Raw genomic sequence first — 72,089 nt, 5'->3', positions numbered from 1 at the left:
TGGATGACTGGAGTTCAAACTCCAGTATTATCAGTAGTGATGAACTCAGAAGAGATAACAACCTTCAAAAATGGACCATCCCTAAGATCCCGACCAAACATGTTTATAAACAAGACCAGCACGCTTCACCGAGGCTATCAAGACAATCGAACAAACAGTTGATTTTAGTCCCGAGACGCATGAAATATGCCTCTTCAACCCAACAACCCTTCAACAATTAAAACAAAAATATAATTATCTGCATATTGGTTTAATCCAAGTTGCAGTAAAACCCCTCCATAGAGAAGGACTAAACACATCCATCCTCCTGGCATTAAGAGATGCCAGGTTTCAACTTTGATGACTCTCTCATAGGAGCCATTGAAACCAAGATGTGCTACGGACCACCCACTTTAATTGTTATCCAGATATTAATTTACCCTTAAAAGATGCTAACATACTAGACTCCCTAAAGATTAACTTCAAATCCCATGGCTACAATATGAAGCCCGGATCAATCCCCATAGCAAGAGTCCATAGGATCCAAGATAAGGCCATGAAAAAATCTCAGACCTAGAGCCCTCCAAAAATCAAAAAGGATACACCAAGTTCGTAGAAATGATTTTGCTCATGCCAGGGCAATTTTACCCAGGATGACTAAATGGGATGATATTGCCTTCCCAGATGAATGGAAACTTCAGGTTCAAGTACCCAGGCCACAGATAGAAAACAAAGAAGTAGAATACATAACTCAAACTTGTGATGGCCAGGTATCCATCAGGTTTATTAGAAACCAGCCTAAGGATAAAGAACTTGCTGAGTCTTCATTCGAAAAACCCCAAAGAAAAAAATCATTGAACAACCTGCCAGGGCCTCGTACTCGGCACACCCTCAAATTACCGCCACTCATCCAGGACTAGTAACTTAACAGGACTTAGACAACAGGGAGGCATCCTGAGAGGGATGTATGATGAATTTAAAAGTTTAGAAAATCTAAGTGATGAATCAAACCAGGATGAAACAGTCACAAGGCCAAACTCCCCATCTTTCTCCCAGATGGAGCCTCCAGTAGGAAAGGTAGGAGTAATAATAGCAGAACAAGAGTTCAAAATAGACAAACCAATGTTAAGAAAAGACTTTGATCTTCCAGTAAATAAAGACAAGAAAGAATGGTTTTTTAAAAACACTACTTCAGACCAACAAGCTAAAATCAGAGAACATTGGTATGAACAAATGAACAAACATAGAACCAACATAGTATTCTTCACCTACCTAGACATTTACGCCCAGTACCATGGGTTAGAATACCCATTTGAAAACATAGCCCCAACCCAGAAGATTACAACTCTTTGGATAACAGATAGAGATGAGGAAATTGAATCCATTCATCCTCCCTATAGCGTAATCAAGATAAAAACAGGGGCAACGGAGACCATAGGAGCACCTTGCAGATCAACATCTGGAAACACTGAGAGCGACAAAAAATTAATCAGTCTAGCAAATTATTCAAACCAACACCTCCTAACCATAGGAAGACAACTAAATAGGATAGAGAACATAGTACAAACAAAACCCAGTACTTCCCAAGGAATTTCACCATCTAAGGAACACCCAAGTACTCAGAGGCATAGGCCTCTATTCATACCTCATAACATAAGCCTGAAGTCTGCAAAAGCCTTGAATAGAGCTGATGCATTGAAGGAAATTGAACAGAGACTCAAAGGCTTAGTAATACCAGAAACACCAAACAAGGAATCCCAAGACTCGGCAGTTGCCCAAGTCGATGTAATAAGATCTCAAGAAAATAAACCCAGTTCCATACATAGAATTGAAGAAGAGTATTACCAAAGGTCCAAGCCAAAGCCCAGCTTCTTAGATCTACAAATAGAAAACAGGGGAATGTATCCCCAGGCCTCTTATCAAAGTGGTGTAATCTATGAATGGAACATAGACGGCATGTCTGAATATAACATCAAAAATAAGTTACATGAGATGACAATGGTAGCAAATGCCTACCGGATAAAAGAAACTTCTGATCAGGCAGTAGCCGATCTTCTAGTCTCAGGTTTTACAGGCCAATTAAAAGGATGGTGGGACTTCGTCCTAACCCAAGAACAAAGAATAGCAATCCTGTATGCAGTACAGATTGATGACCAAGGGGAAGTAATCCAAGACAGGAATGGACCTATTGAGGATGCAGTAAATACACTCATCTTCAACTTGACCAAACATTTCCTAGGAGATCCATCTAAACTCAAAGATAGATCCGCTGAACAATTATCAAACCTAAAATGCAGAAAATTACATGACCTTAAGTGGTACAAAGATGTCTTCATGACCAGAGTTATGTCCAGGGAGGATGCAAATCTCCCATTCTGGAAAGAAAAATTCCTAACAGGCCTCCCCAGAATATTTTCAGAAAAAATAAAACAAAAATTAAGAAAAGAGAACAACGGAGAGATTCCCTACGACAATTACACTTATGGGGAATTAAATAGTATCATCCACGAAGAGGCAATGTCCCTTTGTACAGACCTAAGACTAGCCCAACAAATGAAAAAAGAAAACAAATCCTATAAAAAAGAACTAGGAGGGTTTTGTGAACAGTATGGGTTCCCTGCCCCAAAACCCCCTTCGGAGAAGAAACATAAAAGGAAATCCCATAAATTCTCCAAGCATTACAAAGAAAACAAGTATAAAAAATATGAACCAAATAAGTACTATTCAAGACCAAGGTTCAACAAGAAAAAACGGTTCAACCAAACCAAAGCCACAGAAGAACCAAAAAAGGAAGATACCAAAACTACCCCAGAAAAACCCAAAGGATGTTTTAACTGTGGGAAACCAGGCCATATAGCCAAATACTGTAGGATAGCCAAAAGGGTTAGCTTACTTAGCCTGGACCAGAGTACCCAAAAAATATTCGAAATATTCACGAGTCTCGACTCGAGGATTTGGACTCGAAGAAGAGGTCTTCTATGAGGCCATCAACCAAATAAACCAGATCAAGACTCAAGGTCCAGTAGTAGCAGTGACACAGAACCAGATGCAGTTGCATGCAACTGTATAACCTCGGCCATAAAAGGTGAATGTTCCTGCACCACCAGTGACGGCTCCGAAACCAAATCCATTGGCATGATAAGACAATCCTTCTTTGATGCCATTGAACAAATAGCAGACGTTCAAATTAGAAAACAGTGCCTCGAAGAAGCCAGACAAGCTTTAGAAGAAAACAAAGAAAGACCTAAGGCTTATGATATAAACCAAGTCTTCAAAAGATTTGAACAAAGGAAGACTGCCAATAATCCAGATAACACTAGGATAACAAATGGAAGTTACTACCCAAGATTTAAAGAGAGAAATAAAAGAAGTAAAAGCCGAATTAGTCAAACTAAAAGGAAAGTCAAAACAAGTCCAGGAAGAACCAGAACTAGGACAAGAATCAGGATCCCAAAATTTCATAGCAAGCATATATACTTCTCCCCAAAAATGGCATGTAAAGGTCAAATTAACCATAGGCTCTTCCTATAAGTTTTCTTCAGTAGCCCTCATAGACTCAGGAGCCCAGCTGAACTGTATCCAAGAAGGAATAATTCCAACCCAGTATTACCAAAAAACTGCACAAAGGCTTACCACAGCCAGTGGTGACTACATGAATGTTCAGTACAAATTACCTGAAGTACATATATGCAATCAGGGCATATGCTTCAAACAAGCCTTTATCCTAGTAAAGAATCTAGATGGACAGGTAATTCTAGGACAACCATTCATAGAATTAATTAAACCCTTTAAAGTAACCAACAAAGGCTTAACAACCAAGATAGGCAAACAAAAAATTACGTTTGAATTTTTAGAACCTTCAGACCTAGAACAAATAGGACGGGCAAAAGCTGCATCTATAATAAAGGATCCTACCATTAGGAGTATAAAAGCCAAAGAAAAACACCTAAGTCATTTAAAAAATGAAATCATGCACATCAAGACTGCAGAACAATTACAAGAACAGCCAATAAAAACCCAGGTTGATAGATTAAGAACCCAGTTCAAGAAAATCTATGTTCAATTCCCGATGCTTTTGGCACAGAAGAGGCACATAGTAAAATTACCATACGAAAAGGAATTCTCGAAAAAAACATTCCAACCAAGGCCAGGCCCATTCAAATGAGCCAGGAACTCCAAGAAACCTGCAAAAAAGAAATCCAAGATCTATTAAATAAAAACCTCATTAGAAACAAAGAAGTCCCCCGAGTTGTGTCGCTTCTATGTAAACAAAAATGCAGAAATAGAAAGAGGAGCACCAAGATTGGTCATAAATTATAAACCCTCAATGATGTCCTTCAATGGATTAGATACCCAATCCCTAACAAGAAAGACCTACTCCAAAAATTCACGAGCCAAGGTCTTTTCAAAGTTTGACTTAAAATCTGGATATTGGCAAATCCAGGTTCATGAACAAGACAAATACAAAACAGCCTTCACCACACCCTTTGGACATTACGAATGGAATGTAATGCCATTTGGCCTAAAAAATGCCCCAAGCTAATTCCAAAACATAATGAATGATATATTCAACCCATACAAGAGTCACACGATTGTTTACATAGATGATGTCTTAATATTTTCGACACCATAGACCAAAGACTTTAAGCACCTTAGAAGCTTCTACCAAGTAGTCAAGACCAATGGGCTAGTACTATCAAAAAGAAGATGGACCTATTCCAAACCAAGATTAGATTCTTAGGCCATTACATACATCAGGGAACCATCATTCCCATAGAAAGAACAATGGTCTTTGCAGAAAAGTTTCCTGATGAAATCCTTGAAAAGAAGCAGTTGCAGAGATTTCTAGGAAGCCTAAATTATGTTAGAGACTTCCTCCCAGGAATTAGCAAAACCTGCGAACCTCTGTACCAAAGACTCAGAAAGAAACAACCAGCCTGGTCTGAGACCCATACCAAGGCCGTTCAAGATATCAAGAAACTGGTCAAAGAAATCCCCTGTCTAGTTCTGGCAAACCCGGACCTCCCAAAAATTGTTGAGACTGATGCCTCCGACCTAGGATATGGAGGAATCCTCAAACAAGTTGACCAAGGAAAGGAAACCCTGGTTCAGTTCACTTCTGGACTATGGAACCAAGCCCAGAAGAATTACAGTACCATTAAAAAGGAAATTTTATCAATTGTCTTATGCATTCAAAAATTTCAGAGTGATTTACTAAACAAAAGATTTTTAGTAAGAGTTGATTGCAGTGCAGCCAAACAAGTTCTAAAAAATGATGTTCAAAATATTGCATCAAAACAGATTTTTGCAAGATGGCAAGCACTCCTATCGAGCTTTGATTTTGAAATAGAACACATAAAAGGAGAAATGAATTCCATCCCTGATTTTCTCACAAGGGAATTTTTGCAGGGACCCAGAGTCATTTCAGTAATCATGGCTCCTAAGGAGCCCCTCAGTCAAAAAACAAAATCCAAGAGCTCTTATGCAAAACCAGCCCCATCAAAACAATTGACCTTGACCTCTTCCAGTATCCCATACAACCAAGTAGTAGCCACAAGCTCCACCCAAATAGTCCCGGCCACAAGAACCACCTCAATAGTATCTAGGCCCAGTACAACATCAGTTTCCAAACCAAGTTTTACCCCCAAAAGCCAGTACATCCAAAAACAGTACTACGAGGTCCTGGTATCCCTTGATGAACAACTTACCAAAGGCTGCCAGACCCCTAATGACATTGCCAGGAGAGTATTTTTTAAGGATTGGCAATACTATACATCAAGCAATGCAAAGTCCCAAGAATTCTATGAGTTCATCCTCATAGATACTGATTCCGTCAGGATCAAACAGAACTTTGATAAAACAGATCCTAATCTTGTGACCCACACATCAGTTACTATCCTCCAGATCCTCAGCACTGCTGATTGGGGTGTGCACCCTTTACAACATAAAAAGTTCTCACAAAACTACCAGCCACAAGAGTACCACTTCTTTGATTACATCGATGCATGGCACCATGCATTCTTGTACCAGAATCAGCAGAATAAGCACTCGTGGTTTTTTTGCTTCGATTATAAGTTCTCCAGTTCTATCCCAGTCGTTTCCCCAAATGGTGGACCACCTACGGTCCAATCCTCGACATCCCGCCGCATCCCATTTTTGAAGCCTATCATGTATTTTGCCAACACACCGAATGCATCCCCGAGCAACCAGATTTGTTAAGGTTTTTATCCACCGCAAGTCGGCATGGATAATGTATTGGGAATATGAGACCACCAGACAAGAAACCGATGAATGGTCCATTGAATCCCTCATCCGAGGATTCAGAGTAAAATGGTGGGATAAATGTGATCTCACAAAATGCTCCAAGGAAACGCTCATCAAGGCCCTTAGCAAGTCCAAGGACAAAGCCAAAATTACAGGCCCAACTAAGGCCCAGATAACAGGCCCAGCAAAATCCAAGTCCAGCAACAGCAAGAAGCTCCAGCTTGAAGCCCAGCAAGCAGAAATCGCAGCCCAGCTGGCTGCAATAGAATCTGAAGAAGAAGAAGAAGCCCATTCAGAAGGGGCCCATTCTAGTGTAGGATCCATTGGGCCACATCTCCACCAAGGAGAATACGCCCAAGATCCCAACAAAGGAGCCCGAAGAAGTAACACAACAGCTTCTCCACTTCATCACCCAAGTCCACAAGAAGAAACTTGGGCCGTCCGCAGAGGCCCAAGAAATAATCCAGCCTTTCACACCCTGGATTCCGGGTATATGGATCCTAGCCAATGGGCATTCCGGCAACCCGAAAGGGAAAAGGATGCCTACGTTAGTGTGACGTAAGGAAAACTCCTCTCACACTATTGCCACAACTCGGCAATTAAAAATTTGAGTTTTAACAAAGGCGAACACAATGTGGAAAACAAATGTCCCCCGTACATGGAATGCCACGTGTCCCCACTACCAATCCGGAAGAATCTTTCTAGAAGACCCTTTTTCAAGATGCCTTTCACAAGGCAAACAGTAAAGCCTGTCGGCACTCCCGTCCAAGATGGGACCCTCCACCCGACATCTCTCAATCAACTTTCGCCACACCTCTCAATCAACTTTCGCCACAAGAAAAGTTTGATTCCTTCTTCTTTCTGCAAGAAGACCCAAGAAGCGTGATTCACTAAGTGACAAGCCCTGCTCAAGATCCAAAGAAGTCTACATAAGGCCAGACTTCGCAGAAGAAAGGAGGAGTTTTTGGAAGAGAACTCAGCTCTATTCTCTCCAAGCCTTCATCAAGCATTTTTAGTTTTTCATTTTTATTTTCAAGTTGTAAAACTTCGAACATCGAAGCACAAGACCTCAAGCCCCAATCTTGTAACCAGACCTGTATCAAGCTTTCGTCCCCGATCAAGGCTTGCCTCCTGCGAGTAGTTACTATTAGCCATCTTCCCAAACCAGTAAGTTACTTCCAAGACTTGAATGATATCAAGAGTGTAATTCAGATCTCCTGTAAAAGAACAAGTATATGAAATAAATTCTTCAAAATTTTCCACCTCATTTTCTAAAGTTTCAAATTTTTGGCCGGCCCAGCCGCCTTCAAATACAGCAGAAGGCTACCTGCAAAACGGTAGACCGCCGAGGTTACCCCTCCGAGTGCCACGACCGGTTCAAATTATGGACTCGCAAAGACTGCTAAGCACACACACTATATTATTTCCGCTGACCTCTTTCAAGTTTTGCAAGTGCCAGGGGCAATTTTACCAGGATGACTAAATGGGATGATATTGCTTTCCCGGATGAATGGAAACTTCGGGTTCAAGTACCAGGCCACGGATAGAAAACAAAGTAGAATACATAACTCAAACTTGGCATGGCGGTATCCATCTCTCAGGTTTGTATTAGAAACCAGCCTAAGGATAAAGAACTTGCACGAGTCTTCATTCGAGGAAAACCCCCGAAGAAAAATCATTGAACAACCTGCTTCATCCTCGTACTCGGGCACACCCTCAGGTCGCCGCTCATCCCGGGACTAGTAACTTAACAGGACTTAGACAACGGGAGGCATCACGAGAGGGATGTATGATGAATTTAAAAGTTTAGAAAATCTAAGTGATGAATCAAAAACCGGGATGAAGCATCCACGAGGCCAAACTCCCCATCTTTCTCCCGGATGGAGCCTCCAGGTAGGAAAGGTAGGAGTAATAATAGCGACAAGAGTTCAAAATAGACAAACCAATGTTAAGAAAAGACTTTGATCTTCCCGGAAATAAAGACAAAAAAGAATGGTTTTTAAAAACACTACTTGGACCAACAAGCTAAAATCGAGAGAACATTGGTATGAACAAATGAACAAACATAGAACCAACATAGTATTCTTCACCTACCTAGACATTTCGCCGATGCCATGGGTTAGAATACCCATTTGAAAACATAGCTGACCAACCCGGAAGATTACAACTCTTTGGATAACAGGATGAGAAGATGAGGAAATTGAATCCATTCATCCTCCTATGGCGTAATCAAAGATAAAAACAGGGGCAACGGAGACCACCGGAGCACCTTGCGGATCAACATCTGGAAACACTGAGAGCGACAAAAATTAATCGAGTCTAGCAAATTATTCAAACCAACACCTCCTAACCATTTGGAAGACAACTAAATAGGATAGAGAACATAGTAAACAAACAAACCCGTTTCTTCCTTCGAGTTTCACCATCTAAGGAACACCCAGAGTACTCGTTTTCCATAGGCCTCTATTCATACCTCATAACATAAGCCTGAAATAATAAAAGCCTTGAATAGAGCGATGCATTGAAGGAAGTGAACAGAGAGACTCAAAGGCTTAGTAATACCGAATTTCACCAAACAAGGAATCCCAAGACTCGGCGGTTGCCCAAGTCGATGTAATAAGAATCTCAGAAAATAAACCCAGTTCCATACATAGAATTGAAGAAGAGTATTACCAAAGGTCAAGGCAAAGCCCGGCTTCTTAGATCTACAAATAGAAAGCGAGGGAATGTATCCCCAGGCCTCTTATCAAAGTGGTGTAATCTATGAATGGAACATGGCGGCATGTCCGAATATAACATCATGTAATATGTGGTGTGTTACGCTTAGCATACTTTAAAGATGGGTTTGGTTTTTCTGAGGTCAGTTTAACTTGAAAAATTGTCTCAAACGAAGGAGAGAGTCTTCTGCAGAAGAGACAGTGTTCTACAGAAGAGAAGAAAAAAGATTTAGTTGAGTCGTTGAGTTGCAGAGAACGAGAATCCTGGAATGTTATTCGTTTACAGTCTTTTACACGTATTTGAAAATGTAACTGTATAGAAGGAGTATCTACATACTTTTTCTTTGGACGATTCAGATTAAAACCCTTGAATCTGACGGTTACTAAAAACCAGTGTAAAAAATTCCTCTTATACACGACCGTGCACGAAAACCAAGTCCAAAAAAAATTAAAAGATCTTCAATTATTGTTTTGCCATTGGTTAAATTGATATTTTAGCTTTCTTCGTAGAAATTACCACTTTCTTCATTGGGTCAGGGATAGTAAGGAGGCCATCACGATCCGGCTCCGCTCTAGGGAGCTTAGTGCTCAAGGGGCATCCAAAGGTTAAGCTGTGCCGCACATATTTTGGTGCACGCCTAGGGATGTGTGCAGTAGAATCTAACGGATGGATGCCACCTGGGCATGCTGGGCTCCCTAGAGAGGAGTTCAATCCAAGCCATCATCAACTTCGTATAATATGGTTAGAGTTTTACGACCCTAAATGGGTTTACTTTTCCTTCTCCCATGGTAGAGGAAGACTTTCTCCTTTTTTATATGTAAAATTTGCAGACTATTAATAGAATAACAAATGAAGCATCTGCTAATGGAGAATAAATCGACGCAGATTAACCAGAGGCTATTGATTTTGGGAAGGAGGTTTTTGGTTTGATTTCAATTAAGACATCGTAGAAAGATGCAGTGTGTCAACATAGAAGGCTATATAAAAGCATAACCAATATAGCACTGAAGCGACCAAGCAAGCAAGGCAAAGTTCTTTTGCGAAAAGCTCTTGGTCCTATCCTTTGCTTCTGAAATTAGTACTTCAACTTAATAATATGGGAAAAGGTTCTCTTTGTCAGGGGGCAAGGTCTCTATGTCTCTCTCCTCCTCATATGAAATAACCTCACATTTTGTGAACCTCATTGGTTTTCTCTTTTGCTTGCTGAGAACCCTCTCCTTAATGTTGTTTATGTTTTTGTGGTAGTTTTGTCATTTAAGAATACGTGACTAAATGTACCAAATTTTTTATGGTTAGATGACTAAATATACATTTGTGAATGGAGGATGTCACTGATATGAACCATTGGATAACCCACTCACACATCCAAAATAATAAATTAAAAGCGAAAATGGACATGCATGGCTATCTTGACCACAACAACAACAAACTTAGCCTTAGCCCAACTTAATGAGGATCGGCTACATAGATTCAAACAAAACAAAGTAGGAAAAACAAAGTTCTAACCAAAAAAAGAAATGAAATGAAAGATGGAAAATAAATAGAAAATTGAATGATGAAAGATAATAAGAGGAAAGAGGCATAACCCAGCCCATCTCGAGAATCTCAACTAAACGGAATCTAAACATCAAATTTGTTCACCAACTCAACTATATGACTCACCTTGTATTGGTCTTTCCTCCATATTTTCAATTGGTAAACTGTCTCACCCATGCTTTCACCTTTCAATAATATTTCAGCACTATTAAATGTTGTAATTGGTGTTTTGGTTCATTGTTGAACGAGGGTATACACTTGACTGGCAGCAGACCAAATTTAAGCAATAAGAATGGTTCAGCCAAGATCGGAAAAGCCAGATGCTATCTCAGCAACTTTGCAAAAAGCCTAGGAATACTAAAAATACAAAAATGTAAGAAACTGTTTTTGTCGCAACTCCAGCTGATCATAGACATGTGAGCAAGGGGCCTTGGGTCCTAATTCAGTAATTCTCCACCCCAGCCCAAAACAAAGATAAAAGAGCGGGGAGGGGGAGAGAAATGTGTCCAATCACCCCAAAAGACACACCTACTATGGCGAGGAGTCGAGGAAATCCTTTCGCTTACAAGTCCATGAGACTCGCGAAAGCTGGCCAATGTGGGATTGAGGAGAGAGGAGTTCAAGTCTGACACTTGATGACTGTATGCTTTCGATCTTTATGGTGTACTAATAATACCCACACAAATAATGATCACAATTTAACAAGCATGCACATAAAAGCCCTAACTGAATTTCCAAAATGCACCCATGCACGAAGACTGTACTTCCCTTGTCAAGTGGGAGGTCCGAGAATTTGAGAAAATAAACGTGAACATGAAGAAAATAAAAAGGGGGGAGGTGAAGCGGAGTGGAAGCTACATTTCTAAGTATGCGCAGGATTAAGAGGACTTCATACCTTTTTGAGCCGTCACACATTCAATTCTATCAAACTTCATCGACAATTTACTACAGAAGCTTAGTTAGGAGAATGTGAGAGAAAATTGCATACTCCACGACACTTTACCTGCAAATGAACATAGGGAAAGTTACTGTAATAGGAAAAAAAACATAATTCCCCTACACTATGACAACACTTTCACATTATCCAGACAAGCAAGCAAACACAACCAAAGAATCTCTGGTTCAATCAGCCCATCTTAAACTGACAATGATGATGACCGAACCCACCATCAACATTTTTCCTGGCCTCACTGCAATCCTGTCAAATTTCAAATAGACGAAATACCCAAGAGAGACTTCAGCATTCAACTTTAACGGCACTAAGACATCCAATAGCTAAATTCATACGGTGCAGTGGTGATGAGTAGGTGCTGGCACAAGTAGGCAGCACAGTTAATCATATCACAAAATCTCCGAAGATAAGGACAATTGACATGATAATACATTAATATCTTCCAGCTAGTAGAAAATTGAGAAAATGAAACAAAACGAATAAACTGTTCTACACTTCAATATTATCATTCAGTTTCAAACATTCTCCTTCACCCTCCACCAGAGTATTCAATACAAATATCTGCTGAATGATTAAACTTAAATTTAGAGGGGAAAAAATGAAAAATCTATTAAAATCAAATGGTCTCAGACAAAGCACTAATTACAATGATATATCAAAAATATCCAATCTCATCATCAGAGATCTGGCCCAGAAACTCCAATTTACACTTTGGGAAAGAATATTCCATTGTACATCACATTTTTCTCCATGTGAAACTTACCAAAATTCTCATTCTAAACAATGTGATTCAAAAGAAATATGAAATTTAAAAAATAAACACCAAACTCTATTCACATGACCAGCTGGTCAGCAACCAATTTTCTACGTTAGTTCCTGAATATTGCTTGAATTTATTGTCATATACCACCTTTACTTGCTGGCCAATCGTCCAATTTAAGAGAATTGTTTCAACCTCCTTGGGCTACAGCAACTCCTCTGAACTCTCTGCACAAAGATTTGGAGCTTCCTCCTGAAAATCATGATCCCGGGAATTTCTCTAGCTAAAGAGTAAATAATTAGTTGGCAATATCTTCAATCTCAGTTGGCAAAAAAATTTGTTATCACACCATAAACAGGTATTTCAAGTCCTCCACTGTAAGGCGAGTCTGGCGACTTCCAGTCTCATCCTCCCCAAACGCAGATGCTACCATCTCTCTCTTCTTTTGCTGTAAGACACCAGTATTTCTTATATGAGTGCATGCAGGTAAGAAGAAACAGGAAGGGGCTTATTTGAGATGTTAGAGACAGAAGTAGGAAAAGATCGCCATCTGATGAACATTGCGCAAACATTATGATCTACACAACTCCATTAACCAGGACATGAGAAATGCATAATACGAAGAATAGACACTGATACACAAATACACATATACATAGCTCATATTATGCATGTCATTTCCAGTTGAGAACCTTTGAATGAAAATAAAACAACCCAAATACACAAATTCACATAGATCAAAGTTCATTAACAGATAGAGCTTGAATACTGCCTTCTACATTGACTAGTGCTCATTTTTGAGTTGGTGGCTCTTTGTGCTGCAAATCCCAAAAGACATCGATGTTTAATGTTCTCCGAGTCCTTTGAGCACTTTTAGATCTAGTTTGATTATCAGAGAGGGTTGAGCAACCCAACCTCATCAGAAACTAATTTTGACCCAAAAGAAAACACGCACACTGAGTAGAGTGGGTTTCATTAGAGCTTTGAGAGTGAGGGTTACAGGTGTACCTTGAGATTGAGATTAAGGCTGTACTACATACGTTCAAGGTGTCCAGTTTGATTGTCAGAGAGGGTTGAGCACTTTAGATCTTGTAATTCTCTAATCGTTATGTGTAAAGCCAGATGCTCACCCCATTTATGTAAGCCACCATGCCACACATGATGTATACCACGCATTCGGAAATCTACATGTCCATTACTTCAATGTGAATTCTATCTTCATGAAATTGTTAAAATTTTCACTTCTCCAAGAAAACATCACCTCAACAATTGATATTCATTATATTTTAAAACTTAGAAGGTATATTAATGAATAAACTTAACCTCACTATAATCCAGTTCAATGCGAATTCTTCCTGTGAAAGTAACTATTTATAGTTACTACTTACTACATGAACTAATATTTATAGTAAATATGATTCTTATTATTGAAATGTTTCACTATACCAACATGCATAGAAGGTATCTGACGCAGATTCATCACCCAATAGGACTTGTTTCATTGGGAATAAGTCTAGGGTTGGGTTACATACATGTTGGGCCTTTGTTCCCAAGGGTTTTCTATGTATTAGGCCACTTTAATGAGCATAAACTAGGGGTATATAGGTTGCATACGGGATTAGCCCAATACTTAGTTTATTTTTATGTTTTTTAATTGAACCGGTTCAAATTGGTTGCATCCAATTGGTTCAATTTAAGTAATCATGTGACTTGGTTAAGTGGTCATGTGATAACTTAAGTGGTCACGTGATGTAAGTTGGGCTGGATTAGGACTCTATAAGTCCAACCATGTTTTGAGTCTATTTCTTTTAGTATTTTAGTTTCCTAATTAATTTAAGTTGCCTAATAGGTTAGGAATAGGGTTAGGCCATTCCTTTTTAGTGTCTAAGTCTATTTTTGAGTCTTCTATATAAGTTTGTAAGGGAAGCCAGCATTATATACGAATTTTGATTAATAAAACTCAGCTTTATGCTTGCTGCCTTTGTTGCTTCCTTTGCTCCATCGTGAGTGTGCTTTGTGAGTAATATCAAGGTTGCCTTGTGAGTAATATCAAGGTGAAGGGATTGGTGGATCTCCAATCGACTCCTTGCATCTTATAGATCGGGAGGTCCTTCTTCTTCAATCAAGCTTCCTCAACTTGCTGCTACTGCAGATTTGCAGATCTGGTGAGTTGTTTGTTAATTTAGTTATTCCCTTCTTCCTCTAACCTAATCCACACCCCGCTCCTTCCATCAAACCCTAATTCTCCATTAAACCTGCAACTCCTTCCTCAACTAGGACTCCCTTATAACTCCAGATTTAGCCATCAATTTCGAACCCTACTTCCAGCCCACATTCCCAACATTACTCCCCACACTCGACCTTAACCCTAGCCTTTAGTATGCACTCTAACCCCTCCAATCCTTCACTCCATTAAACCCTAAAACCTGCAACCCGATTCTGCCCAATTGCAGAATTTCATAAATCATCCAAACCCTAACTTCTTTATACCAAAATAACCCCCTAGACCTGCCCATTAATACCCTATAAACCCCTTTCCCAAAATCCACCCCTAAACCCTAGATCCTGAAAACACTCCATTTTTATAAGGCCTCTAACCCGAAACCCTAGATTTCCAACCTTATCCAAATCCATCCAAACCTACACCACTAGACTCTTAAAAACCTGCACATCTTTACCAAATAAAACCCTAGCTCGAAACCCTAACCGTAACCCTAAATTTTGACCTAATTAGCCAAATCTGTCCCATTCGGCCAATCCTATTACTTACCCTATTCCCCTGGTTCCTAGTGGGACTTGTCCTACCTAGGACTACATCAGTATCTCTACACCAGCACCTTGCCACTTGGAAGGTGAGGTGGCAATTTCAACCATATCAATATCTAGGTAATGGTGTGAATTGGCAATGCCATCAAATTTCAAATCAGATTCAAACATATTCCTTCCCATCTATGTCCATGCACCCTCTTTCCACACTTTCAATTTTTCAAGGGAAGTCTTCAATTTCTTAATGCTTTATTTTGCCACTTGGCAAACTCCTTTGTATCGAAAATTGACATGTGAGCAGGAGATTTTGGGGCTACCTGTCCATAAAATTCTAGCCTTATCCAATGTGCCATATGGCATAACTTGGGGTGCTGGTGTAGAGAACCCCACCCCACCCCCCTTTTATAGTTATGATTGTGAGTTTCTATTTTGCGTCATATTAGGAGTTAAATAAATTGTAGTTGGGGAAATAGTGGCTACAATAATTTCAAAGTTTTATTTTGCAGAGCAAGCAAGAGAAAACAAGTGAAAAATGAGATCCCCATTATCACCTGAAAATATTTTTAGGCAGAACTGGAATAATTTTTACCATTTCCTACCATGAGGATTGAAATGTCAAAAGAGACCAGATTATCTTTAACTTTAAGGGGCTGGAAGATTAAGCAGTCTATAAAATCTATAATCGAACAAGAATGGGTTCATCAATCTTTTTTATATACACTGGGAGAACAGATAGCAAGCAAACCCCTTGCTGGAAATCCTTCAGGACAAGGGGGGCAGCAGTCAATCATCAACTGATGATATTCTCAATGATCAATTGATCTATGTGCCCTGCCAGTTAAATAAGTTGTTTTTTGGGCTAATGATCAGAAGAAGTTTCTATTAAAATATAAAAAGGATGTACAGAGCATAGTTGTCAAGGCATCGCCTAGGCAAACACCTCCCCTATTTAAGTAAATGTTATTATATTTGTTATTTCATTTACTTAAAATTCAATGCCACCTTAAAAATTCTGTGGAGTGATAATGGTAGGGAGAACATGGAAGGCCAGTTCCAAAATTACTTGGTTGAAAATGGCATCCTTCATCAGACCAATTGTGTAGACACCCCGGCCCAGAATGGCGTGGCTTAAAGAAAAAACCGGCACCTTCTGGAAGTGGCTCGGGCGATTATGTTTGCACGGCAGGGTCCTTCTCCATATTAGAGTGATGCTATCCTCACTGCTGCCTACCTCATCAACCCATAGTTGTCACGGCGTCACGGCGATCCAAGTCGATGGAGGGGTGTCACGTCGATATATCGACATGTCGCCCGCCATGGCGTTGCCATGGCGAGCATGTCGACCATGTTTTATTTTTTATTTTCTCTATTTTTAATGTCATTTAGTATGATATAATATATATCCTATAACATCAAAATCAACATGAAAGTGTACTACTAATATACTATGGTTTAATTCATGAAAGTGTAATATCCATTAGTGTATATGAAAGTATGAAAACATAGATTAGTGACTATGCAAGCCTGCAACTACAAGGCAAGAAGAATGAAAGAAAAAAAAAAAACAGAGAGAACTACTTGCTGTAAATCTGTAATAAATCCCTGCCCCCACCTTCTGTCTCTCGATTCTTTCCCTGTCTCGGTGTGTGTAATTGTATATGTGTGGCTATGTGCAGGGCAAGAAGAAGGGGAAAAAAACACCTTCTCTGTCTATGTGCAAGCCTGCAACTGCAAGGCAAGAAGAAGAAACAAAAAACCGAGAGGTCTATGATTGTGTGCAAGCCTGCAATTGCAAGGCAAGAAGAAGAAAAAATAAAAAAAAAAAAAAAAAAAAAAAGCGACTGTAAGCAAGCCTGCAACTGCAAGGCAAGAAGAAGAACTGAAGAAGAAGAAGTTAAGAAGACGAAGAAGTGAGAAGAAGAAGAAGAACTGACGGAGAGAGTTGCCGGAACTGAAGAAGTGAGAAGAAGAACAGAAGAACTGAAGACGAAGAAGAAGAAGAGTCGCCGGAGGGCGGAGGAGATTGGAGAAGAAGAAGAAGAACCAAATAAATAATAAATAAAAAATTACTTACCTGGAGGTTGCCTGAGGGGTTCGAACTTGCCAAGAGTTGCAGCTTCAATTCTTCTTCTTCTTCTTCTCACTTCTTCGTCTTCTTGACTCCGTCAGTCTCAGTCTCAGTCTCCGTGTCTCTGTCTCACGAAGTCTCTCCTCTGTCTCGACAAATCATTTTATGATTTCTAAAATCTCCCAAATTCCAATTCCAATTAGGGATTTAGGGTATAGTAGTAAAGTGTACTGTTTAATGTTTAATGGTTTTAATTTTGTATGTTAATGTAACCAATACAAATCAAGGAAAAAGCATTTAAGCTTTTAAATGGTTTTAAAAAAAATAATATTAAAACCTAAGTTTTTTACATAAATATCGACCGATATGCCCATATATCGTGGTATGGCGTCCATGGCGACGCCATATCGGGCGATATTTATACATAAGCCATGTCGAAGCTCGATATGCCATCTTCTCCAGCGCCAGGACACCATGGCGACGCCATGACAACTATGCATCAACCGTATGCCTACCCCTGTCCTTAATGGTCGTGCCCCTGTTGACCTTCTCCAGGGTTCTTCTTTTGTGGTCCCCCCCAAAAAATATTTGGTTGTGTTTGCTATGTTCGGAACCATCATCTTCATGGCAAGCTCGATCCTCAAAGTGTTCGGTGTATCTTTTTGGGCTACTCCGCCACCCAGAAAGGATACAAGTGTTATCACCCACCCTCTCAGCATACATTTGTTACCATGGATATTGTCTTCGATGAGTCCCTAGCATATTATTCTCAGCCACCTCTTCAGGGGGAGCATGATCCAGTGCTTGAAGATGTGTCTACTCTTCTACCGGCTCCTATTCAGGGAGAGCCTTCATCTCCAGAACCTCCAATGTCAGCCCCCATTCCAATTCAAGGGGAGCGTAGACTTGTGAGTCAGATTCCTGTTGATAAAGTCTATACCCGGATACACAAAGAGCAAGTTGAGATTACCACTGCTGTACCACTTCTCCAACCATCAAAACGTGATCCAGATCCAGACTCTGGTACTTTACCTGATACGGATCCCTCTCTTGATTTACCTATTGTTGCTCGCAAAGGCATTAGGTCCTACACCCAACATCCCATCTCCAATTTTGTTTCCTATGATGCTTTGTCTCCTTCCTATCGTGCATTTGTGTCCTCTCTTTCCTCTGTTTCTATTCCTCAAAAATGGCAGGAGGCAATTGCAGATCCAAAGTGGAAAGCAGCCATAATGGAAGAAATGACAACCTTATCCAAAAATGGGACGTGCAAGCTGATGGTTCTTCCTACGGGCAAGAAACCAATAGGTTGTAAATGGGTGTTTGTTGTCAAGCAGAAGCTGGATGGAACAGTGGATAGATATAAGGCCAAGCTGGTGGCCAAGGGCTTTACTCGAACCTATGGAATTGATTATCAGGAGACATTTGCCCCAGTGGCAAAATTGAACATTGTTCAGGTTTTGCTATCATATGCTGTCAATCTTGGCTGGGATTTGCAGCAATTGGATGTGAAAAATGCATTCCTTCATGAAGAGCTAGAGGAGGAAGTTTATATGGAGGTTCCTCCAGGTTTCTCTTGTGACAAAACTCATAGGAAGGTTTGAAGACTGAAGAGGGCATTATATGGGCTGAAACAATCTCCTTGGGCTTGGTTTGGCAAGTTCCACAAAGCAATGACCTCTATAGGATACAAACAGAGCAATGTTGATCACACCTTGTTCATCAAGCAAAATGGAGATAAGGTCACTCTTCTTATCGTCTATGTCGATGACATAGTGGTGACTGGCAATGATGCAGATGAAGTTTCTCACCTTAAGACTTTCTTGGGTCGAGAATTTGAAATAAAAGATCTAGGACAGCTCAGGTACTTCCTTGGGATTGAAGTTGCCCATTTTCCCAAAGGCATCTTTCTCTCCCAAAGAAAATATGTTCTGGACTTACTCTCAGAGACTGGTTTGTTAGGATGTCACCCATGTGACATCCCTTTGGAGGCTACTACTCGTCTACAAGAGAAGGATGGTGATCCTGTTGATAAGGGGCACTATTAACGGTTGGTGGGAAAACTATTATATCTCTCCCACACTAGACCAAACATTGCATTTGCAGTTAGCTTGGTCAGTCAGTTCATGCATGATCCCTACTCCACCCATATGGTTGTTGTTCTTCATATTCTCCACTACTTGAAGTCAGCTCCAGGGAAAGGGACTCTCCTATCTCCACATGATCATCTTCACATTGAGGCTTATACAGATGCTAACTAGGGTGGTAACCCTAACAGGAAATCCACTTTAGGCTTTTGTACCTTTGTAGGGGGTAAAAAGCAAAATGTGGTGGCTAAGTCTAGCGCTGAAGCAGAATTTCGTGCCACGGCCCAGGGCATATGTGAGCTATTGTGACTTCAAAGCTTACTCCAGGATATTGGTGGTTCTATTCAGCGTCCAATGATGTTGTACTGTGACAACAAAGTAGCGATCAGCATTACTCACAATCCAGTGCAACATGATCATATCAAGCATGTGGAGATCGACAGACACTTCATCAAGGAGAAGTTAGAAAGTGGGCAGAATTGTATACCTTTTGTGAAACCTGATGATCAACTTGCAGATGTATTCACTAAAGGGTTAAGTGAAAAGTTATTTCATCCTAGTCTAGTCAAGTTGGGCATGTGTGATATCTATGCACCAACTTGAGGGGGAGTGTTGAGTTATGTAACCCGATAAGGGTATTTTGGGTTTTTTTTTTATTTACTCCCTGTTATAAGCATAGTTGGTTATACAGGGGTAGTATTGTAATTCTGCCTTATAAGTGAATGTTATAAATGAAGGGGCTGAGTGTGAAGATCAATTCACTCAAGCCATTCTCTTAATTTCTGTCTTGCTGACACTTCGAATAGAGCTGACTAGAGAGCAAGGATCTATGTGGCCGACCCCATTTAGTTGAGATAAAGGCTATGTTGTTGTTGTTGTTGTTGTTAAGTGACCAAAAAACCTTAACAACAAAGCAATCAGACATCATCAGCATCAGGGAGCACTTTGCAGCTATGTTATCCATCTTAATCCAATTTGGATCTTAATAAGATGTAACTCCACCTTGATCTGCCTCCTGTCCAATAAATAAACGGATGTATCTTAATAGGGTCAGATCTTAAACAAAGCAGATCTGCCTAGTTTCGAATCCACTATATATAGATCATAATCATATGATGCAAGGGTGAAGGGTCTGAACCACAGACAGCCCTAATGGACTGGTTCTGTTTATGCGTTATGCTAATGGTCCAACAAAAGTTTGATGGCTAGACCCCTTAGTTCTCTTTCTTCCTCACATTTTTGTTCAGAATTACTCGGTGATTTTTAGTAGGCTCTGTAACTTGTAGGGCAATCCCTTCAGTCCTCTATCATCTTGCCACAGAAGCTAGATCAAATAATCTCAATCTGGTATACAGTATGACATCTCAACTCACCAGAGAACCACATCAGCAAACAGTCAATGAACACTAGGATTTTCCCAATTTATCAAACTAAGCAGCCATGATATTTCAAATCTAGGGGAAATAATCTATTAATCAAAATAAAGCAATCATCTATTGGACATTATTTTTTCAGTTAAATACCGAGTAATATTGCAAAAGATGCAATAATTTTTCCCACCATGATACATGTAGCAGTTGCCTGTAAGATTTAAATGATTATAACACAACATTATTGACAGCATTTGCATGAGCGGAAATGCATGGTCTGATGTAGCTGGGAAATTTTGAGAATATCATAGTTTGTCTCACAGACAAAGAAAAGAAAAGATGATTCAGAATGTTCTACCAGAAAAATAAAATGATGATTCAGTGGCCAAGGAGCTAAACTTGAGAGTTTTGAAATTCTAAATTAAACAAGAGATTTAAAAGAAAACTCAACAAAATGATAAGGCATTATGACATACCTGAAGGGCTAATATGCGATCTTCAACCGTATCTTTCACAGTCAACCGCAAAACTGTAACAGGACGAGTCTGTCCAATTCGATGTGCTCTATCAATTGCTTGATCTTCTGTTGTAGGATTCCACCATAGGTCCAGAAGAAGAACATGACAAGCTGCTACCATGTTCAGTCCAAGACTTGCAGCTTTCAAAGACATAATCATAACAGACACCTAGAACAAAGAATGAAGAGTCACATTTGGGAAGTAGTTCGCTCTTAAACTAAACCTGACAAATGCAAGAAATCCAAGGCAAGGTAGAATTTAAAACCAAACCTCTGGATGGGAGTTAAAATCCTTCACAGCTTTATCTCTTGCAACAATAGACATTGTCCCATCAAGCCTCCTGTACTGTATGGAAGAACTTTTAAGACGAGCTTCAAGCAAATCCAGCATTCTCGTCCACTGAGAGAAGACAATTGCTTTTTCTGCTACTTTCATATTTGAATCATTTCTACCTTTTTCCCCAGTGTCAGACAAATCCTCAAATGATCTGCCTGAATGAGAAATGTGTCCATTTTCTGGATAGCTGGCAACCTCACTTGATTTCAACAGGTTATCTTTTGAGGTACAATTCTGTGGTTTTGACAGTGATTGTAGGACCTCTAGAGCAGCTTTAATTTTGGAAGAATCAGAGGACAGACCCTCTGAAAATTGCTCAAGTTTCCCAACAAGTTCAGAGCTAGAATTTTCAGGAGAGCATTCCTGACCAAGTTGTTCAGAGAGAGAACTTTTTAATGTGGCTCTGGAAAATACAGATGTCCCATTAAGTTGGACTTTGCAGTGTGCCGCAGGGCACAGGTTGTCATCACCTGTCAGATGTTCACAGATACATTGACTGCAGAAGACATGACCACAGATCGTAACAACAGCATCTTCAGGAGGATCCTTCATATAATAAAGGTAAAAATTCAACAATCAGCAACTGAATCAACCCGAGATCCAACAGGATGAAACCCTTTAGTTTGAATCATGGCAGCAAGTATCTCTAACATCCAAAAAAATAATAATAAAGTACAGGGCAATACTACAGATCAAGGTCACAGGTTAACTAATCGGTGCTTGTATGTGCATCATAAGTCAATGGACAGAATTGTGATGTCCAATGAGGCAGATACTAACAAAAGATGTCAGGGACAAGCAACTGCCACCTTACAGAACATGGACAGACACAACAGTTTGACACAGCAAATGTAAATTGCTGAAGTGAAACGTTATGTGTATAGTAATTATCTTCTCCACGCAATAGGTGTGACTACAATTATGTTTTCTTCATTACTTTCTTTTCAGGATATCACTGTTTCTTCCTCCCATCCTCGGTGTCTCTCTTTTATAAAGGGAAGAAAAAGTGTAAAATCTGGCAGCATATAGACATGTATTGCTGTCCAACAAACTTGACAAGGCCAGAAAGTTATATATGATGCATGGTTCATATAAAAAAAAAAAAATCATGAGTTCATGACCCTCTCCCAGATGGGCATGCAGCAGACCTCCATCTTCAGCTATGTTACAATGTATGGAAAGACCTAGTGTAGTCAGGCCCCAATGGCTTTTTAATTTTCGGTTTTGGGCTTTTATTTTGTAACTTGGCTGGACTTTCATTACTTTATTTTGGGCATGGTCTCAGATCGTAATGGGTTTTAGTAATGGGCAGGGGCCTAGTATTATGGGTCTTTAAAAACAAGTATTTAGGTTGTCTAGGTTATTAGATTGGTAAATACCGTGAATTCTTGGGAATTTCCATTTCATGTTAGAGCCTAATTCAGTATTTCAGCTTGCTTAGGAAAGCAGAGTCTACAAAAGTTTAGAAATAGGGATGAAATCAGAATTTATTATGAATGGAATGGTTTGTGGTTTTACAGTGGAGAAAGGGTATCTCATCAAAGGGGTTGATGTTCAACCTTAACTGTTCATGGTGAACAAGTTCTTTATTGTTTCTTCTTTTCTCTCTTCAACTGTTGTTGGTATTGTTCTTCTATAAATCTTGCATACGACAAGGTAACGGTCTTACCCTTGAATAGTTAGCAGTTCTGATCCATCTTAGCTACTCGTTTTAGAATTAGTGAAATTCAAACCTCAAAGTTTTGATCTGGCAAATCATATATTGTGCAATTACTGGCCTATTTCATTCAAAATGCTCTGTTTGATTTGTTAAGTGGTTTCTTGCAAGTCTTTCTCCAAACCTGAACCAAACTCTGGTTTTTTTTCTTCAATACACCCTTTATTTCCCAAGAAAAATAACTTTTATTGCTTCTGCCAGGACAGAATAATTCAAAAATTATAGACCAGAAAATTTAAATTAAAGTTACAAGGTTTGCATGAACACAGCTGTTTCTTTAACTGATCCTTCACTTGTAATGATTTAATTTAACACAAAAATACAAAATACAGGCCATAAAAGTACTCATATAGATAGAATTGCATGAAAATTTATCGGAAAATTTCAATTCTAAGAATATCTGTAATTGAGTCGGTATATAAATATTGAATCCTCATATGTGAAATCACGAACACAGTAACAAACATTATCATTAACACAAAAATGATGTGATACAAAAGAATAAAGTATAAGAGGATACATACAGACAAGAAACAAAGAGCAACCACATACATTACAGACGCCACAGATTGCCAAACAAGCTTCCAAACAATTCAAAAGACCCATCTGTTTATCCCTAGGAAGTTTCTTTGCCATCTCTCTAGAGGATCTCCAAACGGAATTAGAATCAAATCCCTTGACAAGAAGAGGGTGGTCACAAGCTTGACGAAGGCGCAAGAGCATCAATAAAATATTAACATAGTTCTGTCTAACAGTCCCAGCAGCTGCATAAACCTGTGGATAGACCAACATTAGAGCCCTAAAATTTACAATGCCATGAAAACAGAGACAGTATTATTGAAAACCTCAAAATTTAATTCATGTTTACAGAGAATGATAAACTGCTAGTCTACAGAGAACAGAATAAAGACAAGAAGGCACGGAAAAATTAATTAAATTTTAAAATGAAACTCCAACTCACTAACCCCCTTACCTTAAATTGGGCACGTGATTCAGCCTCAAGTCTGGAGTAAAATTCCCGTTCCTCCTTAGAGAAATCGACCTTCTTTAATTCTATTGTTTTGGGGGGCAAGTTTATAATCGGTTGGCCATCAATAACAGTGCCTAAACCAAACAATTACCAGGCATCAGAAAAACTTCTTAGGATAGGTTTCTGCAGACATTGCCTACTACTTGCAAATCTAAAGTTGGCAGGATTAAATTAGTCAAGAATAAAAAGCAGATGAATTGCCTGCATAAAGGAATCGCTACAGAGCCTGTATCCAGAAGGGCTAAAAGTGGAGAACAAAAAATTGATAAAATGATCAACCCGAATATCAAGATAAGAGAATAAGCAAATCATAGCATGCCCAACTAAACAATGATAAACCTGAGAAAGAGATCAAGTAGAGCCCTATTCACTTCAATGTTCTTCAACGGAAATCTTATAAAGGCATATATGTAAGTAATGAAACACTTGATAATAATCATAAGTAACAAAAATAGTAATTGCTTCTGAAAAAAAGAATAGAACCAACAAAAATATAAACTATAATAAGTCACATACAATCTATACTGAGGTGGTTTGAAATAGATCAGGTGGACTTGTCACCCCATACACCGTGACACAAAACCAAAGCACTTTTTGAAACAAAATCCTACCTGACTAAGCTGTTGCCAAACAGTAGAAAAAGGAAATCTCCAGATATTGGAAAATCCACAAGGAACCAGATTATAACAGAAAACCATTAAAGGGAAGAGAGTCCCTAGAGAAGAAAAGTGCTTCAAGTGAATATGTGGACATAATTAAAGATATGTATGATGGACATTCAAGATGAGATTCCTGGTGTATGCTTTTTACTGATGGTATTGTTTTAAAGGAAGAGACAAAAGTAGGGATTAACACCAAGTTGGAGTTATTGAGATCATCTTGGAATCAAAAGATTTTAAGGAACGAAGACAGAGTATATAGTGTGTAACTTAAGTTACATTAGGACGGATAATGAGATGGTGAAAATTGATGAGAGGGCGATTCCACAAAGTGGTTATTTTAGGTATCTGGGCTCAATCATAATTAAAGAATGTGATAAAGAGGATGATGTTTCGCAAAGAATTAAAATAGGATGGATGAAGTGGAGAGATGTGTCCAGAGTGTTAGTGATTGATGAATTCCTTTACCACTAAAGGAAAATTTTATAGGACAGTCACACAAGTGGCTATAATGTCTGGTGCGGAATGTTGGGCAGTTAAGAAGCACCATATAGATAAATTCAGTATAGCAGAGATGAGGATGTTGAGATGGATGAGTGGCAAAACTAGGAAGGTTAAAGTACGAAACGATCATATTAGAGATGATTTGGGAGTAGCTCCGATACATGATAAGCTACAAGAAAGTCGTTTGAGGTGGCATGGCCATGTTCAACAGAGGCCTTTGGATGCTTCAATAGGGAGAAGTGATTTGATTCAGATTGAATGAACCAAAAGAACCAGAGGCAGACCTAAAATGACCCTAGGATAAGTGGTGAGGAAATAAACTGTACAGTACTAGATAGTACTAGTAAACAAAGTAATAAGCAGAAGGCCATCAGCTTACAGGACAGAGGTGCCACTCACAGATCCCACAAATTGGTGTGACTTGCAGACACACAGTGATGAAGTGGCTGAGGCAATTTCCTCATTGAACAGATATGAGGAGATATAGAGGCCCATGCATCTGAGCTCAAGTTCGGGTCCATTAAGGGGCCCACGATTTAATTAAATAATCCTTTTTTTTTTCCTTTTGTTAGAGTTCCAGGGTTATAGTGTCATTTCAATTTACCCTGTCCTGATTGTTAATGCTGGTCCAGTTGTTACTGCTGGTTTGAACCATACCATCATGAGGTCGAAGACAAATTTCTATTTTTTGCAAACAAGGACAGATTAACTTCTTATTTGTTTCTCTCCAACACAAGTTCCTTTCTAAAACACCTCAATCCTGAATTTTAATTCCTGAAAAGTCCATTCAAAGTTTACTACATTCTGTTTGACATTCCCTGAAAGGACCAAAGTGGAATCATAATTCCAGAAGCTCTAGCTCTGCCCTCTTTGTCCCTGTAATTAGAAAACTGCCTCTGAATTTGCATTTTCCTAACTCTACTGGATCAAGGTTTGGGTGACCACATACAAACAGCTTTGCCATCAGTGAAGAAATAAATACAATACAAGATGCAAAAAAGAAAATATTATCTGTAATGTCACCTTTTGTGCGACGCAGCATTATTGTTTTCAGGACCGCTTGTAGCTTCTTGTAGCCCGTTGTTGGATGCTTAGTAACTGGTATCTTAATCATTGAGCAGAATGATTTGTAGACAGCATAAGGATCATATCTGAGAAATCTAAAGTAGCTATACAGATCGTCAACAGCATTCTGGATAGGCGTCCCAGACAAACACCACCTCCTTTTGGCTCGAAGTCCCCAGCAGGCTCTTGCCACTTGAGTTCTGTGATTTTTAATGCTCTGTGCTTCATCCAATATTACCCTAAACCATCCAACCCTTGCAAGAGGGCGAGCAACAGATTCAAGCAACTCACCATCAGGTCCTTTCTTATGCTTCAGACTTTTTTTATCAGAACTTGGAGGATATTTCCGCTTTCTACTAGACAGTCCCATATGTGGTATTCCATCAGGTTCATTCTTCCCTTTCTCATCATCATCCTTATCCATAGGAGGCTTCTTTGGAACCTCCATGCTTACAATGGAATATGTTGTTAGCACAACATCATACTTGGCCAGCTCATAAGGATCTTTTGTTCTATTGGTTCCATGGTATACTAGAATAGAAAGATTAGCTTCACTTGTGACCTTATTTTGCAGTTCCTCAGCCCATTGCCTAAGGACACTTGTAGGGCATACAACTAGTGTCCCAGCAGAGGGCCTCCCCTTCACTGGCAAATAAGAATTCTCACCCTTGACTGTCATTTTTGAAGTACCACAACCAGGTTCTCCATCTTGCTTCATTCCATCAAGCTGACGACTGCCATCATCATCCTCATCCAAGTCGAAAGCTTCAGAATCTCCCTGTTTGATAGGCACAGAACTCATTTTGGAGGCTGGAGATCTTTCTTTCAGTATAAGTGCAATCGTTGATATCGTTTTTCCCAATCCCTGAGGGACAATGGATATGTAAGCCCACATCTCTTTATAAGGCACCCTCAAAATGGTCAAACTCGGTACTAATTCACATTGCTGAATTTCTATATCAAAAAATAAAAAATAAAACAAACACCCCTAAAACACTGGATAATCAACCTGATCATCAGCAAGAATTCCTCCAGAGCAGTGTAAACTGGCAGTCTCTTTCTGCGCCATCCATGACAAGGCTATTCTCTGCCCAAAAGTTCAGTTAAAATTTGCTTGGAAAGCATAAAGTAAGACTTGAGAAATAATAGGAGAAAACATATGATTATGATTTCTCATCATGAAAGTGACATAGCTATGCACAAGGAACAAACAGTAAACTAATGGACAGAAAGGTCAATCATATGGATATCATGTAAGTGAAACCATTTCTTTATCATTCATTATTTTTTATAGCTAGTTGAACCATTCTATTTGATTGTTTGTAAGCATAAAATATAAACTTAATTAGTTAAATTTGCCCTCCACTCCCTCACAATTGCCTAGGGCTGTCACCCATTTACAAGCCTTGCCTCATCCTCATTCGGAGGGCACGGTTGGGATTTTCCCACTGTTTAGCCCAAACATCTAAGGTAAGTGGTTATACCATTTAATTCAATGGGTAGGGTAAGGTAAGAGTCTCACCTTGGCCATTACCCACTTACCCGTCAAGGTAAGGATAGCCTAGTTCAATAGCTGTAACCAATCCCATCTAATGTACCCAAATACTTTTTAAATCTTTGGCTCATAGCCCACATCCCATAGTCCATTCAAAGTTCCAACAAAAATATTTTCTTCATCACTTTACCTGACTTACCCATTCACATGCCAGGTAATTCAATTTCTTACCTAGGTAAATCTTTACCTAATCCTATAGGGCAAACCCTTGGCACTAGGAGGGTACAGGGAAAGCCATTACCCGACCCTAACATACACCGTTTGACAGCCTTACAACTGCCCAATTGGATTAATTCTTGGCTTATTTCTGATCAGACCCAATGAAAGGAATCTCAGAAGCATTAGCAGAGCCCATAGGGTGTGTCCATTATACTCTAACAACAATCCTTGAAAGAATTTTCAGGTTTCTCCAATTAGAAAGAATCAGAAAATGAAGCCAAACCTGATGCCTCAAGAGGGGAACTGCCAAAACACCATCAGGTGGACTAGCTTCTGATTTTGGCTGAGCAAGATCCTGCAATGTATTTCAACCTTAGTTACAACTTACAACAGACCAATTACAAACAAGCAGCTTGTCTCTGAATGTGTAATAAAAAAAATTTGCTGCACAACCATTAAGAATAGTGGATAATGCAGTAAAGTAATTCAGGAATCTTGATGGACAATATCATGGTGAAAAAAAAATTTATTAAAAAAACCCAAAAAGGAAACAACTCAAACAAGAATAATTTTTTTAAGAAAAATCAGTGTATCTGAATCCTGTCCAAAACTCCATCAGTGATTTATGGAGTGAAATATGGAAACAATAAGACCACACTGATAAAGGGGCCCTTACCATCTCAAAAGATAATATCAGTACTTTGCACATTAACTCCCCAAAATGGAAAGCAGATCCCTTGGCAGCCATATCAAATATGTAAAATTCATTTTCAACTGCTTAAATGCAATTCAAACAAGTTGTTTGGACAATACTATCATTGATTTGGATGCAGTACAACCACCCAAACAAAAAAAAAAATAATTTGAAGGATAGGCAAGGAGGGAAAAAATTGTTAGAAAAGGGGGGGTGGACTATTGTGCCCAAAAAATTATACAAAAATGAATTCTCTTATTTCTTTGGACTGAATATTCTCACCCAACAAAGATTATAAGTGACCTCTCTTATCTCTTTGCTGCTGGTTTACTCAGAATTTCAGTTTGATCAGCATACCAACAAGAATTTTTGGCCATCCCTTACACTTAATAATCCTTACAAGCATTCACCGGAAGACAATATTAACTTAGCAACGCATTAAATATAATATGAGAAGAATTTTTGTTATACCCCATATCATTTCTCTTACTGTTATAATATCAATTAAAAAGGAACAACAAAAAGGTGAGATAAAAGACTATACACTATACAATGTCAGTCTCACAACACCTCTGAGCCCATCTCAAATTTAGAAACTAGTATGAATATTTTCTTTCAAGTCACAACCTTTAATGCAGTTAAATTTCATCTTGAACATAGTTGTCACGGCATTTAGGCAACCCAAGGCATTGGAAGGGGCCTGGACATCAAGGCATCACCAATAAGGCACCTAGGTAATCAAGGTGAACTCCCAGCAAAAGGCGCCTGGACACCAAGGCAACGCCTTAAAAACTATGATCTTAAGCCCTGCTGATTTAACTAGTGACATCTCACCTTTTTATACAAGCGCTTTAAAGCACTTCCACAAAAATTTCAGGTCGTAAGAGAGACAATTTTACTCACATAAGTGGTCTTAGGGAGCTTTGTAGTGTTTTCTTTTAACCTTTGTCCTCCACATACCTTAGTAGCACCATATCCATCAAAGTACACATATAAACCAGGTTATTGCCACAAAGTACGGATAATTATTATTTTCTATTCCTACCATAATGTTTTTAGTGAAATTTAGTATTTGTATAGAAAGTATGATTCAAACTTTAAGAAACAAAGAGTTGAAAAAAATCTCTACACATGTCATAGGAGCAGCAATTACAATATACTTTGCATACATATCCAAATAACTGCAGTTGCAACTTGCAATGAACAATAATTAAACTAAGTTCACAAAATTACCTGCAATGCAACCCGAAATGTTAAACTTTCATCATTTGCCTTATGCCTCATGCTCCCTGTTCCTGAATAATGAAGAGAGTCATTATAGGTTGAGCGTTTTGAAGTAACAAGGGACTTTCCATGCACTGTTGATGGATGTGGACATACAGGGGCACTGATGTCTTCAAGTATACATATATCAGCATCATCAGCATCGACAAGCATCCTGTGCTTTGAGGGATTAGTATGAATAGCTTCATTAGTGCGTTTTAGAGAATGACAACAAGAAACCCCAGATGAAAGTGCTTTATCATTTCTTTCTTTCTTTATGCATACTGTTTGATTCTTATTTGAAGGTAATGATTGAACATCAGAAACAAACAATTTTCTTGATGTATGACCCATAAAAGGTCCAAGATCAATTTTAGCGGCAGAATCTGTACCACTTAAGGAAGCATACCCGCTAGCAGCAACATCAATTCCTTCTGCAGAACAATCCAAGCTCTTAGACACCGGTAGCTGATCATCTTTTTCATCCTTTACATGAACCTCTTCGTTCTTACTTGACATGAATGATTGAATATGATGCAATGATTGACTCGAAGGATTTTCCAAAAAAGCTCCATCATTAGCATTAGAAGAAGGGCTCCTAACTAGTGATGAATAAGTGCTAGCTTCACATTTAAACTGGCAGCTATTGGCAACAGCCAAATCCATCAAAGGTACTGTTGGACCAGAGAAGTTGGTTGTTCCTTCCTGTGTTCCCAAATTTACCTCACTCCGTAGCCAGATATTCTGAGTTGGAAGCCTGCGCTCTTCTGCTTCATTCTTTATGTGACTTGAATTCTCTCCATTGCTCAACATAAATGGCAGATTAAGAGAATCAGGTATACATTGCCTTGGGGTGCCAGTTAAAGCAGCAACGTTTTTAACACCAGTGCTTGAGTCTGTACAAATGGGTGTTGGTGAACAATTATAAATAGCTTCACTTACTTTGTCAGAAACGTGATTGCTGTTGAGCTCAGTATGAAGTTCATTTGGCAAAAATATGTCATCCATGAAGGATATCTCCACAGGAGATGTGCATAGATTTATTTCCAGTTCTCCAAAGTCTTCAGTGCTACTCCCACACATAGAACTAAACTTTGAAAAGTTCAAATCTGACTTGTCCACCGTCATGAGATGTGAAGTACCTATAAATTGTAACAGACATGAGTTAGGCCCATCCAATTTAAGCTACAAAGCATATATATTAGCAGTAAACAATAATATTATGCTAAATATCAAACTCAAAAAAATCCTAATTGTGGGAATGCTAGCAGCTTTACATACCGTTAGAGTGAAAATATCCACCCTCATGCCTGAACTCATTGTCAAATTCGGTCTTCAAATGAGCAAGATTCACATGGTTCATACAATCAGAAATGTGGTCATGATCACCTGCAGAAAAGTTAAATCCAGTGGTACAATGCGGTAGCTGGTTTGCAATTTCTTTATTATTAATGCTGCTATGGACTGGAGCATTTACAGAACCTCCAACTCTCTCCCCAGAGTAAGGGTCACATTCTGAAAACTGCAGCGGTAACCAGTCTGCAAGACTCAGCGAGCAGCAATGCACAGGGGAACCAATCTGAGGTGGAGTTTCCAGATTCCCATGATCAAATGGGATACAAGCATTTGTGGGTGACTCAAACAAGAGTTCTGACTCCATCCCCGTCTTAGAATCTGAAGGCCCTGAGCTTGATGAAGGATAGCCTCTGGAGGATCCAGGTATCTCACATCCAGTTGAAGGGTCTCCCTCAGACTCTTGGTTACCTAACAGAAGTAAAAAGAAATTGCCAAAAAAAAAAAGTAAGAAAATTGAAACAAGGAAACTGAACATCACATATCATGTTCCAATGAAGCTTTATCCAGATGTTTATGACTCGCCCCTTTGACTACATAAATAATATTTAAAGATCACAGTTTCAACTTAAAGAAACAGAATGACTAATTCACTGGTCCATAATCAATTTAATTACCATTTTGAGGATGGGGGGCCTGCTCATGTTTGACTACAACAGAATCTGACTCACCTTGGAATACATTGTTACACGACAAATCTTCTGAACTATTCTGTGAATCAGATAAACATTAATCAAAACCAATGAACTGAAATTGATTTAAAAACCTAAATGAGAAGAAGATAGATAAATGAGGATAACTTTAAATGTAACAAGAACAAACCTTAGCAGATATGCGACACCAATTATATATCAACTCTAAAGGCCAATATGGAATTTTTTTTTTGCTAAAATTTGGCGGTCTTTATCGCAAACATCTTTTCTATGAATTCTAAATTGAAGATATTTACAATCTGTATACAGTTAAGTTGTACAACGTCATCAACATTATTCTGTCCTGCCGCTAGGACTTGTTCTCAATGTCTCCATGTAAGGTTTTACATGCTATATATCTAAGTTTTGGCCCATTCTGCTGGAAGTTATTAACATATCAGAAATGGAAACTTTCAATATCCAAGCACCGGTTGACTTGTGAAAGAATTAGGAGTTTTCTTTCAAAGGAATAGCCATGTTTTCTCTAGCACTTTCCAAATCTACAAGCACAATAGGATGGATGGAAGTGAGAACTGTGAGATAGAATAGAACTTGGAACAAAGAGATGAAGGAAGGCAATTGTAAACCTGAACAAGAAGATGTTGAGAATATTCATTGAAGGTTTACCCTCTGGACTAAGCCTGCTCAGAATCGATTACCCACAGTGGAGAAGATTATGTATCACCTTTCAATTTAGCCTCAATAACCTATTTTCTTGAGGGAGAATGATTTAGATCCCTTCACTGGGCTACAATAACAAAGGAAGAAGAAGCACCAGGACCAGCAACTGCTCCAACCGAGACTCGGTTAGGTTGGTCCAGTCCAGCCCTTCTAGAAGACCAAAGTTGTAGACCAACACACTGTTAATGTTATTGTTCATGTGAACAGTGTCACATCCAATATTACTTATTTAAGTCTTACTTAGTCAAGTCTTAGATTACATGGTGTACAAGCCTCAATATTCTCTTGTAAGAGTCTTCTAGTAGTTTCCTTTTTTGTTACTTTCTAATTTACAGCTTCCTATTTTGTAAAGCTTAGGCAGTTAGGCCAAGCTATAAATAGGCCCAATCAGTTGTACTAGAATTCAGACTTGATTAATGGAATTTCTACTACTTGCGTGCAAGTGTTTGGTCTGAGAAAGACTTGTGTTCAACAGCTGAGATAGTTGTGGGTGAGAGACCCAAGGATGAGATAGCCTACCCCCTCTCTTCCTTCCCTAACCAATCCCCCTTCTTCTCACTTTCTATTTCGTTACCCTGTTAACTGCAACAAACCAATACTGCTGAGAACAACTAAGTCTCCCAACAGAGCTACTGTTCACCTGCAGAAGTCACCCTCTTGAGATCCAAGACTACTGCTGCCACAACCATTGATCAGAACACATTCTACCTACTTGTGGCTCTGGTTTCCTTTTCAGAACCTGCTGCAACTTCAAGGTAATGCAAAAGTTGACCTCGAACCAAGGAAACTTGCGGGAGATTGAATGCGGCCAGGATCAACACAATAAGGAAGAACAATTTGAATATAACTGAAACTTTTATTTCTCTTTTTTCTGTTCACATATGAAAGAAGAACATAAAAAAAAAAGGGTAAAAAGAAGAAGGGAGGTAAGCTATCTCAGTCTTGGGTCTCTCACCCATAGGCCACAGCTATCTCAGCTGTTGAACACATGTCTTCTCAGACCAAACACTTGCAAGCAAGCAATAGAAATTCCATTAATCAAGTCTCAATTCAAGTACAACTGATGGGGCCTATTTATAGCTTGGCCTAAGTTTCACAAAATAGAAAGACTCAAAAATAGAAACCAAACGAAAATGAAAACGAAAACTAAATCTAACTAAAAGGAAACAAAGGACTGAAATAGAAACTTAAGAAAATAGAGACTTCTAAATAAAAGCTAAGCCTACTTTCTAAATCTGAAATTAGAAACTAATACTAACTTGTTAAAACTGAATTTAGAAACTATCTAATCTCCTATTACAACCAAACTGGAAAATAGAAACAAGGTAAACTAACATAGCTAAACAAAAATAGGAACAAAGCTGCCCATATGTGCCCCCAAATCACTGTCCACGTGAACAGTAACTCGAGTACTGTTTATGTGAACAGTAACTTTTTTTTTTTTTTAAATTCTGTCTTGGTCTCTTATCTTCTTCATGCTTCTCTCTATGTTGGGGCTGCCTTAGGTGATGCTCCATCAAACCAACAAAAACTTGCCACATCATCAGACCAGGCTGCTTCTCACAGTAGTCGAATCCCACATCCTTGCTGGGCTGGGTTTGAGGCTTGTTCCTGCAGGTACATATGGACTTGTGATCTACATCACAAGGTCCTAGTCATCAACCACTGAACCTATTGAGGCGTCTTTGGAGTACTTCCAGCCCTTCAATCAACCCTGCTTGGCTTCTCCAGTTGCTGGCCAGATTGGGTTTCTCCATTGACCTTCTATTTTTGAAGTTTAGTTTATATTTTCAAGCCCTCTTCAGAACTAAGCAACCGGCCATCAGAATTGGCCCAAATTTGGAGCAAACAGTCACCCAACCAAGAGGTCACAGGTTCGAGTCTGGAAATAGCCTCTTAGTGAAAGCAGGGGTAAGGCTGCGTACATTATGACCCTCCCCAGACCCCGCAGTGGCAGTAGCCCCGTTCACTGGGTACACCCTTTTTATTCACCCAACCAAGAGATTCGGCCTGAGGCTAGGTCCTTTGTGATCCAGCCTCTACATTAAATACGCCGATCACACAACAATAAGAATGCACCTCTCAACTTCATCCATCCTATTTTAGTTCTCTGTGAAGCATCATCCACTATATCACCTACCTTCTTTATTTATGATTGAGCCAAGATATCTAAAATAATCACTTTCCTCTCATCAAGTTTCACCACCTCATTATCCAAACTAATGTAACCAAAGTTACACACCATATACTCCCATAGTCGCCAGGGCGTCACCTAGGCGCCGCCTAGGCATCCATGTAGTTTTGTTGGGGCCTAGGCAACCTCCACCTTATTGCAAGGCGCCTTGCATTGGTTTTTATTGGTACTAAACCCAGTATTGGCCCTTATTTATGCCAAATAGCATTTAAGTAAATGAAATATATTTGGTATTTCATTTACTTAAGATATTATTCATAAATAAGCAAATGCCCCCTATTTGAATCCAATAAAAATTGTTTTAAAAAAAATTCCAAAATGATAAAAAGTCAACCCCCCAGTTCAAGAACAAAAACTGGATTTTTTATGGTAGGTAAAATTTTCAACTTTCTAATGTTGGGGTTTTTCTCAAATCTAAAAATTCTATAAGTCTTAATATGGTAAACATTTCTAAAATCAAAAATGCGGTAAAATATTCATTTATTTTGATATCTAAAAAAATATTTTCATTCAGAGCGATTTTGACAGCATTCGCGCTTACCAAATAAGGTTTGACCGGAACATAACTTCTTTAATATAAATCAGATTTAAGCAATTTTGGATTTGTTGGAAAGCTGGTTTTGTGCTCTACCTAATACTAAAAGTCTCATGTAAAAATAAAATCATCTGACTAGTCAAACTTCTTAGAGAACAAGAACATTTCTCTAAATCGAGAATAATTTAATTACTTATAGATAAGATCATATTTTCTAAGAACAGTATAAATCAAATGTGAGACTAGTATAAACCAAATGTATGTCTGAATGTTTCAAACTTCCAATAGCTTGCTTCTTCAAGTTCTATTGTCTTCTAGTTCTATGTTGATTTTTGATGACTTGATGTGGCTTAATATTGATTTTTTATGACTTGATGTGACTTAAAGCGGCTTAATGTTGATTTTTTATGACTTGAGGAGGCTTAATGTTGATTTTTTATGATATAAGGAATATTGTAGCATACTAAAATATTGTAGCATACTAAATAATGTTAGAAAAGGGAAAAATAAAAAATAACACTTTGGGGCACCTTGTCGCTTAAGCGCTTAGACACCCCTCCGACGCCTTGGGTCGCTTTCTCACCTTGACAACTATGTATACTCCGTCTTCGTTCAACTTATCTTAAAACCTTTTGATTCCAAGGTTGATCTCCATATCTCTAATTTGAAACAATATCATCAGCAAAAAACATACACCAAGGAACCTCAACTTGAATGTCTCTAGTTAAATCATCCATGATAACCGCAAACAAATAAAGGCTTAAAAGCTGATCCTGTAATCCAATTGTAGTTGGGAATTCACTACTTTGTCCCCCTACAGTTCTTAGACTTGTCACCGCTCCATCATACATATCTTTAATTATGTCTACATATTTACTTGAAATACTTCTCTTCTCTAGTACTTGCCAGATTAACTCTCTAAGGACTCTGTCATAAGCTTTTTCTAGGTCAATAAAGACCATATAGAGATCCTTCTCCCTATATATATCCATAAGTCTCCTAATTAGGTAAATAGCTTCCATCATGACTCTTCCTGGCATAAAACAAATTGGTTCTCCATTATGGTAGTTTCTTGTCTTAAGTGGGTTTCAATATCCCTCTCCCATAATTACATAGTATGACTCATTAGTTTTATATCATTGTAGTTATTGCAGCTCTGAATATCACCTTTATTTTTGTAAATTGGAACCACAATGTCTTTCTTCCATTCATCTGTCATTTTCTTTGTACTCATAATCTTATTAAACAGCTTGGTTAGCCAAAGCTTTCTACCCATCATTTGTTTATAAAAGAAATGATACAAACAATTGGTCGAATACTAGTCAGGGTCTCTAAAATCAAGTATTATCCACCATTGGATCTGAGAAATCCAGTTGCATAGTCAAAACAGGAAGGAATTTAAGAAGCAACAGCAAAAAAAACAGAAAGAATTATCATATTTTTTTCATGCTTTCAAGTTTGTAACAGCAAAAAACTGTGCCAATTTCAAAGTGTATTAAGTGCAAGCAAATTCTTATATACGAAATAACATATTAAAATCGACAGTCCTTCTATAATATAAATTCATTTATGAGCGAGCATCTTTATTAACTTGAGTACTCAACCGCTTGTCGTCCCTATATCTCGTTTTCTTGTACGTTGTAGAGATAGACCCCTGGTCTTGAATCTCAAACGCCATGTTAATTGTTAAAGCAGATCAATATCATCCCCGCGATCTTATTCTCCCCTAGTCTCTAAACATGATAATTTATTTTTGTCAGCAAGGACACGGTGGGTGAGAAGACACTAAACAATACACTAAATTCGGGACATAAGTAGGCAGCTCTCTCAATTCCAATACGGAACCAGTGAAACAGAACTGATCATACCTGCGACAGGTCGAGCAGTGGATCAGAACTCTCTCCATGAATGGCCAATATTTTATCGATCTCAATTGCGAAACGGTCTGAGTTTTCAATTGCAAAGTCATCACCAGCTGGGAGAAAATCTTCCAACCAAATCGAATTCAAAGTAAACATCAGTAAATACGATGGGAAAGCGGTAGCTCTCCCAAACCTCTCTAACCCTAGTCCCACAGTTCAAGGGACCGAAGCTTCAAACCAAAATCGCAAACTAACACTCCCCAATCTTTCGAGTGATAAAGAAGTTAAAATCCAGATTAAATAACACAGAATTAAAGGACAAAGGAAAACAGAGGTACGAACAAGTGTTCGGCTTCATATTAATTCTTGTATCAATTCACGGAAAGTTCGCAGCTATTGATAAGGCTCTTTCCCTTTTCTTCGTTTCAGAACGCAATGGAGGTATAAGGAAGAGAGGAAACCAACGTGTGCGATCAAGCGAGAATGATATGGCTAGTCAAATATGACAAAGGCCTGCTTTATTTATAATATGAAAAGGGTTACAAATATGGGATGTTAGGTAAGGATGAGTCACAATCCTTATCCTACATCTACACACAGAATCTACTAGATAAATTGTACCTAGACACTTTAACGGCCTCAAATTTGAAAATCACTTCAAAGAGCAAGGTATACACACACACACACACACGTATATATATATAGCCCTTGTTTCAAATCTAGCTTCAAGTTCTAGGGACAAAGTCGAAGATCAATCCTAAGGCTCTAGGGAGTGACTTCACATTGGTTGTCTTATGGTAGCCATACCAACAAGGTCTCGTGAAGAGCCAGATCCGTAACACTCACTATATATATATATAGCATGACAATTTAGTCAACAATTGCAGTAAACCCTCTGCCCCATAGATCCATAATGTCTAAATTATAAACTCTAGAAATACCATATATAGCATCTTGGAAATCATACCTTCATCATATAATTCTCTCAAATTCCAACTGGGTGTTGTTAACCATCAGATTTACCCTCTGAAAACCTCATGTTAAGCATGTAAGATGTTGCTCATCCCCTGGAATATTTCTCCCTGGTTTCAAACATCTATGCATGTATAATTGCAGGATCCACCGTCCAGTACAGAACTGATGATCAGGAAAAAGAAGAACAAGGTATGCTTCCCATTTTTTCATAGATCCGGCCTCCAATACAGAACTGATGATCAGAAAAAGGAAGAAAGTACACTTCCCTTGTTTCATAGTCTCACTAGGAGTTCAAGTCAGTCTGATATTATTTTCTTATTTTAAGTAAGAATTGGAGATTTGGAATCCTATCATTGTTAGGAAAGATGGTTGGATTTTAGCTTTAGGATTATGATTTAAATTTTAGAGTCCTAGTTTGATTAGGAGCGTCTTTTAAGCTGGCAACAGATCTGGTTCAAGTAATAATTGGAATTTATACCTAGATTAGGAATGAGTTTTGAGTCTATTGCTTAGTCAATAAATAGATGTAAAGGCCTTTGGCCTAGCACACAAATCTATGATCAGCAAAGTACAGTTTTCCAGTGATATCTACTGCTGTGGACTAGGTTTGAAATTTCGCCATGCCAAAGACGAAATAGGAGGCGAAACCCAGAAGCAGCATAATTTCGGTAAAAATGCACTTTTCATCAAAATTTTGTTCATTTAGGTTGTTTACCCCTCGAAATGGACAAGTTAAATTCACGGGGAAAAAATGCACTGTTTCAGTCAAAATTTCACTAATTTCAGTCATTTCGATCTGACCGAAAAGAGACCGAAATAGGGACGCAGTAACATTCTGAGTGGAATCTCAAGGCCCTTGGTGGACTCCAAGGGATTGGTAAGGTGGACACCTTGCTTTCCCTTCCTATTCTATTTTCTGTGTATTACTTTCTCCTTTCTAGTTTTTCCGTTTCCAAGCTCTATTTTCTAGTTCTTTTCTACTAAAGGTGCTACCCTGTTTTTGTGCTAACTTTCTTCCATCTTCTTCCTGTCATAATTCTTTCATCTTAGCTCAGTATATCCTCAAATTTCAATATTAAGTTTCTGTTTTAATATTCTCGGGAATTTTATGTTTAGTAGCTAGTTTTTACTGCCATTTTTCCTAATTTTAGCAATCTGTCCCACTTTCATAATAGAGCTAGGACTGTCCAATCGCCCCTACAATTAACCTCAGATTTCCGAGAAATTTTAGAGGCCAATAGCCCTGGATAAGGTCGTTCAACCTGATTTCTATGCTTGTCAAATTAGTCATTGGCTAGTTAATAATTCTCTCATATTTCCTTCTGAATTTTTGGTTTTCTATTCAATTTCTCTAAATCTGTTCTGTTAGTTTCCTTCCTTTTTCCCCCCCCTGATTTTTCTGTGTTGGAGATCCACTTTGTAGATCCTTCTCTTCAGTCCTTTACTTAGAAGTTGGGAGATCAGATGTGACACCAACTGAATGTGAATTTCTATTTCAAACCCAGGCCACAAAAGAGAGCCAAAGCAAGTCCACAGAAATTTCCAGGTCCAACCATCCAAACTTGATGAATATCCCAAATAGCTACCAGATGACAATTGGCTGTGATGTAGATCACAGGTCCATGTGTAGCCGCAGGAACAAGCTCCAAAACCAGCCCAGTGTAGTTGTGGGATTCAACTGCTGTGAGTAGGGTAGCCTGGTCTGATGATGTGGCAGATTTTTGTTGGTTCGATGGAGCATCACATAAGGCAGCCCCAACCCAGAGAGAAGAATGAAGAAGAGAAGGGACCAAGAAAGAATTCAAAAAAAAAAAATTACTGTTCACGTAAATAGTGTTGTTCGCTCATATGGACAGCTGGTGTGAAGATTAGCTGCTGGATGTTGGTGGAATATTCTATTAGAAGCTACTACTAATTTTTTTTTTGGTATAAAGCTACTACTAATTTAGTTTCTAGTTTTGTAATAGTTTCTTAGTTATTAAGTCTAGCCATCTAGTAGTTTCCAATTTTGTTTCTTTCTTTTTTAGTATCCATGTTTGTTTAGAAGGCTGGATTCTATAAAGTCCAAGGTTCAAGAACTCGTCTGGAGTACAAGTTTCAACCTGGCCAAAAATGGGTTGGGGTTTTTTTTTTTTTTTTTTTTTTTTTTTTTGGAACTTGATGGCTGGTTTCGGTAGGTTTTAGACCTAGTTTGGTCATGAAAGTTGGTATACAGCCTATTTTGGGCTATTTAAACACAATGGCACTATCAGTTTTGAAAAATCAAAATCCAAATAGGAGTTTCACTTAGTGGGAAACAAGGGCAGACACTTATTTATGCCTAATATCATTTAAGTAAATGAAATACAATAAAAATAGTTACAAAATTAAATTCCAAAAGGATAAAAAATCAACCCCCCAGTTCAAGAACAAAAATGGATTTTCGACGGTAGGTGCAATTTTCAACTTTCTAATGTTGGAGTTTTTCTCAAATCTAAAAATTCCATAAATCCTAACAGGGTAAAACATTGTTAAAAACCAAAAAATGCGGTAAAATATTTATTTGTTTTGATGCCTAAAAAAATATTTTCATTCAAAGCAATTTTGACAACATTCGCGCACACCAAATTAAGTTTGACCAGTACATAACTCCTTCAATATAAATCAGATTTAAGCAATCTTGGAAAGCTTTTCAACAGATCCAAATAAGTGTTTGTCCTGGTTTCTAGCATAAATAAGTGTCTTTATACCAAGGTTTGCATAAATAGGTATCTATATACCAATATTTCCCACCGAGATGACCAAAACCACCAAGATCTTGCCGAGATCTCGCCTCTCAGTCAAGATCTGGCATTCATATAATGGTATTTGGGTAGAGATCTCAACCCGACCGAGATTTTAACCAAGTTGGGGTAAAATGGGATTTCGCCCTTCATCTTGTCTCGAGCTTTTGAAATTGCGAGATATTTGCGAGATCTCACGAGTTCTTGCTCCATGATAAAGCCTTATGAGTTTCTAATTTCAGTTTGTTACTATTTTTATTTTTGTTCTCTATAATAGGAGTTTCTATTTTTATGTATGACAGCTAGATTTTATAGGAAGTTTTTATTTTGGTTGTAAGCCAATTGGTAGCAAACACTTTCTATTTTGTAATCCATATCATCTATTATAAATAAAGAAAAAAGGGCAGCCTAGCCCAACTATTTGAATGAAAGAAAAATAGTTGTTTTTACAACCATGTAGCAGTGAGATGCAGCAACGGTGAGAGGCCATGGGTGAGAGGCCCAAGGGAGAGAGTGAGGGGCTTGATCCAAACTATCCTCCTTCTATCTTCTTTTATTTTCCATGTTTTCTAATCTTTAATTCCAATCAATTTTAGTGAGAGTTCTGCCCTGAAAGTTGCTGATATACTGAAGACCATTCGAAAGACTGAATCAGCCACTGGAATTAATGTTCAATTGTTACATGAAGGCTTGAAAATATCAGTCCATCGATCCTACTGTAATGTTGGTTCTTAGTTGAACTGACTTTTACATAATTTGGTATCAGAGCTAAGGAGAGGCAGTAGGCACTATCAATGGTTGTTACTTTCTACTTCCAATTGAAGATTCATCATGCCAAGTCAGATTCGACATCTCTACCAAACTCAAGGACGAGTTATTTTCAAAGATGGGCAGCTGATGTAGATCCCTTCACTGGGCTACAATACTGCAGGAGGAAGAAACACCAGGACCAGCAGCTGGTCCAACCGAGCCTGGTTTAGGTTGGTCCAGCCCAGCCCTTCTAGAAGACCCAAGTAGAAGACCAAATCTGTCCCCTATTTTGTCTTATTAAGAAACCAAGTCAGCAGCAAGGAGGGAAGATCAGCTAAGGCTTCCAGAAGGCTGATTTGCTTCTATTTTTATTTCCTATGTTGATTTCTCAGCAAGCAAGCAAGTTAATTTTAGTAAGTCTTGTTTTAGTAAGTTAGTTTTTCGTAAGTCTTTGTTTTATTAAGTCCTTGTCAGGCAAGTAGTTTCCTATTTTGAGTACTTTCTAATTTTGTGTTTTTTCCTTTTTGGTTGTAAGTTTCTAAATTTCAACTTTCTATTTTTTTAAAGCCTCGTAAATCTCTGTGAGGGGGTCATCAGTTGAAATATTTTACAGTTGAAATTAATAAAATTCCAGTTGCATGCTTGAGATCTGAGAGAGATCTTTGTTTCAACAGCTAAGATAGCTGTGGGTGAGAGGTCCAAGGCAGATATAGCCTACCCACCCAAACTACCTCCATCGAGCTCCCTTCTACCCTCTCCTGTTCTTCTCTACATCTCCGAATTTATCTTGTGTGTTTGCTGCCATCTGAAGCCCCTGGAGTTGCTACTCTATTTGTGCAACTGGGTTGCTGATTGAAGCCCAGAAAACATCCAACCAGATCCATTGGATTCAGGCTGGGTGAAAATTCTGGGCAGGGATCGACCACCCAGATCTTCCCCACCTGTGTCTAGTTCCAGCTAAGCTTTTGGAGTTTTGTTGGGCTCCCAAAAGGAACACTCAACCAAGGAGTTGAGGCCATCTGAGGCCTGCTGCTGCTGCAATCAGAAATCGCCATCTGAGCCTTATTCTACCCTAATTCTGACCCAGCTAGTTATTATGGTGAGATCTCCTCAACCTGTGATCTGTTGAAGCTGATGTAGACAAGATCAACAGTTGTTGCATTCCACTTCCAATTGAAGATTCATCATGCAAGTCTGATCCGATAACTCCACTAAACTCGTGGACAAGTTTTGTTTCAAGATGGGGAGAGCTGATGTAGATCACAGGTCCATGCGTAGCAGCTGTCGCCACAGGAACAAGCCCCAAAACCAGCCCAGTGTAGTTGTGGGATTCAACTGCTGTGAGAGGCAGTCTGGTCTGATGATGTGGCAGGTTTTTGTTGGTTCGATGGAGCATCACATAAGGCAGCCCCAGCCCAGAGAGCAGCATGAAGAAGAGAAGGGACCAAAAAGAAGTTTACTGTTCATGTGAACAGTACCACGAGATAATGTTCACGTAAATAGTGTTCTGGGCTCATATAGACAGCTGGTGTGAAGATTAGCAGCTTGATGTTGGTGGAATATTCTAGTAGAAGCTGCTATTAATTTAATTTCTATTTTTGTAATAGTTTCTTAGTTATTAAGTCTAGCTAGCTAGTAGTTTCTAATTTTGTTTCTTTCTTTTTTAGTATTCTATAAAGCCTTATTAGTTTGTAATATCAGTTTGTTACTATTCTTATTTTGCTCTCTATAATAGGAGTTTCTATTTTGAGGTATAGCAGCTAGATTTTATAGTAAGTTTCTATTTTGGTTGTAAGCTAATTGGTAGCAAACACTTTCTATTTCGTAATTCATATCATCAATTATAAATAAAGGGAAGAGGGCAGCCTAGCCCAACTATTTGAATGAAAGAAAAAAGAGTTCTTTTTACAACCATGTAGCAGTGAGGTGCAGCAACAGTGAGAGGCCGTGGGTGAGAGAAACAAGTGAGAGAGTGAGAGGCTCAATCCGAACTAGTGCAGCAACAGTGAGAGGCCTTGGGTGAGAGAAACAAGGGAGAGAGTGAGAGGCTCAATCCAAACTATCCTTCTTCTATCTTCTTCTATTTTTTATTTTTTTTAATCTTTTATTCCAATCAATTTTAGTAAGAGTTCTGCCTGAAAGTTGCTGATCTTCTGAAGACCATTCGAAAGACTAAATCAGCCACTGGAATTGATGTTCGATTGTTACATGAAGGCCTGAGACTATCAGTACATCAATTCTACTGTAGTGTTGATTCTTAGTTGAACAGACTTCTACATTAGGCTGTACCCGATGAAAATCATCCACAGCCACATAACTATCTGATGGGAACTGTGCTGCCCCTTGAGACGTTTTTGAGATCAACGAGACCTAAAGCCTTTTCATTCCACTGAGGCCCAGTTGGGAGCTTCATGGTTCCTACAAGTTTCTATTTGCTGGGTGTTAAATTGTCAATAGGACTTAGTTTTCATGCTGTCATATTTATTGTCTAATAATATTTATCAGCTATTGCAGCGATAAAAAAAAAAATCTAAAAATTCTCTTTTTCTCTTCTTCCTCTCCTCAATTATTGAATTTTTTATAAACTTTTTTTCAAGAAATCTTGGCATGCCATCCATTAGAAACCCAAATCCTTCTACAAACTGCCTTTTCCCCCTTTGTGAATCAAAGCCCTAGCACCTATAGCCTCAATGCTAGCCCACAGCAAGCCTTAACTCACTAGGCTTCCTAGCTATAGAGGTTTCATTATTAATAGCAAGCTTTGATTCTGACATTTTGATTATGGTTTTCATAGCCTATTTATTGTTGGATGGCAGCCATTCTTCCACTAATTTAACTGCTGCCAAAAACCACACAATTCACTCTGGACGACAGGGAAATAATCCTTGGTATTTCCTCCTCCCCTCTTCCCCCTTTTTTTTCCAAAACCCAATTCCCAAAAATTTTAAAATCCATGGCCTAGCAATCTATATGTGGTTACTAAAATCTCTTTGGTGCACATGTAAAGAGGTATATTCCCACCCATAAAACCATGAGAATATAAATTGTTTATCAATACCAATTTCCAGATTTAATGGCTAAAATAATTAATTGCTTATTCATCCTCTAATTGAACAAGGAATGGAGACCTTAATTCATCTAAACAAGGGTTTTATAATAGGCAGCTCAGTTTTAGGTGAGCATCAAGGAGTGATGAGAGCAATCAAGAGTCAAGACCACTGGATAGGTTGAGGAATCTATTAATTGCACGCAAGTCAAATTACCAGCCCATACATCAATTATATGGCCTTCCATGCATTTGAATTTTAGGCCAAAATAGCCAAAAGAAAGGATTACTTTCTCCAGGAAGTTGAATACTATTCAAATGAATTTGACACATCAGTAGGAAGGGTAGAGCCCACCTTCCTCTGCTTTCCAGATGCCACTGAATCAGTCTGACAGATATGGTGATCATGCTGCTAAGCTTGGCAAAATAGCTATTCCCAAATTACAAAAAACAAATGAGTAACAACAAGAGAAACATAGTGTAAATTTACAATCAGGCATACAAAACTCCTTCAAGAATCGCATGGTACTATATTATGTTTGGGTTTTGGCCCATTACATTTTTAAGAATTCTTAAAATTGCATCATGGAAATATCAAAAGAAGTACAAGAAAATTTTCTACCCATCATCTGCTTATAAAAGAAATGGCACAAACAATTGGTCGAATACTTAGTAAAAGGTTTCTAAAATCAAGTATTATCCACCATTGGATCTGAGAATTCCAGTTGTGTAGTCAAAAACTCAAAATAGGAAGGAATTTAAGAAGCAGCACCTAAAAAAAACACAAAGAATTATCATATTTTTTCATGCTTACATGCTTTCAAGTTTGTAACAGCAAAAAACTGTTCTAATTTCAAAGTGTATTAAGTGCAAGCGAATTCTTATATACGAAATATCGTTATAATTTATTAAAATCGTATGTCCTTCTATAATATAAATTCATTGATGAGCGAGCATCTTTATTAACTCGAATACTCTCAACCCCTTATCATTCCTATATCTTGTTTTCTGGTACACTTTACAGATAAACCCCTGGTCTCGAATCTCGAACGCTATATTAATTGTTAAAGAAGATCGATATCATCCCAACGATCTTATTCTCCCCTAGTCTCTAAACATGATAATTTATCTCCTTCAGCAAGGACTGGATAGGTATGAAGACACTAATCGTACCTGCGACAAGTCGAGCAGCGGATCAGAACTCTCTCCAAGAATGGCGAATAGTTTATCGATCTCAATTGCGAAACTGTCCGAGTTGCCGTCTGCAAAGTCATCACCAGCTGGGAGAAAATCTTCAAACCAGTTGGAATTCGAATTCGAAGTCAACATCAGTAAATACCATGGGAAAGCAGTAGCTCTCCCAAACCTCTCTAACCCTAGTCCCACAGTTCAAGAGACCCAACCTTCTAACCAAAATAATGCAAACTAAAATTCGCCAATCCTTCGAGTGATCAAGAAGTTGCAATTTAAACTAGTGTTCATATAAATTCTTGTAGCGATTCACGGAAAGTTCGCAGCTGTTTCATTGATGTTTTTTCTTCGTTTCAGATCGAAAGGGAAGGGATACGGAAGAGAGGAAACCAACGTGTGTGATCAAGCGAGGATGGTTGGAAATTTGGAAGACTCTTCTTACACTTTATACCGCTTTGTATATTTTATTTTATTTTTTTCCTTTTTTATCCTTTATCTTTTTAAAGTCGGAGTCGGATATATAAGCCATAATACAGAGGAGGTCAGTAGACGTCGGTTATCACTAGTCACTACTCACTAGTCTGTTTTTGTCTACACGGTATTGTCTTTTTCGTTGCAGGTTCCAACAGTAGTAGGAATCAGAGGGAAAAGTAAAGGAAATAGTATTGTTCTTTCTAGATAGTTGCCTATCGTGAGTGTGTTGGGTGTGGATTTTTTCAATGAGAGTTGCCTTTTGTGTTGACATTTCCAATTTCTTACAAAAATCAATGGAACTTAAGCATCGGGTTCAAATTAACTATGTAAATCGGAACCCAAGGGGTAGCACAGTTGGCTAGGGACGAGGTCTAAGGAAGTTGAAGGTTGTGAGTTCGACTCCACCTCCCATCTTGGTGAACATGGAGGTCCCAGTATCTCTTTGTACAGGGTCATATACGAGCCTTGGGGGATTTAGTTAGTTCGATTCCAATGAGTGTTGGTGTGATTCAAAATTGAACCGAGAATTAAATCAATTCTGAAAATTGATAATCAAACCGAAGCTGCTCAGTTTCGATTCTTATTTTGTTTCAAAATGTGGTTCTATTTGGTTCTTACATGGTTCGGTTCTAGTTTTTGTACTCGGTTCATGTACTATTATGGAATTCGATTCCTATGTTGGACTTGGAACCAAATTGGTTTTGAAATCCAATACTCAAACCAAACTGGATTTCATTCGGTTTGGTTTGGTTTGGTTTATTCTGTCCGATTTCAATTTGAATTTGACACCTTTAGTTCAAATGGTTTTCATACTATTTTTTCCGTCCCTTTGGATTGGATTGGGTTGGAAGGGGCCACAGTTTTAGTAATCGGGATCAGAGTGTGGTCAATCTCAATCGATTTTCACTCTGATACCAATCTGGATCGACCCGTATCGGGCGGATCTATCCTTGGTTTTATTTAAAAAATGGATTTTTTCACCCTTAATCCGTATTGATATGTCAATATGGTATTGGCCCGAGATTGGTATCACTGCCTACTGATTCCGATATGAATCGCCTGATTCAGGCAATCATACCGATTCCTTGAACCATAATGGGGTTGGATTGCCATGCCACCTGCTTGGGAAGGACCAAGCAAACCAATTAAAGGTATAGAGTTCTTTCAATAGAGGGCAGAGAGGATGGAAATTGTTCTATCCTTAATCTTTTTGAGGAATTCTTTGAAACAAGAATGTGACGAATGATAAAAAAACAAAGCCCATTCAAGAGGAAAAAGATTTTTTCCAACCACTCATAGCAGGAAAGACTTGACCTCGCATCCCCAAGGGTTAGGATACATATCAAATCCTCCCAATGATTAGATGGGTGGCTGGAGAAGAGTTGGACGCCCAAGTAGTTGGAAAGGATTTTCCGCTCCCAAATGGGCTGCATTCTCCAACACATTCTGAAATCCAAGGACGAAAATGCATACAAATGGCCTTTTTATCATCTCAGACTGCATAACAAACATAGCTTAGGTGTTCTCATATACCTCAGGATATTAAAAAAAATAAATCTCTCGTCTCTAAATGTTCTTAGTCTTTTAACAGTTAAGGGGTATTTAGTATTTACAACCTCCTTGACCTCTTTTGACCATTGGATGGTCCAGCTAAGGCATCTTTGCCTTGCAACTTTGCAAGCTAGCCTTCAGGCTGTGGTGTTGATAGCTGATGACCATATTGCGCTGTTTGACTCTTCTGTCCCCTTCTATGCAGTTGACCAAAGCAAAAGGGTGAACATTGTTCATCAATTTTCATCAAAAAACAAAAAAAAAAGCATTGTTCATCAATCCTGGCCAGATTTTTTTTTTTTTTTAAAAAAAAAAAACTCGCATACTGAAGCACGGGAAACTTGAATTCCATGGCTTTGAGAATCAAACTCCTACTCTAAACAAAAATAAAAATTCTATCAGAGACCAATCCATTCTGAATTTTCTCTCATATGTTAATCTAACCAACCAACATTTACTGTATTAGCAGGAATCAAAGACCCAGAAATGTGAAGAATCCCCTTGTCAAAATTACTTACCCAAATTATTTCTTTCTTCTGTTCTACTTGCATCCTATTTCTTACTACTAACATAACACAGAAATATCCTCGAAAAGATCAATTATTAAATAACATATATTAGCTATAAACCCTAAAACCAAGTTAAATGCATTCAAATAAATCAATTCTAGGTATTCTACAGATCAACTTTTACAATGGAAAACTGCAGTGAGGTATTATCCACCATCTCAAAAAAAAAAAAAAAAAAAAAAAAACCAGGTAATGAGAAAGCGCCTCAACAGCCCCAGAATTCTCTGTTCTCAAAGCCCTTCAACTATTTTCGGCCTCTTGGACTTCTTGGGTGGACAATCATTGTCGAAAGAAATTGCTGCTTCATTAATTCCTCGACTAACATGAGCCTCCCTTTCTCTCTTTTTCTTGTTACTCCTGCATACATTTAACATATAAACTCTCACAGAGTAAAGCATAGTAAGGCTGTGTTTGGTATGCATTCTTGGTCGATTTTGCATTCTCGGATGATTAACAACTATTTTTATCATCCGAGAATGCAAAATTGAACTAGAATGTATTCCAAGAATGCATACCAAACACAGCCCAATGAATTCCATGGCTTTGAGAATCAAACTCCTACCCCAAACAAAAGTAATAGGAAAATGAGAGTTTTTAAAACCTGTCCATTTCTGAACTTTCTCTCATATGTTTATCTAACCAACCAGCACATCCAGTATTAGCAGGAATCAAAGACCCAGAAATATGAAGAATCTCCTCGTCAAAGCTACACAAGGAGAAATGCATATCAAACACAAAAAGTTATGGTAATCCTTTTTAACAGGATTAGACGGTAAGAAATGGTAATCCTTTTTAATAGGATTAGACGGTAAGAACATTATAACATAAACCAACCCCATATCCCACTTAAAAAAAGAGGGGGGAAAACCTCTAGACATGGTTGTTGGGCACTTATGAGATCACAAAGACCATCAGCCACAGCCCCTGGTATTCCAAGGAATGTATCATTAAATTAACATCCATGTCCCAAGAATTTTAATAATCACAAACCGGTTGGAAACACCACACGACAAATCATCTAAAAATTCTCTTAAATACCAATTCCACTGACATTTATGCAACAAAATCCCTCAAGTTGTTCATTTCATCAAGAGCAGATCCAATCCATTTAATCAGTGTAATTTTTTAAACTAACAAATTCAAATTTAATGGAAGGAGAAGAGAATAATATTTAATAGTAACACATACAAAACAAAACATTCGTACTTTTAAAATCTAATACAAAATAAAAACAATGTCACCTCTTGATTAAGAAGCGTATCATGCTTCCAACCTTGATCACATGTCGCTTGTCAAGTGTGCTTGCAAATACTTCCTCAGCATGTTTCTAAAACAAAATGTAGAATGAAAATTTAATCATTGTTATCTCTTGACATGGTAACATTATAAATAAGACATAATATCATTGAAACTCAAAACCATTGACGTTGTGACTAGGACAGTCTCACAGTTTTATATGTAAACTCTCCACGAATATCTTCCTCTGCAATTGTCGCATATGAAAAACCAAGTACAATGACATGAATCGATTCTTTCCTCAGCTTCATGACCTTCCCTTCTGGAGTATAGGAACATTAGTAATAATCAGCGGTGTTAAAATGTAAGTAGACCATTATTAAATAACCATTTTTTGACTTGAAAATAAGAAGACATTGAAATGGAAAAGAGAGAAAAAAATATTTTTCTTTAACATGATTAAAGAAAATGTGTCCTTTAATTCAACCAGAAAATCTTACCAATCACACATATTGTGATTCAAAAATGCAACCAGAAGAATCTTAAATAAAGATAAATAGATAACAGTAAAAAACTTTATATTGAAGTGAAGCATGAAATCGTACATTATTGAACAGAAACAGTGCGTAGAAATTAAGGAGAACTTTAGAGGCACCTGAAGACCAGGTTAACTAAAGAAATTAAGGAGAACTTAAAATGTCTAGGATTTCCAATTAGCTAAAGAACCATTCCCACCACACAATGAGTGACTGCTGACCCGAAGCAACATCAACTTCTGACGTGTGAAAGTCATCAGTTAGGGGACTGTATGGCAACGTTTCTATTCCAACTTCGTATTTTTGAGTAAGAAATACTTTGTCGTGTTTCTGTTAATTTGGAATATTTCTGTACAAAAAAAAATGGTGTACGGTAAAACTGGGGGGAAAATGTATTTCTGCCACTAAAAAAGTACAGAAACACGTATGGAATGCATATTAACATATGTATGTCATGGCTTCTTGCGGGCAACGACAACCATACTAGATCAGATTAGAAGCCACTCAACCGCACTAAAACACATCACATTCTCATGGAGCTTCCTCTGAATTAACGATAATGCTATCATTATTTACAATAGAAGATGTATGTAAGATTGTAGAAAACCTAGGACCTGTAACCAGTAACTTTAGAGAGGAGAAAAGAGAGAAGAGAAGATGGAAGTTGTAATGCTTGAATGCTTGAGTGTCATAATCGATCACCCAGCCCCTTTATTTATAGTAAACAGAATTACACCTTATTCCTAGTCTAATTAGGAATGAAACTTACTCTTAATCAAAGTAGGAATGACTCCTAATCAAAATAGGACTAACCCCCTTACCTATTCCTATTAGGAATTCCCATTATAACTAGGAATACCAAAATAATATAAGAAGAATAAAATTATCCCAAAAAGACCAGAATACCCCCACGCTATTCCGGAGTACATATTCCAACACTCCCCCTCAAGCTGGATTATACAAATAAGTAAACAAAGAAGATCCAGCTTGAACTAAAGAAAAAAGAACTCCAAATAATACTAACACTCCCCCTCAAGTTGGCGCATACAAGGTACTAATGCCCAACTTGAACAAAATGGGAAAAAAACTAAGGTGCAGCAGAATCCAGCTTAACATATGAATGCAGCTCCCAAATAAACCTTCAAGAACTTGAAAAAATAGATCTTCAAAACTTGGACAGACATGATCAGCAAACCGGGACTGGAATGTCTTCCAAAAAAGGCAACTTTCAACGATCTTCAATAGCTATCCAGTGATGAATCTCAGATTGTCATAGTGACTTAGAATCTTGAAGTGAAATAACTAGAGAAGCAAGCAGCGAAAACAAACTGAATCAGGCAGCGGAAAAAATACTGTATCAACCCAACTGAAAGTCCTCAAATAGGCAACAACCAAATATCTTCAATACTCTTCAATACTTCAATCTCCCCCTTACGGCAAACTCAACCCAATAACGAAGGATACCCAATGGCAATGGTGGAGAAAACTGATCTTCTATGTTTTGCATCAATGTTCCTGCAAGTTCTGCGTTCTTCAATGTCTGCAGGTGTATTGTATATAATCTCCCCCCTCACGTGTAGTACATGTGGATATAATAGAGATGATGTAAGAGATAGGGCAAAAACATAATATTCCAGAATGTTCCAAAGGTGTTATGGGTAAGTAAAAAGGAAGGAATGGCAAAATTATAATTTACCAGAAGTTTCCAAAGGTGTTATGGGTAAATACCAAAGGTATGGGATATGAAGGGAATTAGAATTATTGAAAGATAAAGGTGTTGGAAAAAAAATGGCATAGCTGTAATTTGGTGGAAATCCACTTTTAAATACAATCCAAGCCAAAGGGCAAATTGATAATAAACCAGAATTTTAAGGGTCAATTGGGTAGTCAAATAGGGGAATGTATGAAAAAATAATGGCAGTTCTGTAAATAATCAGAATTTTGCAAGGACTTTTTGGTAAACAAAAAGCAATGGGATGCAATGAGTAAAATAGATGGGCAAGAATCCAAATAAACACCCAACCAATATAAATTCCCAACAAGAGCTTGAGTAAAGAGGATGAGCCCGGACAGATTTTAGAGAAAGAGATGCCCAAAATGGGCTGGTTTGAAATACAGGCCCAACCAAAAACAAGAAAAGACCCATTTGAAAAAGCCAATAAGAGGGTGGCCCGGCCCATTTTAAAAAGGAAATTAGAGGGTGTAATTTAGATGAAATCCAAGTAAAGCAAACGCAAGGCCAAGAGTAAACTTGTAATTAAATTGGGAAGATTGGGTAATAGTAAACTGTAGGGGCAAACCTGGGAAGTAGGATTTAAAAAAGGATAAAATTCTGTCACACAACATTGGAATTCATGAGGATATTGATTGAATTACACATAAAGGCAGGGGCATATATGGAAATCAGGAAATAAAATAAAGCATAAAATCGTGGAAATACCATCATCTTCAAGACTTCAACCACGATCCACGATTCTCAGCAGTAAGGAGTTGAGAGTGGACGAGGGTAACAAGATGATTCCATCAGCTCCTTCCTCGAGACGCAACCAAAGGTGCAAACAGTGGCAGTCGAGAAAGGAATTGTTGAGGCAGAAACCAGAGAAAAGGCAGCGGCAAAGTGGAAGGACGAAGCGGAGAATACAGCATTCGACACCATGAACCATGAAATTCCAGGGAAAAGCCATGAAGCGATAACTAAAATAGCAGCCAAGACGGTTCCATGTACAAAAACAGCAATAAAATCATCAATATGGTGGAACTGCATATCTTCGTCTTCGATCAAATGGTTGCAACAAAGATAAAATAAAACCAGTAGAGGAGTGAATCCCATAAATCAAATAGTTGCAGCAGGGGTGTCTCAGCTGTAGAATAAGTCCAGAAATCGATCAGCAGTAGCAGGTATGATATTCATACACAATCGTCATCGAAACAATACAAAACCCTAGTTCTTCTTCATCTATGAACTAGGGTTTCTTCTTCAACTCAGAAATCAAAAACGACTCTCAAAACAGCAGTTACAGAGAGAATCCGGTACTTAGTTACTGCTCCGATACCATGTAGAAAACCTAGGACCTGTAACCAGTAACTTTAGAGAGGAGAAAAGAGAGAAGAGAAGATGGAAGTTGTAATGCTTGAATGCTTGAGTGTCATAATCGATCACCCAGCCCCTATATTTGTAGTAAACAGAATTACACCTTATTCCTAGTCTAATTAGGAATGAAACTTACTCTTAATCAAAGTAGGAATGACTCCTAATCAAAATAGGACTAACCCCCTTACCTATTCCTATTAGGAATTCCCATTATAACTAGGAATACCAAAATAATATAAGAAGAATAAAATTACCCCAAAAAGACCAGAATACCCCCACGCTATTCTGAAGTACATATTCCAACAAAGATGAAACCAACCATACGACAACATTCCCCATCAGATCCTAAACAAAGGAAAGCATCATTTGTTTTTCACATAAAGCATCCAGACTTGAGTAAAGAATAAGAAATTCAACAGAACTACAACACAATCACATTCTCAGGGAGACTCCTCTGAATTAAAGATACATGAAATTTTAACAGCAGTATTTTGAAATGACATTTTTGCAATATTAGACGTATAGAACCAACCATAATACTAAATTCCCCCATGAGATTCTAAGCAAAGGAAAGCATTATTTGCTTTCACATAGAGCATTAGAGCATTCTCAGAGTTAACTGAATCAAATCAATTTTCAAGTTGCCACTTCTTGACATTCCAAATACAAACATAAAAAAAAAAAAAAAGAATAAAGAAAAAGGTATCAAAAGATGATAGTTTTCCATCAAAAACCAAATCAAAAAATGAACAATCACATAACCATACGAAAACAGAAAACAGGAGATTAGTTAGGGTTTATCCAACCTTCTGTAAGATCGATTGACTGGTGTGAAAAGCTCTACAGCAGCAGATAGACGATTATCTGTTATAGATCAAAAGATCACGGCTTCGCACAAGGATAGTGAGAGAAACAGAACCAGAAACCCGAGGTTTCTGGCCATTCCTGCAGAAAGCATGTGAAGTTTCAGAGTCAAATTGATCTGAACTTTCAGACTTTTAAGGAATTTTAAGATCTAATGATCCGTTGAAATCAAGAGGTTATGGATTTACCCCTCCTGCAATGCATTCTCCAGATTACTTACGCAAGACTCCGAGTCTTCAGGTAGCAAGGGCAGGTTGTAAGGCTGGGTGGTCATCCTGTTCTTGCCTGCCCTTCGAAAGGCTGTGCCGGAGTAAGCCAAGTAAAGCCAAGCGGCCAACACGGGGCAGCAGCAACTCCACCTCAGCCCTGCGCTTGCATTTTCATTATTGACCTTGGAAGCACCACAAGCAAGGCTGATTGCATGGTGAGCTTGTTGGGAAGGTCGAGAAAGCAGTCAGTGAGGTTAGATTGTTCGGGGAAGGCCTGGGATCGTGGCTGGGAGAGATGGGATTGGGAAGACTGGCTGGATCAGGGCTGGGTCTGTTTCTGCCATTATGGCACAACAGGCAGAGCTGCTGGAAGAAGAAGGGGGTTTTCGAGTTGAGGGTCGAGAGTCTCTTTGTTTTATCAGGCATTATTTGTTTCTGTTTTTTAGAAGCGCCTTCAAATCTGTTTCTCAAATGACCAAGAAAAGTGTTTTTTTTTTCATCCTTCTCATTCCACAAAAAAAAAACACAAAAAGCACCAGAAATGCTTTTTTTGAGTGTTGCCATATAGACCCTTAAGTTCTCAAATTACATGCTTAGGCTAAATAAAATGACTTCTTATCAAACCTAAACCTGGTGTCAAACAACTCAAAAGACTAGGACTCAGAAAAATGCATCTGAAAGCTGTGAAAAAACACTTTAAAATGGTATGGCTTAATTTCCCAAGAATATATTTCAAGAGTAGAGAAAAAGCAGAGCATTTAATAGTTTTTGCCAAACAAATCTGATTTTGGCCCATTTTAATAGAAAAATGCAGATTTTATAGTATGATGTGAAACCTCAAAAGCATCATACTGCTTCAAAAATCCGGTATCTAAATACGTGAGTCCTACCAGATTTTTGAACTTAATTGACCATGCTAGTTTTGAACTAAACTGCCCCTGGGCCTATTATATAGAGCCAGTAACAGATGATTTCTACTAACATAACACCAACTTTGGTAGTGGACTTCCTATTCTACATGGTTTATTTCTCAAACAGTGGACTCATCCAAAATTCCCTCCAATGAACTCATCTGTCTACTTGTCTGCCGAGCTTTGTAGTCTTACATCTCAATATCCTCACCTCAGCAGCATTCACCTATAGCAAAATTCTGTTTCTTCCTCATCTTGTACAATCCTTGAATATTTTGAATTTTGATCGATAAGCATTAGCCACATTGCAGTCAAGAAGCACATTTCCACTTGAGCAACCCAAATCTAATTTTGAGGCAGAAATGCCTTCAATCTCTCCTTCCTTGGGGATAATATTATGGATAAATTGGATCCTTTATGGCCATCAAAACCTAAACAACCCTTTATCTCAAGATATGAATTCTGAACCCGTACTTCATGCATTTATCCAGCATTCATACCTGGACTCATTTAAATCTCCTTGGACTCTAATGCATCCCTTCAATTCTAGATTTGTGTTTCATCCCCTCCATAATCCAATCATTCATACCTGGACTCATTTAAATCTACTTGGAGTCTAATGCATCCCTCCAAATCTAGATTTGAGTTTCATCCCCTCCATAATCCAATCAACTAACAAGTAACACCACATTCTCAGAAACAACATACTCCAAGAGACTCATTTTTTATTATAAGCAATCAATCTGTCCATGAACAAAGAAATAGGCTTATGGCTGACTAATGTAACTCTAGATAGGAGGCAGTCCTACTAGAGACCAGGTGAACAATAATCCTGAAATTAGTCAGCCGATTGGGGCAAAGCAGGCTGACTTGACTCAAAACTAGGGTTAGGTTTATGAATTTGGGGATGGGTCTTATATAGTTTTAATATGCAGGCCTAGGGGGTTATTATGGTATAAAAATATCAAGGTTAAGATAAGTTTGAAAATTCTGCAGAATTAGGGTTAGGGTTTCGGGTTTTAGAAATTAGGAAAACTATGGAATTTAGGGTTTAAAGTGAGGTTTTGGGGCAGGACTTTGAATCGAAGGTAGGGAACAGTGGAAGGGTAACTCAACTGGAGTTTGGTTGGTTTTTTATGGTGGGAAGTATAAGATCTGAAAATTGGAGTTTTAGAGCTTAATGGGGAATGAAGGGGATTAGGGTTTTAACTGTTGGAATGGGCTGTAACTGAGATCGAATGGAGGGAGGTGTTTAATGGGGCTGTGACTGTAATATGGGCTGAATCTAATGGAAGAATAAGGATGTGAAGGGATTCTAGGGTTTAATGGAGTTAGGGTTTTATGGGAATCGATTATGGGAGATTGGAGGAAGAAGAAGAGGAAGGAAATCTGCAGAGAATTAAAATTAACTCACTGATTAGAACTCCTTCAAAGACAGCAGCAGCTTGAAGATAATCTGAAGAAGAACCTCCCGATCTACATGATGCAAGGAGTCACTGGAGTCCACCAGCCCTTCAACCTTGATATGACCCACAAAGATTACTCTCAAAGAGCTGGCAGCAGCAATAGCAAACGAAATTTTCAAATCTACATTGTGTGGGGGAGCCTCCCACGTTTTATTATAAATAATAGGCCAAGGGCCTCATTCCTAGATTTTTTACAACTCTATTCTCTCTTCCAAAATCGTGGAGAGGTATACTTAAGTAACTTAAAACAATTAAAAGACATAACAAGACCTAACTGTCCCTAGTAACTTAAAACAACTTTAAAACACTTGAAATAACAGATCCCCTAAGAATCAACAAGATTAAAATAATCTCAGCCAATAGGATTAAGTCCCAAGACTGCTAAAAAAACAAAGTATCGAACTGAAATAAACTATACTAAGGCTCCTACTAAAACCCTATGATCAAGGGGGCTTCTTCATGCCATGGAGACTTGGAGCTACATCACTGACAGCTAATAAAAGCCCAATAGAACATAAAACTTGAGACTGGTCCCAAGTTTTCTCACACCCACATTCTCCCTTGACCAATCAGTTCGGATAGTGTCCATAGGGTATAGGGGAACAATGGGGGTAATTAGGTAATATCCGACATTTGTACATAGGGGGCCGACATTTAAGACCCTTGATAGGTGTACTTTTCCTGCACCATGGTAACTTTCTCCTACAACTTATATAGCTACACTAAATGTTCTAAAGTTAGTAAACATTACCATACAGGAACTTCATATTGTCTTTGTTCTTTACCCAATACCCGAATCTCTCCACCGATGCTGTCTTATTTTTTCTACAAGTTATACACAGCCACACACCCATACATTGAACCGCTGAAGAGAGATTTGAGAAGAAACCATGACTATGAAGTTTAACAACCATATTATATTCTTCTATTGCTATATTTTTGTCAAAGGAGACATCAGGCCACATATTCATGTTTGCATCAAGGCATCAAGTGACATATGCTGCACTTAATAATTCTGTAAATTTGGTATTTGATGTAAGCTGTTGCCTACCTATCTTTGACAATAACCGTTGTATACATAACTTGTGTTCCTAAAAGTCAAAGAACAACATGTCATATCTTGAAATACTTTGTCAGAGATCTACTTCAGAGATTGGATGACAGTACATTGAGGGGTTTTTTTTTTTTTTTTGTGGGGGTGGGGGGTGGAGGATAGATAGACCATACTTTGAGTTTCCCCCTCCTTATATTTATAAAAACCAATTAGGTCTAATTATATCAATGAAAACCCTATATAGTCCTTGTAACAATGAAGCAATTAATAAACCAAAGATAAAGAAGGAGAAGAAGAAGAAGAAGAGAAGGAGACGATGGGAGAGACTGCAAAGAGAAGTCGCAGACTTCCTTGGTTGTCTCTCCCCCTCTCAATTGTATTATTTAAAGAGAAAGATTACATCACATGGAAGAGAAACCTTCCTAAACCAAATTACACAGAAATATAAACTTAGCTAAAATAGAAACCTAAGAGAAATAGAAGGTGAGGTGTAAAGTGTACATGACACATATGTACCCCCACAGTACATATGGGTAATGTGTCCCCAACATGGAGACTTTAACACTCCCCCTCAAGTTGGAGCATACAAATCACCCATGCCCAGTTTGAAACTTCCATTGCGGAAAGTAGGGCCAAACAAAGGCTTGGTAAAGACACCGCCAAGCTGACCAATGGAAGGAACAAAGGAAGTGACAATCAACTTCTTCAAAACAGCATCTCTGACAAAGTGACAGTCAACTTCAATATGCTTAGTTCGCTCATGGAAGACGAGATTACTTGCAATGTAGATAGCCGCTTGATTATCACAGAACATCTGCATGGGTTGAGTGATCGAAAATCCCAACTCATGAAGACAAGATTTCAGCCACATTAGTTCAGCTGCAGTTTGTGCTATGGCCCGATACTCTGCTTCTGCACTAGATCTAGCAACTGTAGTCTATTTCTTGCTACACCAAGTTACGAGATTACCTCCCACAAAGGTACAATATCCTGTAGTGGAATGTCTGTCACCATCTGCACCTGCACAGTCAGCATCAGAAAAGCCTACAATGTTAACATTCTGATGGGGACGATAGATGAGCCCCTTGCCTGGAGCTCCCTTCAAATACTGTAAGATACGACACACTACCTCCCAATGAACTTTCTTAGGAGAGTGCATACATTGGCTAACCACGCCAACCGCAAAAGAAATATCCGGCCTAGTGACAGTGAGATAGATAAGCTTTCCCACTAATCGCCTATACCGATGTTGGTCCTCAAAGTCTTCACTATCAGTAGAGCCAAAAATTTTATGCAGATCCACAGGAGTATCAATTGGTTTGGCTGCTAGTAAACCTGTATCAAACAAGAGATCAAGAACATACTTCCTTTGCGATAGGTTGATTCCTTTCTTACTTCGAAGAACCACAATACCAAGAAATTACCGAAGAAAACCCAAATCCTTCGTTTGAAAATGTTGATGAAGATAGGCTTTCACCTCACTAATACCAGTAGCATCATTACCGGATAAAATGATATCATCCACATAAACAATAAGAACCACAACTTTGGAGTCCTATCGGCGAACAAATACAGAGTGGTTTGAATAGCACTGTGAGAAACCACGAGTAACAATAGAGCTGAACTTATCGAACTAAGCACGTGGGGACTGTTTCAACCCATAGAGAGCCTTATGAAGTTTGCAAACCTTACTCGAAAGCTCCCCTAAGCAACATACCCCAGAGGTTGCTCCATATAAACCTCTTCCTGAAGATCACCATATAAAAAAGCATTCTTAAGGTCCAGCTGGTAGAACGGCCAGTCAAGATTGATTGCCAAAGAAATGAGAACACGAACAGAATTCAACCAGGCAACAGGGGAAAAAGTCTCAACATAGTCCACACTATATGTCTATATGTCTGAGTATATCCCTTAACAACGAACCGTGCCTTTAGGCACTCAACCAAACCATCTGGGTTATATTTAGTGGTGTAAACCCAACGACAACGCACAACGCACAACATCCTTACCAGGAGGTAAATCCACAAGAGTCCATGTTGCACGTGATTACAAAGCATCCATCTCCGTATCGATAGCTACCTTCTACCCATAATGAGATAAAGCCTCATAATGGGACTTCGGAACAACATCAGCCGATAAGGAAGAGGTAAAGGAACGGTAGTGGGAAGGGAGATGAGAAACGGAAAAAAAACAAGCAATAGGATAAGCAGGGACAGATTTCTGAGTACAAGAACGTGTACCTTTCCGTTGGGCGATTGGTAAGTCAGGAGGATCTACAGAACAAGGAGCCGAAACAGTAGTGGGCTGAGGAGGAACAGTAGTGGAGGATGGCACAGTAGTTGGAAGCAGCTGGTGCTGCCTACGCTGGTACACTTGCAGTGGAGGGGCAGATGTAATAGGAGTAGGAACCGGAAGAGGTGGGGTAGGGGTAGGATCTGCAGGAAAAGTTAGAGGCAATGTAGAGGAAGAATAATACGCAGTGCTTTCAAAAAAGGTAACATCAGCACTTACAAATTGCCAAATAGAAATAGGGTCATAACACCTATACCCCTTTTGAGTCCAAGAATAACCAAGAAAAATACATTTAGTGGCACGAGGAGATAAATTGTCAACACCAGGCTGTAAATTATGAACAAAGCAAACACAACCAAAAATATGAGGTGAAAGACTAAATAAGGGTGTGTTTGGATGTAAAACAAAAAAAGGGACCTGATTGTCCAAAACCGACGAGGGCATACGATTAATAAGAAAACATGCAGTAAGGACTGCATCACACCAAAAAAAAATTTGGAACGTGCATGTGAAGCATAATGGACCTGGCAACTTCTAACAAACGTCTATTTTTCCTTTCGGCAACCCCATTTTGTTGGGGAGTATCATAGTTGTCACGGCGTCACGGCGATCTAAGTCGGTGGAGGGGTGTCACGTCGATATATCGACATGTCGCCCGCCATGGCGTTGCCATGGCGAGCATGTCAACCATGTTTTATTTTTTATTTTCTCTATTTTTAATGTGTTAATAGATGTATACTCAAGCCATGTTTTATTTTTTCTCTATTGTTTCTCAAGTTTTAAGAAGAAAATTCAGAAATCGAAGAAGAAATCGAAGAGGGAAAGAAGAAATCGAAGAGGGAAAGAAGACAGGAAGAAGAAATCGAAGAGGGAAAGAAGACAGGAAGAAGAAATCGAAGAAGAAATCGAAAGAAATTGAAGAGGGAAAGAAGAAATCGAAGAGGGAAGAAGAAATCGAAGACAGGAAGAAGAAATCGAAGAGGGAAAGAGAGTCAGGAAGAAGAAATCAAAGAGGGTCGCCATGGCGTAGGTCGCCATGCAGCCCTCTCCAGCGCCAGGACGCCATGGCAACTATGGGGAGTATACGAACAACTCATTTGATGAATCATGCCTTTGGATAAACAAAATTCAGAGATGTCACGTTGAGTAAACTCAAGGACATTATCAAAACGAAAAACTTTAATAGAAGCATCAAACTGGAATGTGAAACACTGAAAGAAATTGTGACCGATCCTTTAACAAATAGACCCAAGTTAACCAAGAATGGTCATCAACAAAACTAACAAAATAAGAAAACCCTAACCTATTGCTGACACAACAAGAACCCCAAATGTCAGAATGGACCAAAGAAAATAAAGACGAGCTACGGGCAACACTACAAGCAGGAAACGAAGAGCGATGATGCTTCCCGAATTCACATGCTTCACACTCAATATGGGATAGAGAACGACAACTTGGAACCATCAACTGAAGCTTAGATAAGGAGGGATGTCCAAAACAAAAATGCCACTGAAGAGGAGATAGACTAGCAGAGGCAGCAGCAACAGTAGAAGGATCAGTGCCATCCAAATAGTATAGTCCGGACTATTCAAGCCCTCCACCAATCGTCCTCCTGGTCTGAAGTTCCTGGAAAACACAATAAGAAAGAAAGTAATGGAACAGTTAAGGGACTTGGAAAGTTGACTAACAGATAAAAGACTTAGAGGCATTTTAGGAACAAAAAGAACAGGAGAAAGGTTCATGGAGGATGAGGAAGCGACCACCCCATGACCTGTAACTTTAGTAGAAGATCCATCAGCTAGAACAACAAGAGAGGAAGTATAAAGTTTAGAAATGGAAGAAAATAGGTCAAACTTACCAGTCATATGGCAAGAAGCACCAGAGTCAATAATCCACAGGATGGAAGTTGAAGAAATAAAAGCGGAGTTACTTGTGTGGGCTAAGATAGCTGTGGAAGTGGAAGAAGATGTAGATTCAAGCTGTTGGAGATGCTTGAGGATTTTGTTATAGACATCACGTGACACTGACCTAGTGGAGGAAACTCCTGATGAAGATGCATGGGTGGAGTCACTAGTAATGATGTGATCAGTAGGAATGTCAAAGGTGGTAGTATTGACTACCTCGTTAGCCCACTCTGATCGACCATGTTTTGCCCAACAAGTGTCAACAGTATGATTAGGCTTCCCACAATAAGTGCACTGGGGAGAGGATTTGTCAAAGAGCTGTCCACCTGTACAACAACCAGTAGAACCACGACCACGTCCACGGTACTGACCACGGCCTCTACTAGAACCTCGACCGCGGGCAGCAATGAATGCAGAACTGTCCTTAGAAGGAGCAGAAGAAGTGACCGTGGAAGGTGCAGTAACTAAACGATGCAAGCAAGAGAAGACCTCATTGAGAGAGGGCACCTTTTCTTCAGTAAGAAGCTGACTCTTGACAGCTTGATAATCAGGGTAAAGACCAGCCAAAAATTTGGCAACATGAAACTCAGCCCGTTGTTGCTTCAATTGCTCCAGATTAGTAGTGAGGGTCTAATATACCTGGAGCTCTTCAAGGTATCCTTTATATGTACTGAAGTAGTCATTTAGAGATTTCTCACCCTCAGAGAAGTGGAACAGTTTCTCATAAAGTTCATAGGTACGGGAAATATTTTTCTCTTGGGAGTAACTTTCACGAAGATCTTCCCAAACACCTTTAGCAAGTGTGTGAAACATCACATTAGCAACAACGCAATGTTCAATATTGTTCCATAACCAGAATTTAATAGTAGAATTCTCATGCATCCAGTCATCGTGAGCAGTAGCAGTAGTAGAATCCTTAGGATCAATGATAGGGGGGTCATCAGTGAGGTACTTGATCTTACCCTTTGCATGAATGTAAACTTGCACAGCTTGAGCCCATAGAAGGTAGTTAGAGACACCATTAAACTTGATAGTAGTAATCTGAATATGTAATATATCAGTGGGAAGCTTAGACTCAGCCATAGAGGACCAAAACCAATAAAAGAGTAGTACCAGTGGTAGTAGCAGGTAGTAAAAGTGGTTTGTGAACAGCAGAATCTGTCAAAACCAGTAGCAAGCAGTAAAGACAACAAAAAATATCAAACACGTGTATTAGCTCCTACCGGCAGCGTGTAGTCTTAGGAATGCAAAATTGGAGATCAGAATGACCTGAAATAAGAACCAAAGAAGGTACTGTAGTAGGGAAGATAAACCCCAAATATGAGCCTAATTGTGTAGGATAACCAAGAGATATAAACCAAACAATAGGTCTGTAAGTTGATCTAAAAACAGAGCATCCGCCAGAAGAAAGGATAAACCAATTTCCATGAAATCAAGCCACAAATTAGCCCCCAGATTTGGATTGAAGGTACCTCTAGGTAGTAGAAAACAGCTCCAGGAAGATAAACCTCATCAGTTGGGAGGGGGAAAAAAGCTTGAACTTCAATATTCTGGTAGAAAATTCCTAGATTTAGAAACTGCAAACAAAATCTTCATAATTCTGACTTTAGTAGTTAGAAATCTTCATAAGCAGCAATGGTAGACAAGAGGAATCCCTAGTTCATATGTGTACTGCGAAGAACTAGGACATTAGCAGCAGGTAGAAAACACAGGGAGTGTTGCAGACAATATCGATTCCTGTCTCTAAAGAGACTCTCAAAACCACATGAAAGGAGGATTGATCTCTGGTTTATTTACTGCTCTGATACCAAGTAACAATGAAGCAATTAATAAACCAGAGATCAAGGAGAAGGAGAAGAAGAGACGGAGAAGAGAAGAAGGAGACGATGGGAGAGACTGCAAAGAGAAGTCGCAGACTTCCTTGGTTGTCTCTCCCCCTCTCAATTGTATTATTTAAAGAGAAAGATTACATCACATGGAAGAGAAACCTTCCTAAACCAAATTACACAGAAATAGAAACTTAGCTAAAATAGAAACCTAAGAGAAATAGAAAGTTCAGCAAATAGAAGGTGAGGTGTAAAGGGTACATGACACATACGTACCCCCACGGTACATATGGGTCATGTACCCCCAACGTGGAGACTTTAACAGTCCTAAAAATTCCTTCAAAAGTCGATGACACCTTTTACAAGCTAACGGCTCTGATTTAAAATATCATAACTTCTGGTAAGCAACAATAACTACAAGTCAAATATTTCTGAAATGGAGTAAAGAGTACCTTAAGAAGACACTGATAAATATTTTATTTAAAAAAAAAAAACAATAATACTGTATCCATAACTTATGAAGGGTCATGTCACATGTACCTAACAGCATGTCTGGCTTTGGAGAAAAAAGTAAGAGTTTTGCTTTTACATTGACTCCAAAATAAGGGGAAAGTCCAGGAAGAATCTTTGCACTTTTACTTTGAGCTAATATATCATAAACCAAAACAACCCCATCAAATACTTCATTATATCTGTTGAAGAAAACCAGCATACCTGGTCAGTGAATCCACATATAGAACTTAGCATACAAAGTAGCAACAAACCATATGAGTGAAATAGCCAATGTAGTCCACCAACAAATCCAGAGCTGTCAATTCATATCACAAGTTGGAGAAATAAAGAAAATCTGAATCCAAACCCATCGGTACAACTTTCAAGAGGCAGAACAATTCATTTATAGATCAGCAGAAACATGGAAACAATTGCAATCATCGAGTATTTATTGTTCACACATGGAAGAGGTATTGCTTGAATGGAGTGATGGAAATTGGAGAGTTGGGTTTGTTGAGGAAGAATATAAGTGGATAATCCAACCTTCCAGCCCTCATTGGAGCAGGTATGGTGTAGGCTTTAGCAGGTACAGAGCAGAGGCAGGTTTAATCCATGAAAATTTTAGGTTGTGGTAAGATTATGTAAGCTCTAATCTAATAGAATTTTACACCAAAGATGTCTGCTGTCCTGTGAGACTCTTCTATTCTTCTTTCTTTCAAGAAAGACGATGGACAAAGGGGAGTAATCGATAGGTTTTTTTCAATGTATGGAGTTAGAGTTAAAATTTAGGAACTCTTATTCCTCAGAATTCTCCTTTTCTCTATTACCTCTGCTTTTGATTGGTTAGTAGGAGTTCTACACGACCCCACTCTGTCTCAATGAACAACACAAGGAAAATGGGAGGGGTGGACCTAGGTTTTATGTTTGATGATCATAGCAGTTATTGATTTTCATTTTTCAGACACATGAAAGTAAGGGTAGGGCCGGATTTGAAGGAATCAAAATAGGGTCCAAGTGAATGATGCAAAACCCACCACGTTTTCACCCCTACTTGGTGTAAGACTGATTGAAGAGGGTTTGGAAGTGCAAAAACTTGAAGTGTTGAGAATGGCAGATAAATTAGGGTTTCAGGACTCGGGTTATATATATAGAAAAGAAAGGATACAAATCTTAGGCTGGGCTATGGGCATTCAAAAGGCTTAGTTTTGATATGCTTTTATGAGTGGAACCATTGCACCAGTAGAACAATTCAAGTTGGATTTGATTTTAAACAATCCAATTTATCTGTAAGACTGTAATTATGTATCAATTGTACAGTCATGTGGTATGATTTACTTGTTTAAATTAGTTGACTTTTGGATCAGATAAGGTCAATCAAAAACAGTTTAGATAAGTTGGAAGTCTGGTCATAGGTTCTAAATAGGATCAAGTTGATCTCCTTTTAAGAGATATGTAATCAGATTGTCTTAAGACCCAAAAGTTTAAATCAGTTAGGTAAGTAAAAGGGGTCTTAGACATGTAGATTACACATGTGTATCTTTGTATGACATTTTACCAATGGTTATGGAATGGCAATTTATACAATTAGAAGGGAAAAGCATGAAACAGGACAAAAACAGGGGACGAACATGTTGCAATGGAGACCATTATATATGGATACACTAAAAAGTTTTATTTATATTACTATTTAATGACTTGTCAAAGTTAATTCACCAGTGATTGAGCATACGGCCCCACTCAACTAAATAAACTTTGTAAGTACAAGTTTATAAAAACTCATTTCAATTGAACGATATAAATAATACAAATGAAACAAATCAATAATCTTGAGTTGTTTCACACCACAGAAACCAATAAATTGAATTAATACACAATTGACAAATATAACACAGACCACTTCCCAAACACGAACCCCAGTGTTAAATTTGAGTCTTGAACCACACAATCCATGCTCTCCCGAAAAAATATAATCACTCCCCAGAAAAAAATAAAAACAATTATTAAGAACATTGAAGTGGTTGGAGATGATTATTTGTAATGCAAGCAATTCATGAAATCAATCAGGTGATCAGGTCAGATCAACTTTCAGAGTAACAACTAATGAAAAAAAAACAAAGAAGGAGAGATCAACAGATGTAGGAAGCGAGAGAGAGATTGCATACTTAAAAAGCAGTGAACTTAGCTCCCCTCGAAGCGCTTGACGAACCCTGTTTGCCTTTGACGGATGTATATAAACAACTAAATTTGCATCAGAAACCTTCAATCCATCCATTACTCTGCAAGTACAATCACCTTTACATGTAAGAAGGCCTGTCATTTAAAGAATAATAAGAAGCTCCTATACGTGATTAGCCTCATGTCAGCTGGCACTGACACTGAACCCTAGATACTTGGTTAAAAAAAGAAAATAATAAATTGAATCATGTGGTTTTAACCAATTAAGGTACATTAAAACTCCAAATTTTGGCATATATACCAACTAAGCCAGATTCAAATTAGCCTCATGTAAGCTAGGTTTGAAGCTAAAGAAGTAGCATATTCAAACTTCACATTTTGGCATAAATTTTATTTCTCGTAAGTAGTGAGAAACTCGTGTGATGATGAATCTTAAAAAGAAACAAAATACGTATCTAAAATTGAATCCTTCCTTTATCCTAGTTTCATACAAGGGAGGCCAAAAGCACTTGCACGGATTTTTTATAATTTTTCCAAGTATTGAGAGGCCTCGAAACAAAGCAATGGTCAACTCTGTAGACATACTTTGGCCAAAATTTCGGCCATTTTGGTCATTTCAACTCATTTCGGCGAAAATCTTCAACTAATTTTGGCAAAATTTTGAGGTTTCGCCTCTTTTCTCCATGGTTCTAAATTTTGGTTTCGCAAGAAACCAAGACAAAATTAAGGGTCAAAATGTCAAAGTACATTGTTTAAATGAGTTTCGCATGGTTTCGACACTTTTTCGACCGAAACATGGTTGGACCAAGGCCTTTTAATACTCAAACTCCACCGAAACTTGCTCATTTCGAGCACGGTTTTGACCAAGAAAAAGGGGATTTTGCAAGTTTTGACACTGGATAGCCAATTTTGCCCAAAGCTCTACTTTTTTTCCTGAAATCAACATCTAACTTAGATTTCTTGCATCCGCCACTTCATCAACCGTGCTAGACACTCATTTGAAGCTTGAAGCTTAAGGCCCCGTTTGATTGGTGGAATTTTAATGGTGTGGGATTGTTGTACGGACTTTCCCACCCCAATCGATTGGTTGGGCGTTTGATTAATTAGAGTAGGAAATTGGGTAGACAACCTACTTTTTCTGGTCGGCCCACGTGGTCTACCATTTCCCCCACCCCATCCCCTTGCAAAGTCAGCCCAAATCGGTGGGACTGCACCAAAATTGCAAGGACTTTGAATCGTGTTGCGCTGTCTCATAAACTCCTTTGTTGTCTTCTTCATCCTTTTCCATCTAGAATCATATGCAGTGACTGCTTCAAAGGTCGGCAATCTCCAGGGCCATGAACCCTAGCCCTCACTTTTACTCTCTCCTTTGGGTTCGATTGAAGTATATTCTTATTTTTTATTCAGGATTTTTTTTTAAAAAATACATGATCAAAAGAAGATTCAACCTCGGAGAATGATAGTCCAAGATCTCCTCTTGCGTAGGGGAAGAACAACCACCCTGGGATAAAACAGCAACAATGAAAAGAAATAAAAAAAATTGGGGGAAATCCTGATTGGAGTCGTCTCAGATGACCTGAGCAGAAGAGTCGTGTTGGAAATACTGATATCTCCGATTCCTACAAAAATCTATCCAAATCCCTTATCTTCCATTCCTAAAAACTTCTATCCAAATGACTTGGGGTGGAGATGAATAGTGACTCTCCTACCCTTTACCTTTCCCGTCTTTCACCCTTACTACAGGTGGGTCCCACATGTCATGCTCTCCCACCCCACTATCCCCTTTAAACAAACGGGCCCTAAAGGAATAGTTTCTCCCCAAATTCAATTTTTTGTTACTATACACTACAATACATTGTAGAATCCTTTAAAAATTTAATGTTAGTTAGAATGGCCCGATCTACGACTCTATGGAGTCGGATATTTATTTTCTCTTTTAAGAAAACATTTTCCCACAACATATTTTTGAAAAAAAGTAAGGGTTATATATGATGGATGGACACCTATTTAATATATGTTAACACCGTTGGCCGATCCACGGCATGACAGTATCGAAATATTTTTATTATTGTTATTTTTTATTTTTATTTTCAGATATTTGAAAAATAATTGCTGAAATGCAAAAAAAAAATGAAAAATAAATACGAGGAATAATCTATTTTAGTTTGAAAAATGAAGAAAATTAATAAAAGTAGAGGGGTTATGTTTTCAGTTGTATTTGATTAGTAATGTGATGATCTTTAATTAATTGATGGTTATTAATTAATTAGTAATTATTGAAATAATTAAAATATGTTTTTAAAAGGTAAAAATATCATACTTATGCTTTGTTGTTGTTTAGGAGCCATATTTGAAAGTCTACATATTAATAATCTTTGTGTTCTTGTTGCAACAATGTACCAACTAGTGCTGCATAATGGTTGGCCAAGGTGGGGGGAACACTGCATGGCTGCATGGGAGACCCCTTTCTGACAAGAAGAAATCTGAATGCAATTATTGTAAGAAGAGAATTGGAGGAGGTGGGGCCACTAGACTCAAGTGGCGTCTTGTTGATGGTGACAAGAATGTCATGGGCTGCCTTAATGTGCCAAGTGAGATAAAGAGGGCTATGGCAATGCATTTGTAGGAGCAGGGTAGAAGCTAGGAGGGAAACGAGGCCAGCCAGGGATGATTTTTTGATGCATGTCTAGAGAGAATGCTTGAGTTAGGGGAGGAGGATTATGATAGTGAGGAGCCAGATTGGGATGATGCACAAACATCGACAGAGGCTGCAGAAATTAGGAGGGCAAGGTTAGAGAGTAGTTTAGAATGGACCAAGAGAGAATGATACAGATAGCCAAGGGAGTTGGTTCATCTAGACAGGCTAGAGATGAGCCAGAGCCACAGCTACACCGAAGGAGGAGGAGGTTGAAACACACAGAGCTAGAGATTCCATTTAGGAGGAGTTGGTTCATCTAGACAGGCTAGAGATGAACCAGAGCCAAAGCTACACGGGAGGAGGAGGAGGTTGAAACACAAAGAGTCAGAGATTCCATTTAGGAGGAGTCAAAGTGTGAGGGGCCCAGGTCCAACCCCACGATATCCAGCCCTACAACCTCCACCCCTAGCCTGTGACCTAGTTGTTGAGGTCCTTCAGTCAAATCCTGCCCGCTTTCCAATACAGGACCAGAAACAAAAGAAACTGAAGCAGATGTGAACTAGTGTGAAGGAGAAAGTGGGGATTGCTTTCTCCAAGTGGGCTTTCTACCACAGCATTCCAGTCAATGCCACTACAAAGCCATACTTTCAGAACATGTTAGACGAGATAGGTAGAGCTGGCCCAGGTTTGAAGGAGCCCACAGCATTTGAGATGTATAATGTTTATTTGCCCCACCACAAGGAAGAGTTGATTGAGCATATTGAGGGTCTGAAGCCAATGTGGGTATATTATGGAATAACTATGATTTGTGATAGTTGGACTGGACCCACTAGACAGTCCATCATAACTTCATGCAAGTAGAGACATTATACAGATGAGGCAACACAAGGTTCATTTCCATTATCAGGGATCATTGAGAGAGGCAGCTCATGCATCCACTACATAATTAAGGCTGGTGAGTTGTTACTTTCTTGACCTCTATTCAACTTGTCAAATTATCCTTTATTTTCTTATTATTGTACCTGGCATTGTTTTCAGCATACTATCTGAATCCTAAGTAACAATACAAGCATAGACTTGGGATGAGACAAGATCTGATAAAAGCAGTTCACATAATGGTCGCTAGGCTTAAGCCAGATCCAAATAAACAGTCAACTATCATTTAAGAGGTGAGAGTAGTACATTGTTTGGTAGTTAAGAACTACTGCAATTATAATTTAACCTATTGATGCTAACACTGGTTCCAACAACTGAAATGGATACAGATGAAAGGATTCAGAGGTGGCACTGGGAGTTTCGGTCAGACAGTGGTGGTTACGGCTCAGGATGGCACTGTTGTTGGTTGGTTCAATCACCTAAGTAACGTAAGAATAGAACCTGAATAGGTCTAATCCCAGGTAGGACCAGATTGGTAACCTCCAGTGAACAAGAAAGAAAACAATGGGATTGGTAACCACAAGTGAACAAGAGAAATAAATAATAGAATCCCACAAATCAGTGACCTGTTGAAGCTGCAAATAGGGTTGAATGAACCTTATAGATGTAGAAAGAAGAACTTTATAGATGTAGGAAGAAACCACAAAATAAAGAGCACGATCGAACAGAGAGAAAAGGAGATTGATCAGCTTTTAGGGTTTTGAAAAACCCTAGTTTCTCTTGAGATTGATGGTGGGGGTTATTTCCTGGTCTGTTGACTGATGATGATGGATCTTGGCAGCAATAATTTGTTGATGTAGTTCCAAGATATTGATGAGAACAATCTGCAGAAGAAATCCCAGCAACTTGAAGAACTCTTGAGATCGATTGGACAGCCTTAGGATTTTGAAACCTAGAATCAATGGAAGGGGATAGGGAAGGGAATGGGTATCTAACCCTAGGCATCTCACCTATCCTATCTCAAGATTTCAACATTGCATAAGCAAACTTTTCTATTCATTCAAATCGTGGGGCTCTCAAGAGCTGATTACATGCATATATAGACTAATGGCTGAAACATAACTACAAATTAAAAATAAATTCAAACATCAGCCCACGATTTTTCTGTTGGTGTAGGGTAATCCCTACACTTGCGGTTCTGGCTGTACTTTTTGGCATACAGCCTAGATACATCACTTAGTCTTTCCATTCATGTTTAAGTATGCACCTTCATTTACTATAACCTAACAATACTCTTTAAGGCTCTTATGCAGCTCAATGGTGGTTGCAATATGGCAGAGATTCACCCAACCTATCCAAGATAACAGTTAAAGTGTTTTTCTAGACATGTTCTGCCACTTGGTGTGAGCGCAACTGGAGCATGTTCAACCTTATATACTCCAAGAGGCGGAAACGATTGAGTGCAATGAGGCTTGAGGACTTGGTTTATGTACCTTATAATATGAGATTGAGACAGGAGCACATACACCTTGGTATAGAGAACGATACAATCCCAAACGAGTTGGCCGAAATCTTCCAGTTGGATGAAGATGAGGAGGATCCCCTTTATGAATGGGCCAGAAATCAAGGTGAGCCTTTGTTAGATGAGGCTAGGGGTCAGCCCAAAAGTGAGATTGCTTCACAAATGGGTGCTAAAGTGGAAGAGTTATATGGCAGTAGAGAGTAGAGTTCACTCAAAGACTCCACGTCTATTTGAGGCCCACCCGGTAGTAGTGGAGCTGATGAGTTTGAGGAGTGGTTCCATTCTTCATGATGGTGGTGGTGGTGATAGCTAGCAGCCTTATGCGAAGACCAGATGATTCAGGAGCCGGAGCCGGAGCCACA

The 72,089-nt window shown here is 38.6% G+C and overlaps 2 protein-coding genes and 1 long non-coding RNA gene across 4 annotated transcripts; all 3 read right to left on the bottom strand.

Annotated features, from left to right (window-relative positions):
* Positions 1–12,048: 12,048 nt before the first annotated feature.
* LOC122640037 (helicase-like transcription factor CHR28) lies at positions 12,049–46,327 on the bottom strand. Of its 2 annotated transcripts, none has more exons than XM_043833134.1 (12): positions 46,024–46,327; positions 31,971–32,064; positions 31,282–31,764; positions 29,971–31,142; positions 28,327–28,398; positions 27,339–27,416; positions 26,288–27,194; positions 24,045–24,175; positions 23,624–23,845; positions 21,289–21,900; positions 20,977–21,186; positions 12,049–12,657 (listed from the first exon to the last, which is right to left on the bottom strand). In XM_043833134.1, the coding sequence occupies exons 1-12, from the start codon at positions 46,177–46,179 to the stop codon at positions 12,553–12,555; spliced, it is 4,242 nt and encodes a 1,413-aa protein (XP_043689069.1). In that variant the 5' UTR covers positions 46,180–46,327; the 3' UTR covers positions 12,049–12,552. The 2 variants fall into 2 exon arrangements, with proteins under 2 accessions (XP_043689069.1, XP_043689070.1); XM_043833135.1 differs by having other exon boundaries at positions 31,390–31,764.
* A 2,634-nt stretch (positions 46,328–48,961) lies between these two features.
* Positions 48,962–49,970, bottom strand: LOC122639615. The gene is made up of 3 exons (XR_006329543.1): positions 49,877–49,970; positions 49,237–49,341; positions 48,962–48,992 (listed from the first exon to the last, which is right to left on the bottom strand). It is a non-coding gene; the product is annotated as an uncharacterized LOC122639615 (long non-coding RNA).
* Positions 49,971–50,040: 70 nt separating this feature from the next.
* LOC122639614 lies at positions 50,041–66,803 on the bottom strand. The gene is made up of 3 exons (XM_043832490.1): positions 66,679–66,803; positions 64,565–64,716; positions 50,041–50,193 (listed from the first exon to the last, which is right to left on the bottom strand). The coding sequence occupies exons 1-3, from the start codon at positions 66,786–66,788 to the stop codon at positions 50,069–50,071; spliced, it is 387 nt and encodes a 128-aa protein (XP_043688425.1). The 5' UTR covers positions 66,789–66,803; the 3' UTR covers positions 50,041–50,068.
* Positions 66,804–72,089: the final 5,286 nt, after the last annotated feature.

The sequence above is a fragment of the Telopea speciosissima genome, chromosome 9 (genome assembly GCF_018873765.1).
Source record: "Telopea speciosissima isolate NSW1024214 ecotype Mountain lineage chromosome 9, Tspe_v1, whole genome shotgun sequence".
Classification (NCBI taxonomy): Eukaryota; Viridiplantae; Streptophyta; class Magnoliopsida; order Proteales; family Proteaceae; genus Telopea; species Telopea speciosissima.
Note: the sequence above shows the minus strand (reverse complement) of the source record. Positions and strands in the feature narration are given on the sequence as shown.

What these genes read in the sequence shown, in the direction of transcription:
- LOC122640037 (XM_043833134.1), bottom strand. Translation starts at nt 46,179, where the DNA reads ATGTTGACTTCGAATTCGAATTCCAACTGGTTTGAAGATTTTCTCCCA. An exon ending in TGGATATTTTCACTCTAACG is followed by an intron (nt 31,143 to 31,281) that starts GTATGTAAAGCT and finishes TACAATTTATAG; the next exon opens with GTACTTCACATCTCATGACG. An exon ending in CAATCTGTGGCGTCTGTAAT is followed by an intron (nt 21,901 to 23,623) that starts GTATGTGGTTGC and finishes TATTATATGAAG; the next exon opens with GATCCTCCTGAAGATGCTGT.
- LOC122639614 (XM_043832490.1), bottom strand. Translation starts at nt 66,788, where the DNA reads ATGGATGGATTGAAGGTTTCTGATGCAAATTTAGTTGTTTATATACAT. An exon ending in CTAAGTTCACTGCTTTTTAA is followed by an intron (nt 64,717 to 66,678) that starts GTATGCAATCTC and finishes TTTCTTCAACAG; the next exon opens with ATATAATGAAGTATTTGATG. An exon ending in AAAGCCAGACATGCTGTTAG is followed by an intron (nt 50,194 to 64,564) that starts GTACATGTGACA and finishes CCTATACTCCAG; the next exon opens with AAGGGAAGGTCATGAAGCTG.